General features: G+C 50.6%; 3 protein-coding genes across 4 annotated transcripts; 2 read left to right on the forward strand and 1 right to left on the reverse strand.

Annotated features, from left to right (window-relative positions):
• Positions 1-4,864: 4,864 nt before the first annotated feature.
• On the forward strand, positions 4,865-30,965 carry MPP3 (MAGUK p55 scaffold protein 3). Its single transcript, XM_059148182.1, has 20 exons — positions 4,865-5,144; positions 5,458-5,534; positions 6,400-6,462; positions 6,625-6,743; positions 6,996-7,073; positions 8,427-8,507; positions 8,754-8,891; positions 12,548-12,629; positions 13,997-14,082; positions 15,476-15,550; positions 18,364-18,560; positions 20,768-20,832; positions 22,177-22,197; positions 22,695-22,736; positions 24,385-24,549; positions 24,653-24,733; positions 27,210-27,303; positions 27,486-27,594; positions 29,172-29,294; positions 30,654-30,965. The coding sequence occupies exons 3-20, from the start codon at positions 6,438-6,440 to the stop codon at positions 30,828-30,830; spliced, it is 1,758 nt and encodes a 585-aa protein (XP_059004165.1). The 5' UTR covers positions 4,865-5,144; positions 5,458-5,534; positions 6,400-6,437; the 3' UTR covers positions 30,831-30,965.
• CFAP97D1 (CFAP97 domain containing 1) lies at positions 28,548-41,706 on the reverse strand. 2 transcript variants are annotated; one of them, XM_059148184.1, is made up of 7 exons: positions 41,536-41,706; positions 40,955-41,025; positions 40,583-40,701; positions 40,087-40,188; positions 39,274-39,330; positions 38,643-38,771; positions 28,548-28,760 (listed from the first exon to the last, which is right to left on the reverse strand). In XM_059148184.1, the coding sequence occupies exons 1-6, from the start codon at positions 41,657-41,659 to the stop codon at positions 38,681-38,683; spliced, it is 564 nt and encodes a 187-aa protein (XP_059004167.1). In that variant the 5' UTR covers positions 41,660-41,706; the 3' UTR covers positions 28,548-28,760; positions 38,643-38,680. The 2 variants fall into 2 exon arrangements, with proteins under 2 accessions (XP_059004167.1, XP_059004168.1); XM_059148185.1 differs by lacking the exon at positions 28,548-28,760 and having other exon boundaries at positions 38,683-38,771; positions 40,065-40,188; positions 41,536-41,702.
• A 106-nt stretch (positions 41,707-41,812) lies between these two features.
• On the forward strand, positions 41,813-55,792 carry DUSP3 (dual specificity phosphatase 3). The gene is made up of 6 exons (XM_059148183.1): positions 41,813-41,915; positions 42,127-42,178; positions 42,596-42,720; positions 43,255-43,414; positions 45,997-46,223; positions 51,958-55,792. The coding sequence occupies exons 1-6, from the start codon at positions 41,855-41,857 to the stop codon at positions 52,161-52,163; spliced, it is 831 nt and encodes a 276-aa protein (XP_059004166.1). The 5' UTR covers positions 41,813-41,854; the 3' UTR covers positions 52,164-55,792.
• Positions 55,793-63,290: the final 7,498 nt, after the last annotated feature.

Genomic DNA, 63,290 nt, shown 5'->3' on the forward strand with positions numbered 1-63,290 from the left:
CCATTCCTCGTTTTGAGGTCTATCTTTGCCGGACATTAAAGTAGTCACTTCATCTTTCTTAATTAGTATCTTCAGGGCAAATCTTTTTTCCTTCGTTTTCTTTCTTTTTTTTTTTTTTTTAAAGATTTTATTTATTTACTTGACAGAGAGAAATCACAAGTAGACGGAGAGGCAGGCAGAGAGAGAGGGAAGCAGGCTCCCTGCTGAGCAGAGAGCCCGATATGGGACTCGATCCCAGGACCCTGAGATCATGACCTGAGCCGAAGGCAGTGGCTTAACCCACTGAGCCACCCAGGCGCCCCTCCTTCATTTTCTTTTATCACATCTGTATTTTTATATTCAAAGTGAGTTTCTGGGGCGCCTGGGTGGCTCAGTTGGTTGGACGACTGCCTTTGGCTCAGGTCATGATCCTGGAGTCCCGGGATCGAGTCCCACATCGGGCTCCCAGCTCCATGGGGAGTCTGCTTCTCCCTCTGACCTTCTCCTCGCTCATGTTCTCTCTCACTGTCTCTCTCTCAAATAAATAAATTTAAAAATCTTAAAAAAAAATGTCAAAGTGAGTTTCTTCTAGCTAGCATACAGTTAAGTTTTGCTTTTTTCAATCCAGCCTGATGATCCCTTATAATTTGGAGGTAGCCGTCCATTGACTTTTTACAAAAAACAACTTTATTGAGATATAATTAACATACCATAAAACCTCTCCATTTAAAGTGTACAATTCAATGGTTTTTAGTATACACAGAGATTGACTAGTGGAATTTTTAGTAGATTCACAGGGATTGGTATATTCCACAGACGGTTGTAAAACCAGCACCATAATCTAATTTTAGAGCATTTTCATCATCTTAAAGAGAACGCTGGTACCCATCAGCATTCACCCGTCACCTTCATTCCCCCAGCCTAGGCAACCATATCTCTTTCTCTCTGTACATTTGCTTATTCTGGGTTTTTCATATTCATGGAATCATATAATGTGTGGTCTTTTTTGAATGACTTCTTCCATTTACCCTCATGTGTTGAGGTTCTTTTGGCACGTATCAGGACTTCATTTCCTTTTTATTATTTCATTTCTTTTTATCCCATTGTATTGTGATGCCCCGTTTTATGTATCCATTTATTAGTTGATAGACATAGGTTGTTTTGTTGTTTTTTTTTTCCCCCACGTTTTGGCTATCACGAATAATGCTGCTTGAACCCTCTTGTGCAGGCTTTTGTGTTTTCATTTTCATCTCTCGGGTACATATCTAGGAGTGGAGTTGCTGGATCATATGGTAATTCTATGTTTAACCTTCGTAGGTTTAACTTTTAACCTATGTTCACCTTCATTTTTGAAAGATATTTTTAAAAAATCATGTATGGAAGCATCTATGGAGATAATATTAATTTCCCCTTTTTATTCTATTCATAGATTACTCTATTTGGAGTTACAGTAGTCAATTTCCAAATAGCAAACCATTAAATTTCCAAATACTAAGCACTTTCAAAAAATATACCCTACTTAATCATGGTGTAGTATTCTTTGGGTGTCCTGGTAAAATTGCTCACACAGCTTTCAGGATTTTTTTCTTGAGTGAGATAGGTTGTGGGTTGGGTTTCTTTGTTTTTTCTTTTCTCTCACAGGTTTTCATCTCAATGCTACGTTTACTTCATAAAAAGAATTTTGAAGATTTCCTTCTGTTTCTATGTTTTAGAAGAGGTATGGATACCTGTTGAAGTGTTTGGTTGAATTCTCCTGCACAACTATCCAGTGCTATCGGAGGGATCAATTTTTTAACAACTCTACTCTATTTTTTTTTTTTTTTAATTTTAACTAGGCTCCACATCCAGCATAGGGCTTGACCTCATGACCCTGAGATAGAGTCACATGCTCTACTGACTGAGCCAGCCAGAGACCCCAACCATTCTACTCTATTGAAATGGGTCTGTTCCTATTTCTCCCTCTTCTTGGGTAATTTAACTAATACGCATAATAGTAGTAATACTCTGGGTTTCTGAACCAGTCAAGTCCTCTGAGTGCAGTGACAGCATCAAGATCACAACACCCCAGGAATCATGCAGTATGTATTTTCCTGTCTGTCTTCTTTTTTTCTTTTTAGAATATTTATTTATTTATTTGCAGAGAGAGAGAGATCACAAGTAGGCAGAGAGGCAGGCAGAGAGAGAGAGGGGAAGCAGGCTCCCCACTGAGCAGAGAGAGAGGGGAAGCAGGCTCCCCACTGAGCAGAGAGCCTGATGCGGGGCTCGATCCCAGGACCCTGGGATCATAACCTGAGCTGAAGGCGGAGGCTTAACCCACTGAGCCACCCAGGCACCCCTGTCTGTCTTCTTTCATTCAGCATAATATATCTTAACATTCATCCACATTGTTGCATACTGGGGATATTCTTTGAATAGTAGCTTGTTTCTTTTTATTTATTTAAAGGATTTTATTTATTTATATCACACACACACACACACAGACAGCAAGAGAGGGAACACAAGCAGGGGGAGTAGGAGAGGGAGAAGCAGCCTTCCTGCTGAGCAGGGAGCCTGATGGGATGCTTGGCTGGATCCCAGGGCCCTGGGACCATGACCTGAGCTGAAGGCAGAGATGCTTAAGGACTGAGCTACCCACGCGCCCCATGAATAGTAGCTCATTTCTTTTTAACGATGAGCAAATATACCACCGTGTGGGTATACCACAGTTCATCCGCTCATTCGCTGAAGGACATCTGGGTTGTTCTCCATTTTTGATTATTATGAATAAAGATGCACTGGATAGTCTTATACGGCTGTTGTGGCCAGATGGCTTTATTTCTTTAGGATGACTATCAAGGAATGGAATTGCTGGATCACACAGTAGATGTGTATTTAATTTTTCAAAGTAGATGCAAAACAGTTTCCAAAGTGGTGGTACCATGTTAGAGGCACATAATAGTTGGGAGAGCTGCAGCTGGCAACTCTGTGCTCCACACACAGTGATACCTGCTGATGGCTGTAATTTACATTTCTTGATAACAAATGATACGGGATGAGCACTTTCTTTTATGCCTATTGGCTATTTATATATTTTCTTTTGTGAAGTGTGTGTTCACATCTTTTGCCTGGTTTTGTTTGTTGGTTGGCCGTGTTGTTTGTCTTTTTATTATTGAGTTGCAGGATTTCTTTATTCCAGATACGGGTCCTTTGTCAGATATATCTGCTAAGAGTATTTTCTCTCAGTATGTGGCTTGCCTATTTCTTGACAGCATTTTTTGATAAACGGAAGTTTTAAATTTAGATGAGACCCACTGATCAATTTTTTTAGGGTCTCTGCTTTTGATGTCCTTTCTAAGAAAATCTTTGCTTACCAAAAGACTGAGAAGATAGTCTCCTATGTTTTCTTCTAGAAGATTTATCAATTAAGTTTATGTTTTGGATTATGGTCCCTCTTAAATTGACCTTTGTGTGTGGTGTGAGATAGGGATGGCAGTTCCCCCTCCCCCCACCTCCCATGAATATCCAGTTGTTCCAGCATCATTGTTGGTGCGCTCATTAAAAATCATTTGATCCGGGGTGCCTGGGTGGTTCAGTGGGTTAAAGCCTCTGCCTTTGGCTCAGGTCATGATCCCAGGGTCCTGGAATAGAGCCCTGCATCCAGCTCTCTGCTCAGTGGGCAGCCTGCTTCCTCCTCTCTCTGCCTGTCTCTCTGCCTACTTGTGATCTCTGTCTGTCAAGTAAATAAATAAAATCTTTTAAAAAAATCATTTGACCATATATCTAGGTATCTCTCCAACACTAAGCTCCCAAGTAAAAATGTGTTTCATGCAGTCTTTTCTGTACTCAAAGTAAGTCCCCAAGACAACGAGCATCAGGTCACCTGGAAGCCTGTTGGAAATGCCAAATCCAGCATCCCTTTAACCCTATGCAACCTCCAGGTAATTCACAGGCACATTACATTTTGAGAAGCACTGATGTAGATCATTTTTGATGAAGGAGGGGAAATATCACATTGACACACTCTGCCACTGACAGCCTCCCCGTGTACTGCAGACTGCGGGGTCCTGGGAACTCACTTCGTCTTCTGAATATGCTAGACTCAGTCCCAGACGCAATCTCAGGGTCCGCCACTCCCGACGAGTGCTGCTGCGCGGTCTGGGCTGCTGGGAGACAGCGGAGGGAACTCGATCGCTTACTCCTCACTGTCTAATACCCACAGCCACCTGCTCACTCACCCAGCAGCTTCTTCTGCCCTCTCTTCCAGACACATCTTCCTCCCCTGAACCTTCGTTTCCTCAATTACGGAGCCCAGATAATAATGGTGTCTATCTCAAGGGCTAATGGGATGCAAAGTGATCTGAGCCGAACCTGGGCATTAAGGCAGCACAATAAAAGTCAGTGATCTTCACGGCCATTTCACAGAGCCCGTCGCCCGGGAGAAGCCCCGGCGTACAAGCTGCCTTCCCTCTCCCCGCCCCTCACCCTCCCCGCTCCGCAGCCCCCCCCCACACACACACCAGGGCAGAATTGAGCCAGGCGGTCTCCCCAGCTCGACTTCTCCTCCCTCCCTTCCCCGCGCCCCCAGGGCACAGGGCACCGATAAATCTTTCCCAGCACGCGGCATTGTTACAGCCCCTCGCCCTCGCCTCTGACTGGTCCCCGTCCGGGACGCGAGTTCCTCAAATCCAGGTTGTCTGTCTTGGTCGTCTTTGAAGCCCCAGCCCCCGGGACAGTGCCTGGTACTTGCAGAGCGCTCCATAAATGTTTGCGATATTGAATAATACGTGAAGCAAGCGTCCAGCCTTCAACTCGCGGGGGTGGGGCATGTGCGGGCGGCGGTGGGGGGGGAGAGGCAAGGCTGGCCGCGGGCCGCGTAGAAGGACACAGGCAGAGGCGGAGGGCTCCTTGGGGGCTCGGTGGGTGGATCCCGGGCCGGCGGACATAGGAGGCCCGAGAGCCGAGCCCCGGTCCGCAGAGAGGACTGGCGGGGCCGGACGCCCAGGCTCCCCGCGCTCCTCCCCCGCCTCCTCCCGCACTCCTCTCCCGCCTCCTCCCGCTCGGGCTCTGCTACCCCCGCCCCGCGCGGCCGCGACAGGGAGGGGCCGGGGAGGCGGAGCCAGCGGCGGCCGAGGCTCCCGGCACCCGCGCAGCTCCCGGTGGCGGAACGGAGATCCCGGAGCGCCCAGGTACGAACCCCCGCGGGGAAGCGACCCAGGAGCCGGGAGGCGGCGGGAGAGGGCGCGGCGGGGGCGGGTAGGAGGCGCCGAGCCCCGCCCCTCGTGCGCGCGGCTGCCTCGCGGCCCCCCGAGCTCCCCGCCTGGGGGAGGGGGCGCTGAGTCCCCGCCCCTCGGCCCCCGGCCTTCCTCCCCGCGCTCACGCCCTCCCCACCCCGGTGCGCCCCGCTCCTTTCCAGCCGCTGGGTTTCCTCCGCACCGCCCGCAAGCGGCCCCCGGGGTTCCCCTTCCCTTCGGCCAGCCGCGCTCCTTGTTCGTCCCACAGGTTCCTAACGAAAGCGAGCTGGAGTCTGTGCCTGGCCGCCTCGCGGGAGGGGGGGCACAGCTAGAAGGAGCCAGAGGGTGAGTCTGGCGGAGGGCTGCGCGGTGGCTGGAGAGCCCTGTACCATTCTTTCGCATCTTGGTGTCCCCGGTGCTCCGCGCCGCGGGTCTGGCTCCATGTCTGCGGAATGAATGAATCATTACTCTCCTTGTCCCCTTCCGAAGGAGGACTTTTGAGGTCCACGTGCTGCAGAGCACGTTGGGGGGCTGGGGGGAGGGGCTCCTGAGCTAGAGCTGCCCAGTCCTGCGTAGTGGAGACCCGACTCACATTTCTCTACCTCTTCGCACTCTGTTCTGGGGGGTACTGCCTTCAGTTTGGGACTTGGGGGCGGTGGGGAAGGAGGGAGCTTGTAGGCCCAAGTGGGTACTTGCTGAAGGTATGACCAGAGGCTTGATGGTGAACAACGGACTTGTGGAGGACAAGGGACCTGAGCAGGGCCTCTCGAAAGGGAACAGGGCACAGGGGGTGCCGCAGAGCAGAGCGCCCCCTGTAAGCAAGGGCAACCTCATACCTTTGAGACCAGCCGGGAAAGGCCATCGGAGTATGGATTCAGACCTGTAAGCTGCTGAACGCCTCTGAGCCTCAGTTTCTTCATCAGCAAGATGGGGATATTAGCGCCCATTCTTCAGGGCTCTGTGCACGTTGAGAAAAGTGTCATATGAAACCTCTCAGCAGAATGCTTGGCACATCTGGGGTGCCAGCAAGTCTTAGTTTTCTTTCTTTTCTCTCTGAAACAAACAAATGAAAAAACAAATAAAAACAAGCGGAGAGTTATTTGTTCCCATCCCCTCTGTCCCCAAATTGGTCGTGGACAGACACAGCAGGCGTGTAAACCCTGTTGGTTGAATGAATATGGATCGACCCCACTTACCCTCCTTCTCCCAGAATCTGCAGGCAGAGCCCGGGAGCTGAGCGGCACAGACATGCCCGTGCTGTCGGAGGACTCTGGTGAGTGCCTTTCCCCGGGCCTGCCCGAAGCCGCTGAGATAAGACCCTGCCCACCAGCCCCAGGGACTGCTGGCGAGCCCTAGGAGATAGAGCCTGGGGAGACAGTGTCCACACTGCAGGATCCTGCATGGGCTATACTTCGTGTTCTTACCCTCTTCTCAGGTTTGCATGAGACCCTGGCACTGTTGACTTCTCAGCTCAGACCTGACTCCAATCACAAGGAAGAGATGGGCTTCCTGAGGGATGTTTTCAGTGAAAAAAGCCTCAGTTACTTAATGAAGGTAAAGCCCCATTTCATCCCATCTGCTGAGGGTTTCTAGAGGTTTTCAGAGCTGGCTGAGGCCCCCAAGTGCATCTTAACCATTCCCCTGCCCTGGGAGGGTCTTCGTTGGCCCACTGTGGGTGGCTTTCTCTTGGGCTGACCCATCCGTGACCCACTCTGCGGCTATCTCGTGGGCAGGCTGTGGGGTGTCTCTGGTGCACCTGGGCTGCTGACCTGGGAGGCCCCAGCCTGAAACTGACTGTCTTTGCAGATTCACGAGAAGCTTCGCTATTACGAGAGGCAAAGTCCAACCCCTGTTCTGCACAGCGCTGTGGCCCTTGCTGAGGATGTAAGCCCCAGGTTTTCCCCTACGTTGTTAGCCCCCCTCCCTACTCCATAGGGTTCCATCACCATTGCTTAGGTTGTCGGGGACATAGGGGCTTGGAGCCCAAAGGGGGAAGAGACATCTCCTTTGCTTCTCCTCCTGCTCCTCCTTGGGCTTCTTAATGGGCAAAAGGGGACTTGTGAGCCCCGGACTGGGCCAAGGGACACAGGGACATGAGGACGCTCACTTACTGTGTGTTCCCAAGAAAGTCTGTTCCCCCCCGCTGTGAAATGAGAACATTTGAATCATATCAGCAGTTCCAGACTGTTGAGGTCTGGCGACATGAAGGTCAAACAGTCGCCTTGTGCTGTGCTTTGGGGAGGCCCAGTGTAAAGTCCTGGGGTCACGTGACTTGCGGTACGCCTCTACTGGCTCTGGGTTCCCATCTTTTAAAAGAACACTTCCTAACTTCCCGCGGACCTGCTCTCTATGTTGCATGGTTTGGGAAGTTGATTGCCAAGGCCAGCTCCTGGGTATACTCACCTAACCCCAGGAGATGGTCTGGCGGGGCGTGGGCGCAGACCTTCCCTCCTTTCTGCGCTATGTGACGTGATGAGGACCGTGTTAGGCTCTCAGGCTCCCAGGCTCGGCACTGCCTCTCCTACCAGCTCTGGGACCTACCACAGGTCATTCAACCGCCCTGAGCCCCAGTTTCTTCATCTAGAAAATAGCACAGCAGTGAGAGCACAGATAATAGAGCCATACAGACCCAGGTTCAAATTCTGGCTTTTCAACCTTGGCCAAGATGTTCAGTCTCTCTTGTGTCATTCTTGTCTGTCACATGGCAAGATGAGAATACCTGCTATGTTGAGTTCACTGTGAAATTTGTCCTCATGAGGGGTGCCTGGGTGGCTCAGTGGATTAAAGCCTCTGCCTTCAGCTCAGGTCTTGATCCCGGAGTCCTGGGATCGAGCCCCGCATCAGGCTTTCTGCTTGGCAGAGAGCCTGCTTCCACCTCTCTATCTCTGCCTGACTCTGTGCCTACTTGTGATCTCTCTCTCTGTGTCCAATAAATAAATAAAATCTTTAAAAAAAAATTTGTCCTCATGAAGCAGATAGCACCTAGTAAGGGCTTAGTAAGTTAGCTCCCAGTAGGAGTAACCCACACGAACTACTCAGGCTCTTTTGATCTGGGCTGTGATTTCCCTGAGTGTCAGTTTTGGGGTAGCTGAGTGTCCCATGCGCTCTCGGGTGCTGTCACCATTCCTTCGAGGACCCTTGGGTCCAAAGCTCAGGAAACAGAGTTTTCTCTGGAGACTCCCAGCAGGCTTGAAGCCTGGGCAGCCGCATGTGACGTTCTGCCTCGTTCCTCCACAGGTGATGGAGGAGCTGCAGGCCGCCTCCGTGCACAGCGACGAGAGGGAGCTGCTCCAGCTGCTGTCCACCCCCCACCTCAGGGTAGTCACACAGTCCCGGCCTGCCCACGCAGCTCATGTTCCCCTGGAGTAGGGGCCGTGGGGAGCGCTCAGCAGGGAGGCTGAGGAAAGGAGAATTCTGAGTGGGGGAGTCCTCAGTCCTCTGGGTGGTGGTTTCTCTGGCATGCGACCCGAGACCCCCCCCCCCCCGAAATCACTGCTAGGCCAAGGCCCCCTGATCCCTGGGAGCTCTGGGGCTGGCCCGTCACTTCTCTTGCTTTCCTGACAGGCCATGCTCATGGTACATGACACCGTTGCCCAAAAGAATTTCGACCCTGTTCTTCCCCCTCTGCCTGATAATATTGATGAGGATTTTGATGAAGAATCAGTGAAGATTGTCCGCCTGGTGAAGAACAAGGAGCCCCTGGTATGTGACACCCACCTCTCTTTCCCCACCCCTTCTATCTCCCATCCACCCAGAAAACTGGGAAGAGACCCCCCCTTCCCATGCCAAAGTCTCCGGAGTGAGTGATAGCAGCTTTATTGGGGGCTGCCAGTAGTCCCCGTGACATCTTTGTGTGCAGGGTACCTCTTTCTCTGGGTGTACACAGCCTCCCTTGACTGTGGCCAAGCTCTTTTGTGCAGTACATAATCTGCGCAGCTGTACAGGGCAGCCCTGATCATCACGGTCCCCATCAGAGGTTGGCAGACTAGGTTCCAAGTGCCAAGCCCAACTCCCTGCCAGTTTTTGTATATAAAGTTTTACTGGCACGAGGCCATGCCTGTTCATTTCCGTATCGTCTGTGGCTGCCTCTGCGCTGCATCGGCAATGTGGCGTAGTTACCACGGAAACGGTGTGGCCTGCGGAGCCTGAAATATTTACATTTGGCCCTTTACAGAAAAGTTGGCCAAATCCTGCTCTGAATACTGAGGAAGCCCTGGGCAGCAGCCATTCTTCTCCTCAGCTGACAGATTGTTATCATTTTGGTCCAAGTGCAGCATTGATTTACAGAGCAAAGGGACGGGGTTGTTTATTACACGGGGGAGTGTGGAGGAAGTCTGAGAGTTGATTGCTTGCCCCAGAGAATGCCTCAGCTGGCATTTTGAATTTTCACCTTTTACCAAGGGCCCTCAGCTAAACTACTTTTGCAAACGGAAAGGGAGCTCTCTGCCCCCTCTGTTTCCCCCCTTGCAAAAATGGGGCAGGCATCCATTGACACAGCAAACATACCGTGTGCCAGGCACCGTGTTGGGCACCTGCAGATCAGAGGTGATGAAGACTTAGTCCTTGCCCTCTGGGAGGTCACAGGAGAGTGACGGGGGTTTTCTGGAAGAGGTGACGCCCAGGCTGAATTCCAAGAAAAGGAACGAGTTTCCCAGGAGGAAAAGAGAGAGGAAGAGCACCCCACCCAGTAGAATGAACTGAGCAAATTCAGGGTAAGGGAAACAGCATGATATGTTTGTCAATGGAGAGTCCTGTTCCCCGGCCTTGGTTCTTGATTTTGGCCAAGAAAGAATTCAGAACCAGACTCTGGAGCAAGCAAAGGTTTAATAGCAGTTTAAGGGAAAGGACCCTCTGGAGATGGGACACTGGGAGATCAGGGTTGTCTTTTTACGTTTGGTTAAGTTATGGGTCATAGCTGGGCTGGTTTTTACCAAAGGCTGCAGCCAGTCATCTAAGGGACTCCTGTTGTTTGGGGGTGGATGTTTTGGACCCCATATGGTCCTTGTCTGACCTGTTCTGGCAGCCATTCTGGGGGAGGGGGAAGGGAGGACAGAATAAGGGGTTAAAACCGCAATGTAAATGTATTACAATGAAGCTCTAGGTTACTAAAAGGCACTGGTCATAGGGAAGAACATGGGCATATCCCCTGGGGTCTGTCCTGGCTGTTTGGAACTTGGCCTCCACCCTTTCATCAGTGGGAAAACACTTGTTCCTGCTCCTGTCTGGCTCATTGCCTACTCTGTCATATTCAAGGTGCTCTGGGCTTCCCCGTGCGGATGTGGAAAGCCAAGTTTGTGGTTAGGAGTGATGGAGGTGGGGCAGAACCAGAGGGAGATGCCGATGGCCCATGCGCAGTGTCACAGCTTGTTCCTGAGGGCAGCGGGAGGCCACTGTACGGTTTTACAGATGAAATAACATGATCAGATTTGAGGTTTGGGAAGATCGCCCTGGCTGTCGAGTAGAAGGTGGCCCGGAGAGTGAGGCCAGAAGCAGAGGACCGGTGTGAAGGTGGGGAGCCGACGGGGAGGTCCAGAGAGGGGGCCTTGACCTAGGCCTGTGGGAACAGGGAAGAGAAATGCAAGAAGTATGTTGGAAAATGGTTAGTATCACTTTGTGACTGCCCTGGTTTGGGCAGGAGTCTGGGGGTGGGGGGGATGCCCAGGATAGTGCCCAGATGTCCATCTGGGACAACTAGGTGGGCACTGCGGCCGTCGTCCAAGGAATGGAGCTTAGGTCCCATTGAACGCAAAAGCGGAGGCTTCCAGGAAGTGGAGGGATATTTGTTCCGAGACACAGATCTGGCAGCTGCCTGCATCCGGGAGGGGCTCAGATCACACCTGAGAGGTCTGGACCACCTGGGTAGAGAACAGACAGTGAGGCAAGAAGGGGTCCGGGTCTGAATCCTGCCCCTTTCATCACAATCCGAAAGGCAGATAGAGAAGGACCCGGCCGTGGAGACCTGTCGTCAGCTGGGAAGACCCGGGAGAGAGGGGTGTCACCAGCACCCTGGCTAGGAGAGGGTCCCAAAGTGTGGGGGGCACTGGAGGCAGACAGGCGGGAGGCAGAGGCAAGAAGGCTGGGAGTGTGTGGGAGCCGGCAGCTGGTGGGCGGTCAGTGCTGTGGCCGCTGTCTTTGAGGGTGCAGATGGCAGAGGACTTAGAGGGCAGGAGGCAGAGGAAGCAGGTGCTCGCTCCAAGGGAGCAGAGATGGGGGGCTGCCAGAGGGAGGGGCAGGCTTTTTACTTATGAGGGGGACGTGATAGTATTTTTGGAGTCAGGAGGAGCCAGCAGGGAGCAAGTATTGAGTCTGCCGGAGAGGGAGGGAGGGGACAGAGGCACCAGCCCAGATGGGAGGAGCCACTCTGCTGAGAGTAGGGAAAGGAGGACAGGATGGACGGAGATGCCGGAAAGTTTGAAGGTCTAGGGGGGCAAGACACCGTGGGGTTCTTGGCTGCTGATTTCTCTTTCCAGCAGTATTTGTCCTGCAGACTTCAAATAGGTGACATAAACAGAGTTAGTAACAAGCGTGTCCTTGTGTTTGCAGTAACAGCCAATAATAAAAGGTTAACATTTATTGAGCACTTACTGCATGCACTTAGGCTGTGCAACATAACTGAGGCTTGCCCGTATCACCCAATAGAATCTGTGCACCAGCCCCAAAGTTAAATGCTGTCCCCCACCCCAGAGAAAGCAGACTCAGAGGAGATAAGGGGCTTCCTTGCTAAGGCTGCATGCTTTCAGGGAGTGGCAGGTGGATTCGAACCCAGGGTCATGCAGCACCCGAGAGCAGTGCGTCACTGCCTGTTGCCCTGCCTGCTGCGGTCCCGCCTGCGGGGTGCACGAAATTGAGGGCTTATTAGCACCTCTCATCTGAGACATCATCTCTACTGGGCTCCACGGGCCAAGTTCTGGTCCCAAAGCTCTGGCTGGTCATAACTGGTGCCTCTCGGCAACCACAGAGGGTCTGGTACTCTGTGATTGATTAGAGGTTTAGAATTTGCAACCGCGTTTTCTCTGAATTATTATTAAATGTCTTTCCGAGAGACAAGGGCTGTGATGGGAGAGACAAGCCCTGGACTTGGAGTCCCGCAATCTTTCATGCCTTCGCAGCTGGGCGACCTTGGGGATGCTGACCTTCACCGACCCCCTGTTCCCTCATCCCCAAAATGAGATGTGGGGATCGCTGTGCTGTATTAACAGGAGAGGCTGGTTTCGCGCGTCCTCAGCGCTGGAAAGGGCTGTCCTTGATGTGCCCTCTGGGGTGATGGAGAGACGGGGAGGCTCTGTGGGGTCCAGAGACTCGGGGTCTGAGGTTTGGGGCTGCCTCTGAAGAGCCTGTCTGCTCTGTCTCCAATGCAGGGCGCCACCATCCGGCGGGATGAGCACTCCGGGGCTGTCGTGGTGGCCAGAATCATGCGAGGGGGCGCGGCAGACCGCAGCGGTGAGTGGCATCCCTGGTGGCCTGGTGGAGGCGACAGCCACTGTGCCCCAGCCTTCCCCCACCCCGCCCCAAGGCCACGAGTCTCCTTTCCTTCTCCTCTCTGGTCCCCTGTTTGGGATCTGCTTTGCTCTCCGGGAGTGGGGCTGGAATTCTCTTCCTCCCTCCCGAGCCTGGTAGAAACTGTAATTGTTTGAACATACTTCAGGCACGGAGAACACTGGGGTTGGTCAGACGGGCTCCTGCGCTGGCCTCGCTGAGGACTGGGGTCGCCGAACCCACAGCACGGGCTTGACGGGTTTCCTGACTGCGGAGCAGGGACGCCCATCCCTGCCACCATGGTTGGCACGCTTATGGAGGAAAGGGTGTTCACGCCCCAGATTTGTTTGGGCGGAAAACAGGTGGAGAATCATTGTTGTGTGAAACAACTACTCGGTTGGGAGGCAAACCTCCTGGTGGGGAGAGGTGTTACCCCAGAAGCCCCGGGATCACCCCTGTGGAGACCAGTGCTTCTCGAACACTAACAAGCACCCACCTGACTCCCCAAGCACCTTGTTAAAACGAAGATTCGGATTCAGCAGGTGTAGGGGCCACCCCCAAGATCCTGCACACCTGACCGCCTTCTGGGGGCTGCCCATGCTGCCGGCTGTCTCTATGAGGAGCAATTATGGCCTCGTGGGCAGAGACAGTTGTTAGAGCAGAGGCCAGTGGGCAGGTGTGTTTCATACTCTCGACGACACCTTTCCAGGTGACTTTAAGTTTTCTTGGGATTTGAGAAAGACGTTCTAAGAGTAATGTCTGTTAACCCAGGAAGGTGAAAAGTTAATGATATATATTTTTAAAGATTTTATTTATTTATTAGACAGAAAGAGAGGTCACAAGCAGGCAGAGAGGCAGGCAGAGAGAGAGGGGGAAGCAGGTTCCCCGCTGAGCAGGGACTCGATCCCAGAACCCTAAGATCATGACCTGAGCTGAAGGCAGTGGCTACTGAGCCACCCAGGCGCCCCAGTTAATGATATTTTTAAAGAAACAGAGGTTATAACGGAAAAAAACCAGGCTTTCGATGACAAAATAAGTGTGTTTGGACACAGGCACCATTATATCTTAGCAGAGTGGCCTTGGGCAAGTGGTGTACTTGCTCTGGGTCTCAGCTGGCTGCTTGCAGACCGGAGATTTCCCTGGGGGGTTTGGAGGCCCCGATGCTGAGTGGGGCACCCTGTACACAGTAGGACTCAGCCAGATCCAGGCCTGCCGGCCATCTTCACACCTTGAGTCTGCCATGCGTGTGGTGGGCTTCTCCTGCAGGTTCCTGTGGTGCCCTGGGCCTGGGGCCCCTTCCTGTGCTGATGCGCAGCCCCTGTGTCTCCTAGGTCTGGTCCACGTTGGAGATGAGCTCCGAGAAGTGAATGGGATCACAGTCCTGCATAAGCGCCCTGATGAGATCAGCCAGATTCTGGTCCGTGCTGCATGTGTCCTGGGGTAGTGGGGAAGTGGGGGTGGTCTTTGGAGACCAAAACAAGGTACTTCTAGGAGCCAGGGAGGATTCTGCCTCAGTCTCTGTGTTCACGAGGAGGCTGCAGGCAAAGTGGCTTTGCAGTATGCCCAGAGTTGGGGTGGGAGACAGGAAGAGTGGCATTCCCAGGACACCTGCCTCTCAGACCTCTTCAGCAAAGCCCCACTTCCTTTCCCAAGGCCCCTTCTGCGACATGCCCTCCAAAGGGCCTCCTCTTCCGACGGGCTGAGGAATATGGAAAAAGAAGCTGTGGTACAGGGAGGACCAAGAACAAGGGCTTTGGAGGTCAGCTGGTCCTAGGTTCAAATCCTGCCTCCACTACTTTCCTGCCGGGCAGCCTTGGGCCTCCCATTAGGTCCCCCTGGGTTCCACTTTCCTTTCCTGGAAAGTAGGAACAGGGAGGAGGGTTTCCCCTCCAATGTGTGGTTGTGATCAGGATGTAAACATCAGGAAAAGGATACAGCACTTCCTGTCTGTGAGGGGATTCTAGGGCCTGAAGTGCTGGGACACAACCAACCTCCAGAACCCATTCTGCTAGTTCAAGTTACAGTTGTCAAAAGCTCCAGTCATAGTTGTGTCTTCTTTATGCTCAGGCACAACACTTCTTTATTCTTCTCCCCCAACACAATTCTCTTTGCTAGTTTCTGATGGTTCAGGGTGGGGGCAGAAATGGGCCGATCTGAAGTGAGGGAACCCCATTGTTGGGACCCCTGGTTGCAGGCAGGCTCTTTTGGTCTTCCTGTCCCTGGTTCTAGGCCCTGGGCTCCTTGTGTTCTAGGGCTGTGCTGGTTCAGGGAGACTTTTGGGCCAGATGTGCTCTCATGGGCGGACCACATTCTGCCCTGTGCCCGCCCTCCTCCCCGCACCCCCGCACCCCCCCACCCATGGAGATGCGGGGTCTGTGTCAGATAGAGGGAAGGGGAAACCCTGGCAAGGTAGGGGTAGCCTGAGGTTGGAGAACCTGATGGGGACGATGGGAGCAAAGGAGGGAAGTGAAACTGAACTTGGTTATGAAAAAACCCTGAGAAAAGAGGAAAGTCGGGTGGCCTGTGGGCTCTAGAAGTCAGGAGGGAAGGAAAGGCTGAATTCAGTGCGTGCGCTGTCCTTGGTGCTCATTCAGAGTTCCACGTCCCTTTGTCCCATGACCATGCGGATACTGGGTTTCGAGTTTTGCTGTAGTTAATTCATGGGAGCCGCCATGGGGCCCACGGGGGAGGCGGCATGTCTGACGTGTCCTTCTGAATGTGAGTTTCCAGATCGGGGCAGGAAGACACAAACTCACCGAGGGTGAGGGTTAGACGTGGGAGGTGGTAAGCTTCGAACTCTCTCCTCTCAGGCTCAGTCCCAGGGATCCATTACCCTGAAAATCATTCCAGCCACCCAGGAGGAAGACCGTTTAAAGGACAGCAAGGTAGGGAGGGGTTGGAGGTGGGGGAGGGCCTTGAAGCAGTCGTTCTGGAAGAGATCACATGTCTAGTTCTCCAAACATGCGCTCAGTAGAGAACTGGAGCTCAGTCACGCTGTGATTCATGTATTTGTACCTGCCTCTTTCTAAACAGGATTTGACGTGGCTTACTAATAAAAGACGAGGTTATTTTAATTGAAATAGAAAATCAGGGCCACGAAGAGGAGAAAGTACCAAATGTGCTGGATTCGGGACCAATTAAGTAACTGCCATTTGCTTAATTCTTTGGTGAGCCTACCTTTTTTGGGCACTTCCTCTGTGCCGGGCGCTCTGCCAGATGCTGGAGACAGGGACAGTTGGTAAGGACTTGAGGACTCCTGGTTCAGAGAGGGAGGCCAGGGAGCAGGTGTTTCATTGCTATGTGATTAGTGCTCGTGTTTCAGAAAGGTTCCGAGCAGAGTCACGGACACTGTGGAAGGGATTGGGTAGTAGGGGTACTGGAAGTGAGGCTTGAGACAGGTGAAGGTGAGTAGGACATCGCCGGTGAAGAAGAGGGGGTGGGAAGTTCGCACTCAAAGGTCTGCATCTACCGAGGTTCAGAGGTGCGGAGAGGAGTATATTCGGGGGTTGGTGAGAGCACCGTGGTCAGGCTCTGGAGGTGTTGTGCTGGGAGGTAGGTTAAGGCTATCTTCGGAATGGCCTTGAATGCTTTCCTAAGGGTGCTGGCGTAATCCCGGCCTGGTTTGAGGTCTCAGAGGTCAGCCCCGAGATGAAGATTTGAGTGCAAGTGGTTCATTTGGAGGTAACCCCAGGAAACCCCCCAGGGAAGGGAAGGCAATGAGTGCAACAAAGCGTGCATCATCCTGGTGGGAACTCAGGGATCCCGCATAGACATGTGTCTTCACACCCAAGAGCCAGGGGAGCTGGGAGATCTGGGCACCCACTCCTGCCAGGCTGCATCCGGGTATGGATTCCCAGCATTACCTGCTGGGTGCATTAGAGTAGAGCAGTGGCCAGAGAAAGCCCTTGGCCAGAGAGACACCAGGGCTGGCTGCTGGAGGTCTGGCGGGGGGGGGGGGGCACTGAAATGGTGAGACCCTGGGGGATGTGGGAGCTCCCGAGAGACCATGTGGCAGGGGTGGGGTTGGAATGGGTAGAGACAAGAGGCAGGGAGACCTGCTAGGGAGGCTCTTGTAAAATGCCTCTGGGAGAGATTATTCTGACCTGAGTGGAGGTGGTGGTAGAGAGGACAAGAGAGGGCATTGCTTTGATTTCAAATAAATTGGGATCTGAACTAGCAACCAGGGCAGAAAGAAGAGGAAAGGCAGGACATACTTCTCCTCGACAGATGGAAGGAAGCATGCCCGTTTCTTTAAAGAAAGATGATTCCCAGCCCCTGCCTCTGGGCACAGAATGCAGGAAGAGAAGGGACATCACAGCACTTGGCACAGAGTAGATGTCGACAAGTATTTTGGTGATTGGGGATCAATAATGGGCAATGTCTCGGATGTCAGATTTTGACAGCAAACGAAGACATCATCTCTGTGTGACTATTTCTTATTTGCATACTTAGATTGAACCCTAGGGCTTGTCTAGTAAGACTCTTAACCTGATGGAAGCTGGTTCTTTCTTGGATATGCTAATATGATCTCCATAGACAGCTTGTGCAGGTTCTAACTTGGCACAGGGAGAAAACATGGTTTTCCTGGAGAAAATGGGTAACCTGTCCCTTAGCCCATCCTTCCTAAATATTTCTTCTTGATCCAGAAGCTTGAGCTGGGATGGCCATACAAGATTATGGGTGAGAATGTCTGTCCTCAGAATATCTGGCCGGAAAGTTCTTACCTTATCTAACTGACTCTTTTCTCTTTTAAAGATTTTTGTTTATTTATTTGACAGAGAGAGAGAGAAAGAGCACGCATGTGTGCACAATCAAGGGGAGGGGTATTGGGGGACAGAGAAGCAGACTCCCCACTGAGCAGGGAGCCCTTTTCAGGCTCGATCCCAAGACCCTGGGATCATGACCTGAGTTGAAGGCAGACGCTTAACCGACTGAGCCACCCGGGTGTCCCTAACTGAATCTTTTTTCTGCTTGACACATAAAGGAATATGACTTAGATCTGTCTCAGAAAACTCTTTTTTGTTGTTGTTGTTGTTTTTTCCTGTTTGTTAAAGTAATTGGGCCCTAGTGGTCTGGTCATAGAGATAAATAAACTAAATCCATCCACTGAATTATAGGACAAGAAAGTGTAACAAATGCCATCTTCTCTGGAGGGGTGACTTCAGGGTAAAGGGAAGAGCTGGCGGTGACCGAGGATGGGGTAGATGGAACAGGGTGAGCTGTAAAAAAAAAGTGGACATCAGTCGCCCACTGCAGAGTGGTGACAAGAAATCAGTCACAGTTGTGCTGTTGGTATCTGTGCTCTCATCAAAGCGTCTGGATCACTTATTTAACTGATGGCCACTGATTTCATTAGGGACAGTCAGCATATCAAAAAATAACATTTTTGTTAAAATCATGCTGGTTCCTAGGCCTAGCTGTTGCTTTGTGTAATGCTAAGAGGCTGCTCCAAGGATAGCAGATTGGGTAAATAAAGAAGTACTTAGGCTAGAAAGAGAAAATCAGATAGAGGGGCCCATCTCTTAATTTTCTGAACCTGGACGGATTTCCCGACTATAATATTCAAAACGGTTTGAAGAACAAGAGGAAACCATTAGTTTTCTGTCCTCGAGGCTGCTTGCCCGTTCTGCTGGCCCATGAGAAGTGTCCTCCAGCCTTTGATGTGGCAGAGACACACCTGTGCTCACGCCCCCCACAGGTGTTCATGCGGGCGCTCTTCCACTATGACCCCCGGGAGGACCGAGCCATCCCCTGCCAGGAGGCGGGCCTGCCCTTCCAGCGGAGGCAGGTCCTGGAGGTGGTCAGCCAGGACGATCCCACGTGGTGGCAGGCCAAGCGAGTAGGGGACACCAACCTTCGAGCTGGCCTCATCCCCTCCAAGCAGTTCCAGGAAAGGTGGGTCTGGGGTATGTTGTCGGGGCGGGCGGGGGTGCAGCTGTGGCATGACTAGAGGCGTGGGTCCCCAGCCGGAGCCCCAGCGGGAGGGGCGAGCAAGGTGTCGTGGCCTAGGTTAAGTACCCATCCTCCTTGTGGTCGGTCTTCTTGCACTGACGGCTGTTGGCGATTTAAATACACGTATGGAAATCTATGATGTCAGTGAACGCGGATATGTTTTATAGTACGTACTTAGAGAAAGTCGAAAAATAAAATATAAAATTACAGAAGAGGAGAACGAGGGAAAACAAAGTCCCCAAAGTGTCGCCACCATCGAGGCATCATGATAGATGCCCTTGGTGTGCTTTTTAATTTTTTTTTTAAGATTTTATTTATTTGTTTGACAGACAGAGATCACACGTAGGCAGAGAGGCAGGCAGAGAGAGAGGAGGAAGCAGGCTCCCCACTGAGCAGAGAGCCCAATGTGGGGCTTGATCCCAGGACCCTGAGATCATGACCTGAGCTGAAGGCAGAGGCTTTAACCCACTGAGCCACCCAGGCGCCCCCTTCGTGTGCTTTTTATGGGAGAGATGCAGAAAGAACGGGAAGTCATGCTTTTGGCCGGGGCGTGGGGGGGCGGCACGTGTCCCGTGTCCCTTCACATGGTGCCTTTAGCATTTCCCACATTATTACCTCGTCTTTATTGTGTGGGTTTTAATAGCTCTATGATAGTCCATCAGAAAGCAGACCGCACTCACGGGCAATGAGGATGGTTTCTGTCCCCCGCGCCACCGAGGAGCTGACGAGTATAGCCGGTGGTTCAGACACTTTCTAGAAATGTGACGGGTTCTGAGGGAGGAGGACACGGGCTCTGCGAGGTTGCATCCTGGGAGGGGTTGGCCTCACCTGGGTGTGCGCAGAGGTGTCTCTGGGTGACTTCGTTCCTTCCCCAGGGCTGTACTTTTTTTTTTTTTTTTAAAGATTTTATTTATTTATTTGACAGAGAGAGATCACAAGTAGAGAGAGAGGCAGGCAGAGAGAGAGAGGGAAGCAGGCTCCCCACTGAGCAGAGAGCCCCATGCGGGACTCGATCCCAGGACCCCGAGATCATGACCTGAGCCGAAGGCAGCGGCTTAACCCACTGAGCCACCCAGGCGCCCCCCATGGCTGTACTTTTAAGCTGTCTGCACCATTCCGCTGTGACGAGTCCGCAGTCATCACCTTGCTCGGGAGACTCTTCCTCCTATTTTGAATGATTTCCTCTGGATAGATTTCCAGAAGTGTAAATGCTGGCCCGGAGGGTGGAGCAGTGACAGCCTGCATTGCCTGTCCTGTAGCCTTCTTCCATCTTTTGGGGTGTGGAATGCTGCAGTGACAGATGTCAGGGGTCATCTGCCTCAGTGCTCCCAACCCCCGTACACGGTCCCTAGGTCAGGCATGTCAGCATCCCCTGGGAACTGGCTAGAAATGCAAACCCTTGAGTCCTTCCCCGGACCTGCTGAATCAGAAACTAGGGGCCGGTCCTGAACTCCGTGTTCCAACAGGGTCCAGATGGTTCCCAGGTGCTGAAGTTGGAGAACCCTTGCCCTCTTTCCTCAGGAACCTCAGACCCATATGCATCTTGGGCTTCCTGGGTCTTGGGGGGAGAGCTCTTTAGCTGCATTTGAATGTGGGACTCTAGACCCCTCCAAGAGTCCAGGATGTTTTCTAGGATCCGAGGTGAGGCCTTGGTGACTGCCTGGCCACTGATGATCAAATTGGGTAATGTGTCCAGCTGAGCTCCCTGATGATGGGGAAGAGGGGGCTAAGTTAGGGTCACCATCGCCCTCAACTTTCCTGGGAGTTGCTGTGCTATCTCCCAGCGTCCCCAGATCTCGGGAGGCTGGGTGAGAGTGAACGAGAGGCCTCCCTTCCTTGAGAATCAGCCCTAGGAAAGTAACCACCAATCACCGATGTGGCATGGGCCCCATCCCCGTGTGTGACCATCTTGGGCTGGAGGAGCTTCTCCTAGAGCAGGAGACTTGCTTTCTTCCAGCTTGTGAACCAATGAGCTTCTGTGAGAGTGTCTCTCTTCACGGCCACTGACTATGGAGGGAGGCCCTTGGAATGTCAGGATGTACCCACCTGTGCAATCCAGGCCTTGGTTTCTCTTAGTTTTCCAGAAGGTTCTCTCTGACTGGTTTTGTGGCTGAGATCATGGGCCTGCCCATCTCCTTGTGTCCCCATAGGCGACTAAGCTACCGGAGAGCCACCGGCACCCTGCCAAGCCCGCAGAGCCTCAGGAAGCCTCCCTGTGAGTAGATGGGCAGCAAGGGGCTGGGGTTAGGACTCAGGGGCTTTGTGCCCCAAAGAAGCAAGCACTGGACTGGAGACGGCATCAGGGGTCCCGTCTGAGCTGGACAGGCCTCCAGAGGCAGGAGGGAAAACTGGAGTAGGTCAGGGAGGGGGGAGCTATTCTCTGGAGAGGAGCTACTGTATTTGGGACCCATAGATGATACTAGGGGGCATGTTAAATACCTCTTCCAAAATAGCGTGCAAACATGTCTGTGTGTGTGTGTGTGCGTGCATGTGTGTGTGTCTCTCTCTCTCTGGAAGAGTGTCCACTACCAAGCGGCTCTCTGATCCTGACAGTTTTAGAACTACTGATGCTGGACAGGAATGGAGAAAGCTGCGAGTGATCCTGCATTAGCACCCAATTTGACAAATAAAAATAAAGGATGCCCAGTTAAATTTGCATTTCAGATACATAATAAATGGGTTTTTAGTGTAAGTATAGCCCATGCAATATTTGGGACATACTTATGCTAAGAAATTATTTGTTGTGTATCTGAAATTCAGAATTAACTGAGGGTCCTCTGTTTTATCTGGCCCCCCTATCCCATGCAGCCCGTACCTTCAGAAGACACACTCACCAACCACCTTGCCTTTCAGTCATCATAATGGGAGGGAGTGGAGTCAGGACACCTCTTTTCCAACGTGGGAAAATGGAGGCTCATGAGGTCAAGGGAGCGGGGCTAGGGTCAGGTTTTCAGAGGGCCTGTGCCCTCAGCCTCCAGGTTAGAGCCCTCTATAGAGATGAAGCTGCCCGCGATATGGCCTCTCAGGCTCAGGCGGGGGCAGAGCGGGGGACTTGGAACCAAATGAGTGGCCCAGAGTGGTGTCAGGTGACCAGAGCAGAGCTGGCTGGGAGCCCAGCTCTGCACTGCTCCATCCTCCGGCACCTGAGTTTGACCAGGCCCGTCTCAAGCCCGGGAAAAGAGAGAGCAGGTCCCGGCCCCATGACAGGCATCCTGGGGTGAGCTGCTCCCTGGCTGGGGGCCACTGCCCACGGCCAGTCTTCCAGACCAGCTCTCAAGGCAGAAGGGCTGCTGAGTAAATCGGCCTTGGAGCTGTTCATGCCAGTGCTGCACCGGCTTGCTTTGGGCCGCTAATGAGACACACACACGGGGAGACTAATGAGAGCTAGGCTCGGTTTCATAATGCACCACAGCTCGGATCACAGGTTTGCTGGAGGAAAGAAAGAGGGGACAGATGGAGGGCTCCTTGTACACACGAGGCCACGGCTGCCTCTCAGCTGCGGAGCCTCCTGGTTCCCCTCCACTAACGCTCTTCCATCTGTCTTTTGTGCAAACCGAAGATGATCAGCCTTGTGACAAAGGTAGGCTGGTGTTTATCCCCTGTGTGCCCGGACAAGAGTGTAGACTGTCTGCAGCTGGAGGGGCTTCTTTTCCTCCCCCCCCCCCCCCCCCGTGCCCTGAGGTGTGAAGAGCTGCAGGGAACAGAGCTTCTCCCTGCCCATCCGGCACATAGCACCCCCCTCCCCCAGATGCTGGCTGGGTGGGAGGCAGGAGATAGGAACGGGGGATGGGGCGAGTGACTGTCCCCTCCTCCGGCACACTGAGCCTAATCCAGAGGGGCCTGCTAGCCCAGAACTCCTGCCGGGTCCTGCAAAGTCTAAGCATGGCCTAAGCATGGAGAATTGAGTGAAACAGAAGGACTTGGTTTCCTGGAGAGCCAGGACGTGGCATTTCTCCCAGCCCTCTACGAGACATCATCCCAGTGGCCTCCTCGTGGCCACCTAGGAGCCGGGTGCCTTTGGGTCAGACTGTGTGTCCAGCAAGGCTCACTGTCTGCCTATCTCTCTTTGGTTCCCAGAGACCTGTGACTGTGAAGGGTACCTCAAAGGACACTATGTGGGTAAGTATCGGGCCTCGTCCCCCAGCACCCTATGCCCCGCCTATGCAAAGCCAACCGTGGGCTCCTGGACTAGGGGAAGACAGAGGCAGTGTGATCTGAGCTCCAAGAGCCGCCGAGCCTGGGGGACCCACATTCCCCTTCATCTCGGTCAGCCAGGGGAGAGGGACTGACCAGCCTAGGCTTTGGGATCTCCCCAACTTCCACGAGCCCCCTGGGAGCAGAGCTCTGTCAGGGAAGGGACACGGAGCGCTCCGTTACCACCGATCTCTTCTCATCACGGTCTCGGCCACGGTCTAGTCCGTGTGTGCCACCACCACTCTGCCAGCCTTTTACCAGTCTCCAAAGGTCCTTTGCTGCTTTTATTTTGCTTGGTCTTTTCAAAGGCCGCAAAGACTGGCAGAGATTTTTTTTTTACCTTTCATTTCAAAGTAATTTCAAACTTACCAAAAAGGTGCAAGAATTATACCCAGAACTCTTGGCTCTATTTGCTTGTCATCCCCTTTTTCACACGCACATGGTTTCTTCCGGAGTCCTGTGACTCGGTCTGTAGCCATCACGTCCCTTTATCCCTAAATGCCGCAGTATGTATTTCCTAGGGACAGAAACATTCTCTTATAGAACCGAGGGGAGTTATTAAAATTCTGGAAGTTTAACATGCAAGCAGTTCCGTCATCTAATACACTGTTCATATTAAAATTTGGCCAGTTAAAAGAAACAATCTAAAAAAAATATATACTGTTAACAGTAGCCACACAATCAAAGTGAAGGTTACAAATAAAGTAATTAGAATATATTCACAAATCTTAAGAGATATACATTATATATACCACAAAACTTCATAGAACAAATAAGAATTTAGGAAGTCTCATGTAAGGGAAAAAAATAGGTAAAGGAAGTAACAAGTGATGACCAAACGAGTTTGTTTTTGTTTTTGTGATATGTACTAACATGAATACTGAAGAAACAGTTTCTAGTGGTCTACCAGTTTTCCCATCTGTATGTGGAAAGGTTAATTAAAAGCCAATCTCATGTTTTACCAAAAAAAAAAAAAAAAAAAAAAAAAAAAATTTGGCCAGTTGCCCCAGTAATACCCTGTAGAGCATTTTCCCGGATCCAGGACCCCCCTGCCCCCCCCCACCAGGACCACCTGTTGCCCTTGTAGATTTGTATTCCCATTTCATGGATATGGAAATTGAGGCTCAGAGAGGTGATGACCCAGCCAAAGTCAGCCACGTGCTAAATAAAACAGGGATTGGGACGCCTGGGTAGCGCGGTCAGTTGAGTGTCCCGACTCTTGGTTTCTGCTCAGGTCCTGATCTCAGGGTCGTGGGATCGAGTCCTGTGCCAGGCCCCACACTCAGCGTGGAGCCTGCTTAAGACTTTCTCTCCCTCTGCTCCTCCCCCTGTGTTATCTACAAATAAACATCTTTAAATAAAACAGTGACCTTGAACCCTAATTTTGGAGGCCAGATGGTCACCCTTTCTTCATCTTACTAGGCATCCTGATCAGCCCCTTCCTGTAGCAGGAGGTTGTTGGGAGAGGCCAGTGGGACTCAGCACCCCCCTTCCAGGTGTGGCCAGGTAGAGAAAGTCTTTACTGGGAGATCCTGGGAAAGATGCCACAGTTCTCCCCACCCTTCCTGCAAAGCTGGTCTTCGGAGAAGCTTCCGGCTGGGCCGAAGGGAAAGACCGGGAAGCCCCCAGGAAGGAAAGGGGTGTGCAGGAGCGGAGTCTCCAGAGTTGCTGACCTACGAGGAGGTAACCAGGTACCAGCACCAGCCTGGTGAACCGCCCCGCTTGGTGGTTCTGATTGGTAGGTGAGGGCCTGCATTTCCAGGGAGTGGGCAGGTTTCCTCCTGGACTGGTGGGGAGGGAGCTCAGCAGGGACCCTGGTCAGCCTTCCTCTCGTTTCCCAGGATCTCTAGGAGCCCGACTGCACGAACTGAAGCAGAAGGTGGTGGCAGAGAACCCGCAGCACTTTGGCGTCGCTGTTCCACGTAAGAAGGCCAACGGGGGTTTGTGTGTGCACACCCGTGTGTGAAGAGTTTATAGGGACTTGACTCCCCAGATCCATCCTAATCCTTACTTCGGGTCTGAGGGACCAATGGGCACTGCCTGCTGTGGGAAGATCATGGGACCTAGGCATGATAAGAAACCCACTTTCAGAGGTCCACTAGGACCCTCTGAGGCAGAAGCTGGAGGACCACTTTCTCGGTTCCTTCCTGGAATGGGAGATAGGTCTAGAGCACACTGCAGGTAAAGTAGCAACCTTGGGTTCCAAGGGGGCATTCCAGCTTTTTCTTCACAGTGACTCTGACTCCGATAGCCCCCACCCTCTGCTTGAGTAAGAGAGTAGGACAGAGAAGCTGGGAGCCTGATGAGTTCTGAGACTGCTTGGGCACTCCCTCCTAGCTGGCTTCTGGGCCATCAGAGTGGCCAGGCACCCTCCAAGGTGTTCACACCCCTGCCAGTTCCTGAGGCTAGGAGCAGCTGTGGAAGCTGAGGCCAAGGAGGCAGGGGGCCCTGGTTTTGGATGTGATGCAGAAGAAGGGAACGAAGGGTCTGGGAGCTTCTATGAGCAGTGGCTTGAGCAGCACTCCTGATACCCTTGAGGAGAAGGGTGATCACCATCGTATACTGCAGAGGAAGACGCTAGGGCTCAGAAAGGTTAAGTAGCTTGTCCAGTGTCACACAGTTGGGAAGTAGTGGGGCCAAGATTCAAACCCAGGAAGCCTGTCCAGTCACATCCTTGATGAGACCGCACAAAGGGCGTCTCCCCTCCTGCCTGCCACACCTGTCCTTGGCTGTCCCTTCCCTTTCTGGAACACTCAGTTCTGGCCTCAGAGGGATGCAGTGTGGGCACCCAGTAGTCACTGAAAGGGAGGGCTCTGGTGGCAGCAATGAGACCTTTCCAGAGTGTTCTGAGGGCAGCTACCAATCCTTTCTTTTACCAGACCCCTGTCCCCTGGGCCTCAGGGCCCATACCCCCGTCTGTGGGTTGTCAGAGTTGTCTTCCGGAGCCCTGTCTAAAGTGGCAGGGATGGGAGGGAGGCAGCAGGGCTCCAGAAGCCATTCTAGCAACAACACCCCTGATGGATCTGGGAGGTAGGCTTCCGAGGGCCACTGCCTTCCAGGGTGGACTGAAACCCGCAGGACCTGTGGAAGCTGCTCATATGTGCATCTTTCCGAACCTCCAGATCCATCCCCCGGGGCAGGGGTACATGGTTGGTCAGGCCTACCCGCTTCAGGCACCCCACATATAGGTGAACATCCCCCCGCCCCTTGCTCTGCAGACCTGAAAGTGTCAAGCAAGTCTTCCCACTTCAGAGAGGCAGTGACTTTAATCCTGGGTTTTGAAGCATCAATAGGAGTTTTCCAGGCAGGGAAGAAAGGAATAGTTCTCTATACAGAGGGATCCAGTTGTGCAAAGGGATGGAGGTCACCCATAATGGAGACGACCCAGGGTTGCCGCATTAGGGACTGGTGGGGGGTGGGGCTTGTGTGGATCATGTGGGAGGAGATACTCCTCTAAGGTCTTTAGAATGTTATCGGTGGTGAATAAAAAGTTTTTAAGTAAGTGAATGACATGATCAGAAAAGTGACCCTAGCAACTCTCCCCAACGTGGGACAGAGATGCCACATGTTGAGCACAGAGCGTCCTGGGTTGGTCCCCAAGGTCATGAAAATTCTGTCCTTCAGGACCCCCATCGTTTCTTGCGGAATGCTCTAGAAAAGAGAAATGTGGTCCTTTATGTGTGCTCTCCTGGAAGGACCTGGTTTTCCCCTGAAGTGCACATCTCAGTTCTATCACAGAAACCAGTGGAGAAGTGCTGCCTGATTTGCGCTAAGTTGTATGAGAGCCAGATTTGCTGAAACGCATCTTGTTCGTCACAGGACTGTCTTCACGTCTCTGCTCTTGAAATGAGAAGTCACTGAATAAGGATTTAAAGGCCTCCAGCAGGGCCGTCTGTATCTGGGGCCCCATGGCTCACAGAAAGGAAAACGAGGAGGAAATCAACAGTTAGGGCTAGAGATGCCTCCTGCGATTCTTTGTTTTGTTTTGTTTTTTTTGGTGGGTAGTAAAGAAGGATTTATTGAGCCATAGCAAAGTGATGGTACAAAGCTCCCAAGAAGGGAGGGGCCCCACCTGCGATTCTTAACCACCCACACCACCTCGGCCAGGCCATCTAGCAGGGCACTAGGGGCAAACATGTGGCATGGGACAGAGCTCATCCCCCGGCTTGGGCTTGATTTCCCTCCATCTCAGTTGTCCTCCCCTGCAGAGTGGGAGCCTCGTTTCCCACAGTGGGGAGTGTGCCTGCCCCTCGGGGATACCGAGGAATGGGAGTGGTGGTTTCCTTCACAAAACAGCAATGAGCTCCGGGGGGAAGGGGAGACCCAGACTCACTGCTGTTCTCCCGCACGGCGAGGTGACATCTCTTTGCCTGGTTTCCCTTTTCCTTTCTTTCAAAGATACCACCAGGCCCCGAAAGAGCCACGAGAAGGAGGGGTTGGAATATCACTTCGTCTCTAAGCAAGCATTCGAGGCTGACTTACATCACAGCAGGTGCGTGGGCCTGACGGCCCAGCTGGCCCTTGGGGGCCCCGGCTGGTGTTCCGCCTGGCCTTGTGGGAGCGCTTTTGGGAAGGCAGGGGACGAGGGAGAGGAGTGGTGGTAGAAAGTCCAACCAGCTTTGCCGGCTAATTTAGGCAAACTCAGGAGCTGAAGGCCTGTTGGTGGTGTTTTAGGTTTCTGGAGCATGGCGAATATAAGGAAAACCTCTACGGAACCAGTCTGGACGCCATTCACGCGGTGATGGCCAAAAACAAAGTGTGTTTGGTGGACGTGGAGCCGGACGTGAGTTTCTGAGCCAGTTGGGCATTTTCTGTTGGCGGAATATATACATGGGGGGGACTCAATCGGTTGAGAGTCTGACTCTTGATTTCAGCTCTGGTCCTATCTCAGGGTCGTGGGATCTAGCCCCGCGTCCCACTCTGCTCAGTTGGTAGTCTGCTTGAAAGTCTCTCCTTCTGCTCTCTCTCTCAAAATAAAATAATAAATGAGGGAGCTGTATATTACACAGAACATTTGACCTCCGTCTAAGGTTTTTTTAGTCCAAGGGACTGGATGTTAAAATTTTCTTAGGTCTCTCTTTGAGAATCTAAGGAAAGCTTTGTACCCCGAAACGTGTACATATATACACAAAATGGCATTCATAGGAGGATGCTCCCAGACCCCCTGGTGGCCTGCAGACCTGGAGTCGTGGCCTCTGCGTGGAGGGGACCAGGCAGTAGCACGGGCGCCGCTGGTCCGTGGTGACAGGACAGGGAGTTAGATGCCAGGGCACGGGTGGGTGCCGGGGCCCAGCTCCCTGTACTGGGATACTGCCCCTGTGCCCCCAGGACAAGTCAGGTCAGTGGCTCAGGGAATCACCGAGAGATAGGCGACCCAGAGAGCCGTTTCAAAGAGAAAAGGGAAGGAGACGTGACCCCGTGAAGGGCTTCCAACCTGTTTCCAGTTCTGCGTGCCCTGCCTGCCGTGTGTTTGACAAGGGCTCAAGCATCTTTTTAACTTTGTCTTTGACAAAAACTGCGAAGTTTTGAACTCACTCTGGGTTTTTCTTTTTTTCCTCTATAGAAATGGAGCTCTGATTTTATGTTAGAAGGTATAGGCTTTATTTAACAGGAGTTGGCTTGAGACAGATTCCAAAAAGCACATTATGTTTATGAAGGAAAAACTCTCTCGCATTTGGACTTGCTGGGGGTTGATCAGCAAAATTAAAAGTCTGAATTGCAAAATTTTATCTGAAAAGTGATTTTATTGAATGGGGGGGCTGCAGAGCGTACATAAACGTTTAATGCCAGTGTTTCCAAATTGAGGCCCTTACATTATAGGTCATAGGCGCTAACAGGATGATTTGCATATTGAAAAGCTTCTAATGTCTGTACCATTTGTTTCAAATGGTTTCTTAGGCTCTTCATTTGCTTAGCAAACCTTTTCTTCTCTGAATATCATAAGGAGGCCTGTGTGATAACACATATTTTGAATTAGTGTAGTCCAAACTGACGTTTGAATAATAGGAGTTGCACATTAAATCTTCTATCAGGACGGGGCACGTGGAGAAGGTCATATGAAGGTTAATTAGAGCTCGTGGGGTCAGAGCTAAGAGAGACAGCAGCACCTGGAGCCGGGGCTTCAGAACGTTCATTCTCAGCAAGCGGGCCTCTGGGGCCCGGCCAAGTCCACTGTCAAAGTGGAGGACGGGAAAATGAGCAGCTGGTCTGCCCAGTGGAAGTCTGTTGTCACAAGACCATGCGATCAGGACCCTTGCCCCTGAGGTTCTGAGATACAGCACACCCTTACGGAACATTCAGAAAGGGTTTCGTAATAAAATATTTCTCAAATGTGTAATATTTTTGAACTTTCTTTCTCAGGCACTGCAACAACTGAGGACCTCAGAGTTCAAGCCCTATGTTATATTTGTCAAGCCTGCGATTCAGGAGAAGAGGAAGACACCACCCATGTCCCCTGCTTGTGAGGACACAGCAGCCCCACTTGTAAGTTTAAAGTGGACCATTTCTCAAGGCCTGAAAGGGTTCATGACAGCTGCCTAAGGGTCCTCATACCTTCTGCATGGGGCTGTCTTTCCATTTGCCTGTCGGCCAGACTTAGATGGTCGGGTCACTGGAAAGCCCAAGTAGGGCAGCTGAAAGTGCCTCCCGCTTCAGACAGGGATCACTCCCCACCCTTCACTCCTTCACAGAAGGATCCTCCCAGAAAATAGGGGACATCTGTCAAAGACTCGATCCCACTGATCTGTTCAATTCCCAGGCCACACCCCAGTCGTTCTTAATTGAAACACCAGCTTCGGATCCAGTCTCTCCTGTCTCTGTGGCAGCATGCCCAACCCTTGCCTAGGCCTTTAGAACCTATATTCTGACCCCACAAGTGCTCTTGCTAAAGTTGGGACCTGAGGCTGATGGCAACAGAGAGAGGAGTAGGAGGAGGAGGGAATATTTTGGAATGGGGGTCTCTTTGGGGGAGGATGGCTCCCCCATATTGTAAGAGCATTGAATTTCTGTGAGCACAGGAGAGAAGGCAGAAGCTAAATGTCAGTCAACTACCTGCTTGAGGTTCTGCGTCTTCAAGGTGTTTTTGAATAAAGAAGCAAACCCTCTGCAGGCCAGGCAAAGGAGGGTTCACCGGCTACCTGTCCCTCAGTGTTAGGGGCCAGGAAGGCAGTCTGATGAAGGAAGTCGGGGACCCCAGGGAAATGGGGTGTTTGGTCAGGATTGTCCCAGCACTTTTGTAAAGAACTCCACTCTAGCTGCTGTGCTTGTAATGGGCTCTGGTATGAGGAAATGGCAAGAAGAATTAAGCTCTACGTGATGAATTTAGGAGTCTGAATTCTGAGGGCATGAGAGTCACTTATCCTCCTCCTGCTCCCCCTCGCTGATTCCAGAAATGCTTGCTTTGCTTATAGTTAATAGTATTTGTAGCTCTTTGCCGTAATTACTTAACCGCCTTGACACGCAACACAATGGTACCCCCTTCTCTGGAAATACCTTCCACCCGGAAGTGTGATACTGACATTATTGGTACACACGGATATAGAATTAGCGTCCACCCAAAGCCCGTGTCATGGGTGAGGTTAACAGGTTCTAAGAGCTAACAGTAGATATTCTGAGAAGACAAACAAGGATTGTGTCTACTTCCTGGCCACATTATTGGACGTGTGATTGGGTGTTATCACCACACTCTGTTCTTGTGTACGCCACGGGTTACTCACGGGCCCAAGTCACCCGCCCATCACTTAAAAGCAAGACCTGAGAACACCACCCAAGAAAAAGACTGGAGGTTTCTTGTTTTGAGGGAGGACCACCCAAGTGGTTCCAGGACGGCCCCTTTCTTTGCAGGACGAGGAGCAGCAAGAGATGGCTGCCTCCGCCGCCTTCATAGATCAGCACTACGGGCATCTGGTGGACAGCGTGCTGGTGAAGGAGGACCTCCAGAGTGCCCACAGCCAGCTCAGAGCGCTCTTGGAGAAGCTGGGCAAGGACACTCACTGGGTGCCTATTAGTTGGGTCAGGTAACTGTATGCTAGAACATCGGGGTTGGAGAGGAGCTGGAGGAGGACCCCCTCGTCTAGCCCTTCCTCATGCTACCATCAAGGAATCTTAAGTGTGGAGAGGAGCCAAATTTTCCATAAACGTCCTTGTGCAGAAGAATATATTTGTGGAGTCTGGTCCGTTATTGGTTTTGTCTGTTGTTTTTCATTGCATCCCTTTGGAACAGAGAACGTGAATTGAAAAGAGGGGGTATCACAAAGTAACATTTCATTCACTCAAGTGTCAGAAGCAAGTTGATCCTGATTCTTTGCCTGGAAATTATATAGAAGTTATCTAGCCATTGTCTTTTGTGGGGGGGGTTTACAAGGTACCGATTTGCAGAGATTATAAACAGAGGGATACTTCACTGATTCAGCTTTGCTGGAAATGGAGTTATTCTTACCCACGGAGATTTTTCCTTGCAACCGAATCTCCCTTGTCCTCGAGCACTACGATATTGGTTTTAACCTTTGTGATCGTGTTTGCTTGGCAGTAGGAATCTTGGTTCTCTGCCTTCTTAAATAGCAAACACACACAGACTTTTTTTTTTGAGGATTAAGGCACACTTCACCATTATCATGAATTTCTGTGCTGTTTTCAGGGACTCTGGAGGAATGTAAGGCAGCTTGTCCCCTTTCTAGATCCCCTCAGACTTCTAACCTTAAGCCCTGGCTTTGCTTTTTTCCGTTCCAGCCCTTGTCCCTCTCGCCCTTCTCACCATAGCTTGAATTTACAATAAAATTCCGCGTGTCAGTAACTTCTGAGACTGCCAAGAAGCTGCTTACACATGCCAAGCTCTTGCCCTCATGAGAGTAAAGGGGGCCAGGTTCAGGGCAAAGTACCAGGAAGAAGATGTGCTGCCTCTTTAGGAATTTCCATTTTACCTCCTCACCCAAAGCCACCTTTGCAACTTTCTAGCTCACTAACCTGGTAGGTCCACCTGCCAGGATCTCATTCTTCAGATCTTTCTAGCAAAAGGATAAGGACTTCTTTGCACTGATCACGCACAAATCCTTAACAAGTGAAATGAGTCTCGAGTTTTCCCAAATAGCAGCGGGGGTGGGGGTTGGATGTGGGGGCTGGGACAACTGCTCTGAAGTGTGAAGGACACGTACAAAATTGTGTGTATTATACGGGACAGCCAGGATCTAAAGTCAGGTCTGAGGCTGAAAACAATTAAGTCAAAATGACTCTTGAGAGATACTAATTGACTCTTAGCAAAATCCCATTAGGGTAGGTTTTCCTCCAGTGGACGAACAGAGGGGTTGAACACCAGTTGGCTTTTTTTTTCCCCTTTGTCATTTTACTCAATAGGCATTTTTGGCTTCGGAATATTTTTACGCAATCGTTAGATAAAATGGTAATAATTCTCTTCGTGCATATCACGAAGCAGGGCATGGAAGTGGGATGCCTGCCTCACTTCCCATCCAAGTAACTTGCCTGCCCCTGAGATAAGCTGTTACCCGCTGTTGGTCTGTGACAGTAGAATGGGTAGGGCCCCAGAGACAGAGGTTGTTTGTAAAGTGTTCATACTGTTTGTAAAAAGCGGAAAAGTCTTGTTAAAACACACACACACACACACACACACTTGTTTACACATAGATAGTGGTGGGGTGTGTGTGAATGATACACCCAGTCCCAGTCCCATTCCAGCTAGAACTACATACATTCTGAACCCCTGGGCAAAATCTTGGCAAAAGCTCTGGGCCCCCATACCAAGAAATCTCTTTATTACACACCCTTCAAGATACAGCTTTCTTCCCCCCATGAGCCTTTAAACTTGGGTAAGCTCTGTGTCTACAAGAAGAATGTGGGCTCTAGAGGACTCTTCTAGATTGGGGATGTTCAGTGGGTAGGGCATATCTGCTGCCACCGCCCATTCTCCTATCAGTGGCCGATGGGACTCATTGAACATGACAGGCCTGCTGAATCTAGGCATGGTTTTGGGATCTCTCAGGACAAAGTTATCCAGTTATCAACTGGGCAGAAGGAGCAAGTGAATTAATCCTGTTTGCCATCCTTGATCCAGCAATTTGTAAGTTCCTCTGCCATCCCTTCCACTCTCTGCAAGAGGGGGCTTTAAGAAAGTTCCAACCATCCATCCTTCAGGCAGTGCTTAGCGAGGATCAACGTCAACCAATCGTGCTTTTACCCTTGCATGTTTGAGTACCTACATCAAAAGTGTAGCCTTTAACAATTTTACATCCATTTACCCAGTGTCTCATCTCTGATGCCCCTGCCCCAGTCACAGGGATTATGCACAGCGAAGCGACAGCCCTCAGTGATTTAGTTAATGACAATACACCAGCACAAGCCCAAAGCCCAGTCGTAAGTTATCCAGGTCAGAACCAATAAGCAGCATTTTTCTGGAGGAGTTGATGTGGGGCAATTTCTTCCTCTACTTTTTTCCCCCTGCCCTTTGAATATAGTCTCAGTCTATTGCTTCCTTTAAAAGTCAGGTTTGTGGTTTCAGAACAAGATGGTGTAGAATCACATTTTCCTTCTCCTCTAAGTACCACTGAAAACCTTGGAAGTTTAAAAACAATGATAAAAGGACCCTGAAAGCTGGAAAAATGATGGTTTGGTGTGTGGGGGGGGGCTGCTGGGTGGCTCGGTAGGTTAAGCGTCTGGCTTGGGTCATGGTCTTGTGGTCCTAAGATTGAGCCCTGTGTTGAGTCCTGTATTGGGCTCTGTGCTCAGCAGGGAGCATGCTTCTCTGTTTCTTCCCCTGCCCCAGCTTGTGTACCCTCTGTCTCAAATAAATATATATAAAAAAAAAAAAAAGACAATGGTGGGCTGGCTAGGGACCTCAGGACTTGAGAAACAACAATGTGGGGATTTTCCTGGGTTTTCTTTTCATCTGCCATATACCCTGTACTAAGCTCTGAAGGGCCTGCAACCCAGAACCACCAACAGACATAGACAAGGAAGATGGGGGGAAACAAGAAAAAAGGAAAAAACAAAGGACAAAATACCATGCAATCCACCTTCTGACACCACAGAAGACACCAGCAGGGACTGAGCAGGAACCCTAGCAGCACCCACAGAACAATGCAGACCAGAACAGTATTGCCAGGGATCAGAAACTGCACTTCCATCTCCTCCTCAGGGCTGCCTGGCTTGGTGGCAGCCATCTTACTCGACATCATGGCCGCCCTCAGACCTCTGGTGAAGCCTGAGGTGCTTAACAAGGGACCAAGAAGTTCTTCGGCACCTGTCAGACTGACATGTCAAAATGAACGCAACCAGCAGAAGCCCGGAGGCATTGACAGTATGGTGCCCAGAAGAATCAAGAACCAGATCTTTTTTTTTTTTTTTTTAAAGAATTTATTTATTTATTTGACAGAGAGAAATCACAAGTAGGCAGAGAGGCAGGCAGAGAGAGGAGGAAAGCAGGCTCCCCGCTGAGCAGAGAGCCCGATGTGGGGCTTGATCCCAGGACCCTGAGATCATGACCTGAGCTGAAGGCAGAGGCTTTAACCCACTGAGACACCCAGGTGCCCCAAGAACCAGATCTTGATGCCCAGCATTGGTTACAGGAGCAACAGGGAAACAGAACGCATGCTGCCCAGTGGCTTCTGGAAGTCCCTAGTCCACAACATCAAGGAGATTGAAATGCTATTGATGGGCAACAAATCTCACTGGGCAGAGATTGGTCACAATCCAAGAACTGCAAGACCATGGTGGAAAGAATAACCCAGCTGGTCATCAGAGAAGTCAATCCCAATGCCTGGTGGCACAGTGAAGAAAACGCATAGACAGACAGCTTATATGCATATCGTGTTTGTGTTTATAAAACCATAAAACTAAAAAAAAAAAAAAGAAAGAAAGAGGAAAGAGAAATGAACTCCCCTTGGAACTAAAGTCCATAAAAAAAAACAAAACAAACAAACAAAAAAAAACCCACAATGCACTACACCTAAGCAGGTCTCCTACTTGCTAAACTAGAAGATGTAAATAAAATGAAAAGATCCCTAACATAATAACCCAAAAGTCCAGGATACAATTAGAAAATCTCTCATCATACCCCAAACCAGAAAAACAATGTAAGGAAAAAACAGTCCACTGATACCAATACCGATATGTTGGAATTTATCTCAGATGTTACAATTTATCTCACAAGGATTTTAAAGCAGTTGTAATAAAAATGCTTCAATAGGCAATTACAAATTCTCTTGAATTGGAAAATATTAGCAAAGAAATAGAAGTTATGAGAAGGAACCAAATGGAAATTACAGAAATGAAAAATTATTGTGAAAGGTAAAACTTGGATGAACTCGGTAGTAGAATGGAAATGACAGAAGATCAAAGCAGAGTGCTGAAGGACAGATCAATAGAATTTACTCAATCTGAACAACAGACTGGAAGGGGAAAAAAAAAAAAGACAAGGATTAGGAACAATAACAAAAGACCAACGTTTGAAAAATTGGAATCCTGGGTGAGGGGAAATGTGGAACTGAAAAATATTCAAAGAATACTTTTGGGCTGAAAACTCCCCCAAATTTGGTGGAAGATAGAAACCTACAGATTTAAGAAGCCAATAAACTCCAAGTAGGTTAAGACCAAAGAAGACACATCATAACTAATCTTCTGAAAACTAAAGACTAAGAAAAAAATCTGAAAAACAGGGAGAAACAACCAGGAAGGAACACCAATTTGAGTTCTATTTCAGTATTGCTTATAAAGGAAACTATGGAGGCAGACAGAAGTCACGCAACATTTATAGAGTGCTGAGAGCTAAGAACCATCAATCTTGAATTCTATATGCGATGAAATTACCCTTAAGGAACGAAAGGGAAGTGAAGACATTCTCAGATGAGGGAAAATTAACAATAGCATATGCAGACACTTAGCGGTACGAGTGCTGGGTTGAAAATGTGTAGGCAGAGCTGGAGCGCACAGGTTGCTCAGCCAGTTAATTGTCTGACTTCGGCTCAGGTCATAATCTTGGGGTCCTGGGATTGAGTTCTGCATCCGGCTCCCTGCTCAGGGGGGGCATCTGCCTCTCCCACTACCCCTCTCCCTGCTCATGCTCTCTCTCTCAAATAAATAAAATCTTTTAAAAATTTTTAAAAAAAAATGATGTACTCAGGGAGAAGGAGAAAGAGAGAGCAAAGTAAAGGATGACTTCCAGGTTTCTAACCTGTATCTCTAGAGAAGAATCTAGATGAAGGTGATTCCTCAAACTGAGATCAACTGGAACCAGTGAATAATGAATTTATAATCAGACATATGATTTATTCTTTAAACTTTTTGAGATAATTGGAGATTTACATGGGTGTAAGAAATAACATAGAGAGAGATCCTGTGTGACCTTTACCCCATTTCCCTAGAGGTAGCACATGGCAAAATTATGACACAGTGTCACCAGGACTGATTGACTGATATCGATTGATTATAGATATGGTCAAAACACAGAACAGTTTCATCATTGATAAACTGGATGACATCAAAATAAAAATACTTTGCTCTACGAAAGACTCTGTTAAGAGGAAGGAAAAACAAATTACAGACTTGGAGGAAATGTTTTGCAGGTCCTATATCCAACAAAGGATTTGGTCTAGAATTTTTAAAGAACTCTCAAAATTCAATATTTAAAAAAATGAACAGTCCAGTTAGGAAATGGGCAAATGATATTCACAGACATTTCACACAAGAGGACATCCAGATGACAAGTAAGCCTATGGAAGATGTTCAACTTCATTAATCACCAGAGAATTGCAAATTAGGGCCATAGGAAATGTCACCATGCACATATCGGAATGGCTAAAATGAAAACTATCAAATGCTGGTGAGGATGTGGAGAAATGGAATCAGTCATCCACTGTGGAAATGTAAATGGTACAGCCACTCAGGAAACAGATTTGTGGTTCCTTTTAAAAGGGGCTTACCGGGGCGCCTGGGTGGCTCAGTGGGTTGAGCCTTTGCCTTCGGCTCGGGTCATGATCCCAGGGTCCTGGGATTGAGCCCTGCATCAGGCTCTCTGCTCAGCAGGGAGCCTGCTTCCTCCCTCTCTCTCTGCCTGCCTCTCTGCCTACTTGTGATCTCTCCTTCTGTCAAATAAATAAGCAAAATCTTTAAAAATAAAATAAAATAAAATAAAATGGGCTTACCATACAACTCTCAAGTGTTCATCCCAGATTATACTCTCAAGTGTTTCTCTCAGAGAAATGAAACTTATTTTCATGCAGAATCTTGTAACAAATATTCATGGCTGCTTTATTCATAAGAGTCAAAAAAGCTAGAAACTATCCCAATGTCCTCCAACAGTTAAATGGTTCCAAAACACCTGGTACATTTATGCCATGGAATACTATGCAGCAGTAAAAATGGAATGAACTTTTGATGTACACAACTTGGATGAACCGCAAGGAAATTAGATGGAATTTAAGCAAGCCAGGCTCAAAAGAATGGATACTTACCACATGATCCCATTTATGTAAGACTCATGAAATAACATAATTACAGAGATGGAAAACCGATTAGTGACTGCCCAGGGTTAGGAATGGGAGGAAGGGGGAGCTGTCATTAAAAGGGGTGGTACATGGGTGCCTGGGTGGCTCAGTGTGTTAAAGCCTCTGCCTTCCGCTCAGGTCATTACCCCAGGGTCCCGGGATCCAGGGCCACATCCCGCTTTCTGCTCAGCAGGGAGCCTGCTTCCTTCTCCGCGCCCCCAACCCACCTCCACTCTCTGCCTACCTCTCTGCCTACTTGTGATCTCTGTCTGTCAAATTAAAAAAAAGGGGGGAGGGGTACCATTAAGTCTTTTGATGATGGTATAGTCAATTATGTACCTTGAATGTGACTCTAGTTACCCAAAGCTACACAGCTGATAACACTACAGAGAGCTACACACACACACACCAGTGCATGCATAACTGGTGAAATTTGTATACACTGTATGGATTGCACCAATGTCAGCTTCCTGGTTTGATATCGTATTACAGTTACACCAGGTGCTAACTTTGCGGGAGGCTGTGTAAAGGGTGAAGTCCCCCACCCCCACGCGCACCCCCGAACATTTATTTGCAACTTCCTGTGAATCTAATTATTTTAAAATAAAAAGTTTATCTGTGATGAGAATACTTAAGGTCCACCCTCTCTCATAAAAAAGTTTAAAATGTCAGGCACAAACCCAGCACGACCAGTCACAGCCCTCAAGCTGCGTTGTCTTGCCTATGTTTTGAGATGTGTTTGACACTTTCACTGTTGCTGCTCTCTATAAATGAACAGAGTACACGGAAACTTCAATGAAGCATTCTTTTCCAATGCTGTGTATTCACAGAGAGACTAATGGCATTTGTTCTCTGTGTTGTCTGAACCTTAATCTTATCACGTGCTTCTGTTTTCCATTTTGACAGAGCTGTACTTAGGGGTGGGTCATCTTACCCCACTTTCCTCCCCTCTAGGATGCTGAGGATGGCGTATGTGTGTGTGTGTGTTTAGTATTTTATTTATTTATTTGACAGAGATCACAAGTAGGCAGAGAGACAGACAGAGAGAAAGGAAGGGAAGCAGCCTCCCTGCCAAGCAGAGAGCCCAAGCAGGGGCTCGATCCCAGGACCCTGGGATCATGACCTGAGCCGAAGGCGAAGGCTTTAACCCACTGAGCCACCCAGGCGCCCCGATGGCGTGTGTTTTAAAAAGGTATTTCTCTCTCTTACGCTCTCATAGAAACTCCTTTTTATAGCCCCAAATAAAAATGCTTGTTGCATCCTGCCTTCTGCCTGCCCGACTCCGTCTCCATTTTGGGATGGGACTTAACGCCTTTGGGTACATACTTTCAATGTAACTTACTCATTTTATGTTCCAAGCTTTATTGTAGCATCCTAAGATTAAGCATTCAGCCACTTAGGAGTGTCTTGAAATTCTAAGCAGCTAAGAAATCCTAGGGCTTTCTCTTGTATCTTTTCCATGGTGAGGAACCTTGTTTTCAGGGAGAAAAGAGGGAGAGAAATGGAGAAACATCAATTATATGGAACTATACTTTGGAGAGCCTGAGTGTCCATTTATCCTTCTCCCTAGGGGCAAAACACACACTCACTCACACACACACAACTTAGTCATTCCTAATAATGTTAACTAATACAAAATGCCAACACAATAGTACTTGAATAGTGACAGAGACCTGTAATGTAACTTTCGCTCAATATGAAAATCACGAGACCTCCTGTTTATATTTTATTGGAACAAATCACTTCCCCTTAGACTCATGGAGAGACTCAAGGCTGATGACAAAAGCCAGCCATTTCCTACTCGTTTGGAGAGAGGAAACAGAGGGCTCTAAGTTCTGTTATATTACAGAAGGGCAAAAATCCATCCCCTTAAAACTGGGTCCCTTGTGCTCCATCCGTACGGCTCTTAGGGCTTTGCTATCAAACGTGATCACTGTTATTTCCCAGTAAGAAGCAGCCATGTTAAGACATACCTATTCATCTCGGGAGAGAAGATATCTTGTTGTATTTTTGATGTAGCGCCTTGAATTCTTGAAGGGAAAAAACCAGAAAGATTTTTGTCAATGCCACAGGGCGGGGGCTAAAGTTGGAGGTCTAGCTCCTAAGGCTGGCTTAGAGAAGGCTTACAGACAAAAGTCGGAGTGGGGTTTGTTTGTTTGTTTAAAGAAAAGAAAACCACCACAGAAGGCTTTTTCCTTTTTTTTTTTTTCTTCTTGAAAGTTGGTTCCTAAATGAAGGAAATCAACCGCATACTGAATCGTGTCCCCTTCCTCCTCCTTGCTTGTACATTCTTTTTTTTAATGAATTAAAGCTTGACGGAAGATGCCACTAGATAGTTTTTGAAACTGATACATGGCAGCTTTGCTACCCAGAGAGCAAATGGATTAGCTCCTGTCCTCAGCTTTTTTTTTTTAATATTTTATTTATTTATTTGACAGATCTCAAGTAGGCAGAGAGGCAGGCAGAGGGGCAGGCAGAGAGAGGGGGAAGCAGGCTCCCTGCTGAGCAGAGAGCCTGAGGTGGGGCTCCATCCCAGGACCCTGGGATCATGACCTGAGCTGAAGGCAGAGGCTTTAACCCACTGAGCTACCCAGGCGCCCCTCCTGTCCTTAGCTTTGTTGGCTCTGGGTGGTTTCTCTTTTACCAATTGCTGCATTTTGCATGACTTCTTCAGCTGCTTAAGGAATGCCTTCTGAGACTGACTCTACTCTGAACGCAGATGCACTGCACAGGCACAAGGGAGGCACACAGAGCAGCCACGTGCCTGCCAGTCCATCTCGGACAACCTGCGGTCATAGTGGGGTTTGCGATCACCAAGCCTCTTCAGAATGCCCTGGTTTTCCACGGTGATTCTCACGAGTTCCCGGTTCCTTGTTTCTCTGTTTAAGCTGAAAAACATAAAATCCTGAGATGGCTGGAGAAAAAAAATCCCCTCTTGGATGAAGTCGTGATGTCATAAACCCAGGCTGCCTAAGGGCTTCCCACTGAGCCCTGAGACCCCCTACACCTGTTGAACCAGACAACACTCTGGGGTCCGTACACAACGCTGGCAGGTTCCTATCAGTGGTTCTCAACCCTGATGTCCCCTAGAGAATTCTACTCTATTGGCCCAGCTGCAGCTTGGACCTTGTTTTGGAGACTTCTCATTTTCCCTAACTTGGTCTCCCATCAAGATGCCTTCTCTCTAGAACGCCTCCTGCTCAGGAGAACCTTGCACTAAAACCCGACAAGGGGGAAGTTGACTCTGACTTCCCAAACACAGGAAAGGAGAAAGAACACTACCTCTTGGAAAAATACTCGTTCCAGCAATCCACCTTGGCAGGACCACGATGGGCATTTGCAATCTTCTGACACAGTTGTTTGTTTTCATATTCGATTTTGTCAATTCGCTTCTGTTCACCCTGGTAAGAAACCGGGCCCCCCTCCGTGGTGACAGCGGCCAACACCCTGTTGCTCTGCATCACCCTCCTCTGGGATGGTGGGGAAGGGCTGCAGTGGAGACTGGGAGGAGCGTGCAGCAAAGGGCGGGGAGTCCTAACAAATCTCTGGATTTGTTAAGGAGGAGGGTATTTATAAGGCTCTGGGAAACCGGACCTCTTCGGGACATAGATAAAAAATCAATAACGTACATCCACAGAGGGCAAGGGCCAATACCTGTAGTTTGCTCAGTTTCAAAATGTGATGTGTGTGCGCCACTGGAGGTTTTGTATCGACGGTCGCCTTCACTAAGAGGGTAAAAGAGAGCCACGTTACTGCAGAGGGGTCCTCCTAGCTGCCTTGAAAACCCGCTCCCGTGCTAGACAACTGCCCCCCATTAGTAAACAGGATGATGTTGAATTCTGACCTTACTCCGGTTCAGGGATTTTATGTTCGTTTAATTTCCCAAACAGACATCTTTGAAGAGTTTTTTAGCACAAATAACAGAACGTGAGGGCCAGAACAAGTAAAACAGAGATAAATGTCCTTTCCCAGTATGACTAGCCCATTGGGAGCTGGAGTCCTAGCCTCTTTCTAGCTTACTCTGGCTTTAAAAGAGTTTAAGTGAGCGTTTCCAACCACTGAACTCCTGCTGGGAGATAAATCTGTCACGGATGCCAACGTCCTCTTGACCCAAGCCAACTGATAAGGTCGTATCATCGCAAAGCCAGTAGTGGTCTGGTTTACTGCCAATCTCTCTAAGGCCAACCGTTCCAGAACCCCTAATCGCAGATGTCCCACTCCAACGGTCCACATACCTATTTGTATTCTATTCTTATGAAATACATAGTGGCCAAAGTCCAGTTTCTTCCTGAAGGTTGTGCTCTGTCTGTGATTAGAGACGATTACAGGGTAGGCTAGATAATCCAGGGAATTGTTCATCTTCTCTTCCTAGTCTCACTTCAGAAATGAGGCACCCAGGCTCCTCTGTGAGGTAGTTAGCTGTCCCCACGACAGGCTGTCATAGTTACCCCGTTATGACATCAGGGACAGGTCTTGGGGAAGGAAAAGGAGTGACAGAGTGTGCCTGGCTATCCCTGGACTTCTGTTTGAAGGCTAACACAGGTCCAAACCAAGATGGGGGACAAGACTCAGAACCTGCCTGACATGTGGATGCCCCCAACAGCAGGGGGAAAAGGTGTGGTGTGCTGGGAGGTGTAGGAAGGCTCTGGGTGCGGGTGCGAAGTGGGGGTGGGGATGGAGAAGTCCAGGCTCGCTCACACACCTTCAGCTGTAAGCTCAGGATTCTCCACCACGGTGGATCCTCCTGAGGTGCGAGACCCCAAGCTCATGGGGGCAGGTGAAAGATGGCCTTCGTGAGAAGCTCATGCAATTTCTTCGTTTTGCAGATGAAGAATCTGAACTTCAAAGCAACAGGCTGCTCTGCTGCTCAAGAACCAAGTTCGTGTTGCTGCTGGGCTCAGGATGGGGGGTTTCCTAAACTCCCGGGACATTTGCATTTTGGAGGAGTGGGGGTGGGGCGGGAGTCTGCCATCCGCACTGGGGAAAGACGGAGTCTGTCTTCTGCTTTTAGTGGGATTTCAGCAAATGAGGGGTTGCCAACGCGATCACGGCTCATGGTGGGCTGGTAGCTGCTCCTGGAAGGGCTGCGAAGCTGCCTGGTGGTTTCCAGGCCAGTACAGGTGGAGTAGCACCTAGTGGGTGCTCACGGCATTGGCCGATGTAGAGGCAGAAACCTACTGGGTGCTCACTATACAGTGCTGGGCGATTTCCTTGGTGTCACATTTAATCTTTCAAACAACCCTAGGAGTTAGGTGCTACTAGTATCCCCATTTATTCTCCTCCCCCAACAAACAGGCTCAGAGAGGCTGATTTGCCAGGGTCAGAATGTGAAGCCTGGCTGCACAGAGTCCAAGCTTTGAAGCCGGATAAATGTTGGAAGAAATGTGCCTCAGAGTTGGGCTTCCCAAACTTGAACCTTTGTAAGGATCGCGGGGGGCCGGGGGTGGGGGTGCGGGCTGTAAAATGCACATTCTCATTCAGCATGGCGGGGCTGGGGCAGAGACTTTGCGTTTCTGACGAGCTCCCCGGGATGTCAATGCCGCTGGTCTGCAGCAGGCAGGCGGAATCCGGGTGTCCCGCTAAAACTGCAAAAACAGCAAAACCTGTGCGTACCCCGTTCAGTTGGGACAATTAATGTCGCTCTGCGTTTAATCCAAAGTTGTTACAGCACTGCCCCATGTATAATGATGCAGAAAAGCCCTTAGCTGGGGATGGACCGAGGACCCCCTAAAACAACCGGGTGGCGCCACCTCCGCCGGCGGGGGGGCAGGCCCAGGGCCCCCGGAGCGTCCCCGCGGGCCCCGGGCTGCGCGCCTCCCTGCCGGGAGCTGAGCGTGCCAGCCGTCCGCGCTCCGCCTTTTCCCGCGCCCGGCGGGCCCGCCTCCGGGGCGGGACGGGGCGGGTCCCGGCTCGGGAGCCCCCGCCCAGCTGACCCGGCGGCTCTCCCCTCGCAGGCTGCTGCCCGGGCGTGCAGGGCCCGGCCGCCGCCATGTCGGGCCCGTTCGAGCTCTCGGTGCAGGATCTCAACGACCTGCTGTCGGACGGCAGCGGCTGCTACAGCCTACCGAGCCAGCCTTGCAACGAGGTCACCCCCAGGATCTACGTGGGCAACGCGTGAGTCGCCGCTGGGGCGCCCCGCCCACCGGAAAGCTGGGGTGGGGGCGTCGCGGGCAAGCGGGGTTGGGGGGGGCGGTTTGTGGGGCGTGGTCGACCTCCTGGAACACCTTGGGGGCCGGGCAGGGGCTAGAGTCGCCGCCCGCCCCCGCGCGGGTGGAGGCGGAGGGGCTAGACCCCGCCCAGGCCCCGCGCGGTCCTCCCCCCTCGCGGGGGGCCCGGATTCCGGGGCGCTCGGCCAGCCTGGCGCTACCCGCTAGGGGCTCGGCCTTGGGCGGGGTCGGGCCACCGTGATCACCTAACAGGTGGCCCTCTGTCACCCGGCCGGTCTCCAGCCCGCGCGTCATGTGACAGCTGCCTGGTTCTGCAGTGAGGTCACCGCGGAATGTCTGCCTTCGCTGCCATAGCAACCGGCTGACGTCACAAACCGGGCGTGGAACTTTCCCCGGCTGGGCAGACCAGATCAGGGAATCGAAATACTCCAAATGAGGGATCCGGAGGGCTGGGCTGGGGTTTCCTCGCTCCTTCTCCTGCCTTCCAGATAGGGTTTGATTTACCAACGCCCTAAGCTCTATGGACCGGGGTCTGCATTTTGGAAACCCAGAATTAACTCCCCTCTCTCCTTTTACCCTGGAGGACATGGTGGCACAGGGTGGTTGAGGGACCATGAGGACAGGGTTAATGTCTCGTTCATGTCTGTATCCCCTATCCTGTACTACAACGTGTTGCTTCCTTATCCTACTAAAGGCTGCCACAAAAATGGGGGTCATCGTGGGGCTAATAAATAAGGTCTTTAAAGCAGGTCCCACTGTCATGGGGGACAATTTCATCCACTCCGTCCATTCATTCACCATAGTGAGCACCTACTGTGTGTCAGGCGCTTGAGTGTGCATTCACAGTGATAGTAATGGTAATGGTGAATTTGTTAAATGTTTAATGGAGAAGGGAGGTGAATGGGAGCTCACCTTCAGAGAATTGATCACTGCTCTACAACCATGTGCAGCCTGGTGAGCAGGGACAGCGAAAACAGTCCCAGAGCCTCAGCCAAAGGGCCCAGGAAATTGCAAAGTTCTGAGGATAGCGCCCTGTCCTGACACGGAAGCAGCAAATGGCCTTGGCTCCCTCGGAGACCCTGCTCTCCAGGGCACTTGGGCACAAGTGAATAGCTGAATAGCTGCCCCCACTTCCTGAGTGGAAACCGAGCTTGTGAATGTCTGGTGGCAGCCAGCATGACCCGTGCCGGTGGCCACTGTAGAAAAACACGTCCCCTGGCCAATTAACCAATCTGGCTTTGACCTGGCCAGGGGTGTGTGTTGGGGGAGGGGGGCACTCAGCATGGAATGCCTCATGCTCCCTGCCTGTTGGGAGCCCCTGAATCAAATCAGGGCTCTCATGGCAGAGAGGATCCTGTATGAGCCTCATTTTCTAGAACTCAGGATATGCAGTTGATGTGAACATGACAGGCAGAGTGAGGGGGGGAGAGAACAGGGCTGGCATCGGGCCTCTTCCCAGCTCGCTGCTCAGCTGTCTGTGTGAGCCCGCAGCACATCCTTCCACTGTCCAGTGGGACCAGAGCTCAAGGCCAGGGTTTGCTTCAGGCAGACGAGATCTCCTGTCGGAGAAGGCATTTTGTAAAGTATAAACTGCTGTCTGAATTGGGACGTTGTTGGGAGATGACATAAAGGAGCCCTTTGACTATTGAGATCAAATGTTTTATAACCCCCAGAGTTGGCGCCACTGGGTCCCCAAGTGCTTACTCACCCAGGAGAGCCTCAGAGATGTGGCTGGTGCTCCGTGACAGAAAGGGTCCCTCTGGGGGACTGGAGGGGCTACTGTATTTTATGATCCAAGGAAGGAGGCTGCCTCAAATATGCTGATTTCCTTCTTTTTCTCGGATTCACTACGTAGTCAGTTGACGCCTACTAAGTGCCGGGTGCTGATAGCAGGTGCTGGGCAGTGGAGTGGGTTACTCCCTTGAGGGGCTCAGAACAAAGCAGTACAATCAGGCATTAGAAGAGCACGGACTACAGTGCTGGCCTCTGTCTATAGGCCCACTCATGTAACATGGGCCACCCCAAGGGGTAGCCTCCCCATTTGACAGACAGGGAAACTGAGTCACCAGAAGGTTAAGTGGCTTGTCCAAGGTTACCTGGATGTTAGGTCTGAGGGTTGGATTCAGACCCAGGCAGTCTGGCTCTAGAGCCCATTTTGAGCCCACTAGGCTGTACCCCCCACCACAGGGTAGGAAGCCAGATGCCAGGTTGGGGGTGGAGGGGAGATGGGGACACATTGCAGAAGGTGGTGAAAAATGAGAGGGTGTCTGTCCATGGAGAAGCTCGAGAAGGGCATTTCAAAGAGAGGGAACGACATGGGCATGAAACCGCCTCGGCTATTTGGGGAAGCTGCTGGTAATTAGATATGGCTTGAGGGAGGGAGGTGGCTCCTAAGATGAGGGGAAGCTGGCAGGAGCCGAGCGCCGAGGGTTCCTCGTTTTGCCGGGAGACTTAGAATCTTCTCCATCTTCCTCCCCCTGGGCTGCCAGCTGGTGAGTGAGTCATTCCCTGCCGCTGTCTCTTGTCCAGGTCTGTGGCTCAAGACATCCCCAAGCTGCAGAAACTAGGCATCACGCACGTGCTGAATGCCGCTGAGGGTAGGTCCTTCATGCACGTCAACACCAATGCCAACTTCTACAAGGACTCCGGCATCACCTACCTGGGCATCAAGGCCAACGACACGCAGGAGTTCAACCTCAGCGCCTACTTTGAAAGGGCTGCAGACTTCATCGACCAGGCCTTGGCTCAAAAGAATGGTAAGGCACCTGCGGACCAGGAATCAAGGCAAGGCAGCTTTGACCGGACTTCTCTAGAAAACAGGCCCGCCACCGGCTTCCTCTCTGTCAAAAGGCCCCACGTTACCCAAGATATATAAACGTTTCTCACAGTGGCAGCCTTGGTTGGGGTCCTGGTGTTTGAGTGGACTTTGGCTGGCTGAGAGTTCATTTCTACCCACTCCCCGCCATGCCTCCAAAATAGGTTCAGCAATAATGATTTATCTTCTGCGGTGAGAAGTGCTGAGGTAAAGGAGCTCTGGGGCTGGTTGATTCAGCAGCTCAGTGGCCGTGTCAGGACAAGGTGCTTCCCCCTCCCCCCCCTGCTACCCTCTGGGCTTTCCCCTCAGGGTCCCAAGATGGCGGTGGCAGACCCAGTCACCACATCCCGGCAGGACAAAGTACGGCAGAAGACCAGGCAGCCATCTCGTCCCCATGTTTCCTTCTTTTCTTAAAGAGCATGTAGGAGGGCGCCTGGGTGGCTTAATCAGGTAAGCGTCTGCCTTTGCTTCAGGTCATGATCCCAGGGTCCTGGGATCCAGCCCCATGTCAGGCTCCCTGCTTGGCAGAGGGAGTCTGCTTTACCTTCTCCCTCGGCTCGTTGGCCCAGCTTGTGCTTTTTCTCTCTCAAATAAATACATAATATCTTAAAAATAAGTAAATAAATAAAAATGAGCAGCAAGTGGAAGGGCCCTCAGAAATCCTCAGTGGGGTTCCCCTCAGATCTCACTGGCTGGAGTTGGCTTACACGAATGCCTGGCCAGGGGAATGGGGCTGCCATGGCTGGGCTTCGCCTGGAACTCAGCAGGCGATGGCCCACGGGCCACATCTTCCAGCCACTTTCTGAATGCTTCCTGCGGCTCCCACATCTGCGACTGAGGGGGACCTGCTGAGGCACTGGCAGTTAGGCAGGCCGTCCCTGGGGGGGAAACCCTAGAACGCAGAGGGCAGACGTCAGTTGACCAGCCCTGGCCACCTGCCCTTTCTGCTTATCGCTTGTTCCTCTCAGGGACTGCCTTTACCTTCAAGCTGCCTCTCCCAGCCTCTTCCTCCCCCACCCACAACCTTTGCAGGGGAGGTAAGCCCCCATACTCCCTTGCTTCCAGCCTATCTCTGCTTCCTGTGCCCAGCAGCCTCCCCCTGGAATGATTCCCAGTGCACAGCATGTACTAGACGTTGGTTATTGTGTGTCTGGGGCTCAGGAGGGAGGTGTCTATAGGCTTCACTGTCAGGCCCTTTGTGGTCCTTCATGGTCTCATGTACGTCACCCCCTCTGTTCCGGCTGTACGGAGTCCCCATGTAGATGGGAACGAGGGTCCCAGTTAAGGGGATGGATTTTGCTCTTCTTGTATATGGGTTGGTCAGCTGCTCGGGAAACTTAGAGCCTTCCGACTCTGTTTCCCCTTTCCATCCCCCTAGGAACAGACCTTGACTTTCTGTGACCTCCAGGCTTAGCGGGAGGCAGCGTGGGCTGAGTTGTCCTTCTGGAAAGTTCTCTCTGCCTCTCCCTACCTCGTCTTCTGGCAAACTGTCTTGCGTGAGACCTGCCCTCTGGCTGGATCCACGGGGTCCCTGTCTTTCCCTCCAGCATGTGAGGTAGCTTTGGGCCCATAGCAGACACGCTGCGGATGATTACTGAGTGAGTGACAAAAATGAACTCCATGGGCTGTCAAGCCAAGTGTAAATGCTTCTAAGATTGATTGGCCAAGTGAGTCAACAGAAACACAGCGGCTTCTCACAGGCTGCAGGGCTCGGGGGAGCCAGGGCCCCCATTACTTTGGAGAAGTGGGAAGAGCCAGGAGTGCCCAGAGGAGGAAGCAGTCACTTCCAGTCCGGATCAAGGGAGGCCTCTAGGGAGGAATGGCTTCTGGGTGGGGCCTGGAAGGCTGGAAATTCGAACCTTCCCCTTCCTGATCAGCTCTGGGAGTCCTGGGCTGCTGAGTATGTTCCGGGTGGTGAGGCAGTGGCTCTGCAGGGGTTCTCTCATCAGGGCTGGGGCAGGGAAAGCCTCCCTCCACACCCTTTGGGTATGCTGGCTAGAGAGAGAATGGGCAGGGGAGTGGCGGGCGAGGTCCTCCTTCCTGCATGGGAGGCGTGGGGAGAATAGAGTCATGTTTTGAGCAGAGCGTGATAGGAACAGAAGAGACTCTGTTTGACTCTGGGCCACCAGATTTCCTTCAAAATAGTGGCAGGGTAGAAGCACTGGTGGAGACTCAACCACTTGGCTAATCAGCCAACATTTTTTGAGCACCAAGTGCATACTAGAAGTTGTAGGGCATCCAAAAATCAGTACCCCACAGTCTGCCCTTTAAGGCACGTGCGGTCTGGCGGAGGAGAGTAGATCCGTGCGTGGCTGGGAGGGACACAGAGCCAGGCTGTTGTCCTAGAAAGTACTGGGCTCCACCAGACAACTCCTGTTGCTGGCTAGGAGTTAGTTCATATGCTGGGCGTTGGTCTAAGGACTTTATAGGACGTTTCCTTCAATCCCCCAACAACACTGCGCAATGGGTACTGTGACCACAGATGAGGACATGGAGGCGTGTGGGGGGTAGTGGGTTGTAGAGTTCATAAGCAGTGTACCGGCCAGCAAGACAGAACCAAGAGAAGCAATAGATATTATTTATTTTAAGGAATTGGCTCCCGTGGTTGTAGGATCTGGCAGATCTGAAATCTGGAGGGCAGCCTAGGAGGCTGCAGACTTGGGCGGACCTTCTTTATTACAGCCTCGAGGCAGAATTTCATCTCCAGTGAACCTCACTTTTTGCTCTTAAGATCTTTAACTGATTGGATGTGGCCCAGCCACAGGATCGAGGGCAGTCTCCTTTACTGAAGGAAACTGATAGTTATGGATAGTTAGTGTTAATTACATCCACAAAATACCTTCTAGACTAGTGCTGGATCAGCTGCCTGGTCATAGACAGGCTGAGTTGACTCCTGTAACCATCACAACCAGCAAGTTAAAATTTAAACCCACATTCACATGACTTCAAGTTTTTTCTTTCTTTCTTTCTTTTTTCCTTTTTTTTTTTTTAAAGATTTAATTTATTTATTTGACAGATAGAGATCACAAGTAGGCAGAGAGGCAGCTAGCGAGAGAGGAGGAAGCAGGCTCCCTGCCGAGCAGAAAGCCCGATGATGCGGGGCTCTATCCCAGGACCCTGGGATCATGACTGGAGCCGAAGGCAGAGGCTTTAACCCACTGAGCCACCCAGGTGCCCCTTTTTCTTCTTTTTTGTTTTTTTGTTTTTGTTTTTTAGATTTATTTATCGGGGCACCTGGGTAGCTCAGTCCGTTGAGTGTCCCACTCTTGGTTTCGGTTCAGGTTATGATGATCTCGGGTTCTGGAGATTGAATCCTGCCTCTGGCTCTGAGCTCAGCAGGGAGTCCCGCTTCCCCTCTCCCATTCTCCCTGTCCCCTCCCTCTTCCCCTGCCACTTCCCCCCCCCCCCCACACATGTGTTCTCTCTCTCTCAAAAAAAAGTTGTATTTATTTATTTATTTGAGAGAGAAAGAGAGAGTTGTGTGCACATGTGCCCCCGGGGTGGGGTGGGGGGCTCAGTGCAGGGCTTGGTCTCATGACCCTCAGACATGAACCCAAATTAAATCAGACCCTCAACCAACTGAGGCACTCAGGTGCCCCAAAGGTTTTGGTTCTAAATCCCTGTGCTAGACAAAGGAAATATTTGAACTGGGTATTTTTTTTTTAATATTTTATTTATTCACTTGACACAGAGAGAATGATCACAAGTAGGCAGAGAGGTAGGCAGAGAGACAGGCGGAGAGAGAGGGGGAGGCAGGTTCCCTGCTGAGCAGAGAGCCAGATGTACGGCTTGATCCCAGGAGCCTGAGATCATGACCTGAGGCGAAGGCAGAGGCTTAATCCACGGAGCCACCCAGGAGCCCCTGAACTGGGGTTTTAAGGAATGAGGAGGAGTTTGCCAGGTGGCCAAGAGAGAGAATACGTTCCAGGTAGAGGGAATGACATGTGCAGAGGCACAGGGGTGGAGAAAAAGCATGGGAAGGTATCCGGGCCATGGGCACTCGGCCTTGTAAGCCACACGTTAGAGACCCGAAGCCCTGAAAAGGGTGACAGGTTGTATTTGAATTTTAGAAAGACCCTTCCGGCTGCTGGGTGGAGTGTGGGTTGTTGGTGGGGGTAGAGCGAGAGCTGGGTTTGGAGGTGTGGAGGGGGCCGTGGTGAGGGTGACGAGGACCGGAACTAAGGCTCTGTGGCGGGAGGGGGTGGTGGCAGAGAGAAGCCAAGGCTTGGGGCTCCTGGGAACCCCCCAGTGGAAATGCAGTGTGGTGGGACTGGTTGATACTTCCTTTCACCAAGTGCTGGGGATACAGCGGGGAACAAAACGGATGGACAGCCCTGCCTTGTGGAGCTTCCCCATTTTAGGCTAGGGGGACAGCAAACAAGGCCTGTGGGGGGTGGGGGCGGAGAACAGGGAAGAGGAGAAGGGCCGGGGAGGGCATTATGGCTGTGGAGAGGAGGGCTGTGGGAGCAGACACCTGGGAACAGAGCTGGCAAAAGCGGGGCCGGACTGCGTCGGGCCTCATGGGCCATGGCGGGAGGGGGGACGTGAGAGGGTGTTTCCGTTTGTGTGTTTTGATTTTCTGTCCCTGTGTTTGTATTTGATACACATATTCCTTTTACGTTTTTGAAACCGCTTGGTTGCGGTGTCATTGACAGTCAACAAATCACACGTATTCCAAGCCCACGATTTGACGTTTCCACATACGCGTACACCTGTGAAACCAGCACCTCAAGGGCGACAGAGAGCTCGCCCGTCGCCCCCCCAACCCCTGGTGTTTTCTCAGGCGCCTCTGTGACCTCTCCTGTCCGCCCCCTCTGCCTTCCATTCCCAGGCAACCACTGCTCTGCTTTCTGTCACCAGACAGGAGTGTCCCTTTTGTAGACTTTTGTATAAATGGAATGGCACGGCGGGTTCACTTTCTCGGCCCCGCCCTGTCTGCATCATTGCTGGGGCGTCCATCCATGTGGCTGCCCGTGGCTGTTGCCCTTTCCTGTCGAACGCTGACGAGTCTTCCCAGTTTGTCCATTTACCTGCTGGTGGACCTTTGGGTCATTTCTGTGTTTTCTTCTTCTTCTTCTTCTTTTTTTTTTTTTTTTAAGATTTTATTTAATTATTTGATCAAGGGAGAGAGAGAGCATGAGCTCTCTTGTGGGTAGGAGCAGAGGGAGAAACAGAGACTCCCTGCTGAGTGGGGGAGCCCGACTCGGGGCTCGATCCCAGGACCCTGAGATCATGACCTGAGCCAAAGGCAGACACTTCACCAACTGGGCCACCCAGGTGCCTCATGTGTTTTGGTTTTGATTGAAATATCAAAGTCAGGGGTGCTTGGGTGGCCCAGGCACCCCTCCTTGTTAGCAATCTGTCCTGCCATTGATGGGCCTCTGGGAGCTGCCAGCTGTTAGGAACAGTGCCACCCTCGAAATATTTGGGTGTGTGTCTTTTGTGGGCATGCGTGTACCTCCCCACTGGGCCATAGGGGTTGCGTGTGTCCCATTTGAGTACATACTGCCCCACAGTTTGCCAGGGTGATGTGCTTATGTACATATCTCCCCGCCTCGCAGCACAGTGGCGTCTTGGGGTACTCATCGGTGCTCCCCCAGAAGAGTTGGGACTTGAGTCGGGCTGTGTGCGGACAGCCCCCAGCTCCAGCTCACGAGCCCCTGTTTCTCTTCCAGGCCGGGTCCTCGTCCACTGCCGGGAAGGTTACAGCCGCTCCCCAACCCTAGTTATCGCCTACCTCATGATGCGTCAGAAGATGGATGTCAAGTCTGCCCTGAGCATCGTGAGGCAGAACCGTGAGATCGGCCCCAACGATGGTTTCCTGGCCCAGCTGTGCCAGCTCAATGACAAACTCGTCAAGGAGGGGAAGTTGAAACTCTAGGGCACCCCCTCGGCCTCTTCTCTAGAGGCAGGCCGGGGAGGCCCTGGTCGAGGTGTCCGAAGCCGCCATGTTTAGGAAACACAGTGTACCCTGCTCCCAGCATCACCAGGCACTTGCCCACAAGTCTGTCCCAACACAGCCCTGGGCCACTTTCCCCCTGGGGAGCACATAAACAAGCTTGCTAAGGAAGGCATTGTCGCTCCCTGGTGTGTCCTGTGCCTGTAGTTTATGATGTCCTCTCCCTGAGGTGGGGGCGCAGAGGGGGAAGGCCTGTGACGTGCATGCTTCTCCTGGATGACCCAAGGCAGGAGGTCTGTGGCAGTGAAAGGCTCGAGATGCCCCCAGGGGCCCTTCCTGACCTCTGTTGCCCCCTGCCTCCCTCCCCCGCTCCCTGCCATGCACCCTGGGTCCTCTCCTGAGTGGGGACCGCAGCACCTCGAGCCCTGTAAGGGAACTATGCAAACACAGGCCCCTCTCTCCCCACCCTGCCTGCCTCCTCCTCGCTCATGCCAGCTGTTCATAGGCAGAGGCTCGCATTTTGAGGGCTGAAGCTGGCCCCCGCCGGCCAGCAGTTGATAGTGGGTGGAAATTCCCATGAAGAGACTGCATTTTAAGTATTTCAGTAGGATTAAAGATACCCAAACAAAGAGGCCGTCAGGTGGGCAGACATTCCTCTGGAGGACTCCTGTCAGTCCACAGTATCTAGAATGCCAAAATCTTTGGCAGGCTTGCATTCAGAATCCGCTGCTTTGGAATATCTCTCCTGGACCGCTGCTCTCAGTCACTTGGATTGTTAGAAGAGTGATGTCTTGGGCATGGTTTTATTTTATATTATTATTATTATTTTCTGAGAAAACAGGGTGTTTAAGTTCCAGCCTATTTAAAACCCCCACCATTTGAAGAATTGTAAAGGTTTTGTCCTGAATTATAGCGTGGGCGAGCTTGAGCTACTCATGCCAACTGCTTTTTGTCTCTGTTGCTATTCCAAGGACAGAAGGAGGAAGTTGGCCAATTACAGGGTGCGTGTGTGGGTGTGGAAGGGGGTGTGAGTCTCAGAAACACAGCCAGAGGATGGAGGAGCAGGCTTTCACCCCGCCCACTTCTAGGTGGGTCTTAGGGCTCTGTGGTGCCAAGAACGATCCCGGAGCCCTTGGAGCAAAAGTGAGTCAGCCAGGCCAAAATGAAACACAGCGGAGCCTCCAAGTGGAGACTTGACTGGTTGTAGAGCAAACAAACAAAACAGAGCCACCTTTTTTTAGGACTAATTCAAGGATGACATTAGTCATCCATAAGGATAATGCTTTCTCGTGTGCACACATGTGTCAGAATATAGGAGTTTTGTTTTGAAAACAGTCTTGTTAGGACTTTGAGTGATTGTTGCCATGGAAAGGGATGCATTCCTGTTGTCTTCAGGTTCCCCGACAGCAGAGAGGTGGTCCTCAGCCATACCCGCAACCCCCCCCACCCCAGCTCCTCGCACACAGAGATCTAGAAAAGTTTGCAGAATTTTACTTTTTCTTATTGTTTCTGAGCCCCAGACCCATGCAGGGTGATGTTCTGGTGGGTGTTATCAAGCTCCCAGAAACCTGAATTTGTGGTAGGATCCCTTGCAAGGATTTGCAGAAGGAGTCTTACCAGAAGTAAAAAACCAAGGACTATTGTCGAGTCTTCAAAATTCCGTTGTAAATGGAAATTCAGGCAGTGTTCACCTGTCGAGGTGGGGAATGTGCCTTTTTCAGAGTTGACCAGGGGCGTCGGGCCGGACGAGGAGAAGCAGGGTGCCGCAGGGCCTCACTCCCGGGTGTCGTGGCCTCTCCCGTCACAGGGCCAGAGCGCGGGTTCTGGACGGTCGCTTTCCTCTGTGACCACAGCCGCATCGAACAAACTAGGAGCTGTGGTCTCTCCCAGAGACGGGACTGCCCACATAAACCCACCTCAGTGAAATGGCCATCCTCTAACCCGTGTACCTCATCTTCCGGTTTCCCGAGAACCATCCCACTTAATCTAACCTGATCCTTCCAATAACCCTATCCAGTTGGCAGAGCTTATTCATGTATTGTGACCTTTGAAGAAAAAGGAACTGGGGTTCAGACTGACGGAGGGCAGGGTGCCCATCCGTCCCGGCTCTGAGGAAGAGCCGAGTTAAGATTTCAGGTTTGCTTCTTCCTGAAACTGAATCTTTTGTCCCATACTAGGCTCCCCATCAAGAAAGGAACCCCCTTGGAGTGTCCAGGGGCAGGCATATGCCCTTGACCCAGCCGGTGTGCCTAGGAGCCAGTTTTGTGGATGGAGTACAACCATTCAAGCTGCGGTGCCAAGGGGGTGAGGGGGTCCGGAAGAGCGTGGGAGGGATTTGATACAAGCCCATCCCTGCTCCAGGAGCAGGAAGCAAGAAGCCTGGGTCCCTGATTTGGTTAGAAGGTGTGCCTCTTCCTCCAGGAAGCACATAGCGTCCCTAAGTTGGAGCTTTCCCTTCTGCTTCTGGAAGAGGCTCTGGGACTGGGGGGAAGGGCACCCCCTCGCACCCGTCAGCAGTGGTCCCACGATGGGACAGGGGCAGCTAGCTACTCAGGCTCCTTTAATCAGGACCTCTTGAAGGCCTTTTGGTGGGGGCCTGAGGGAGAAAAGGCCACTGGGAAAATTACTGCCTTTACTTGGGCAATTACTTTTATGCTGATAACGGGGATTTCTTGGTAGTCTTTGGTCCCAGAAACCCTATCTTTACGTCATGAGATTTAGCTCCTAATTTTTGAGTAAAATAAAATTCTGTGGTGTAAGAGCCAGCACGTGCCCAGCTGCCCATGGTCGTTTTCTGGACGGCTTTCTACCCCTGGGAAGTGATGGAATAGGAACTCAGGGTGCTCTTACCCTCCTCCGTGATCTGATCCCTTTCTTTGACTAGCAGACCCCCACCTCAGTCAAATTAGAGCACTAGATGGTTTTCTTCTCAAACCTAAAAACAGTATACTTTCCACAGGCTGGTCTGTTTATCTGCCACTCTGAGTTATCTGGAGAGCAGAAACCACCATCTGTCAAAACAAGGGGCCTCATCTAGAAGACCTCTAAGGTCCCTTTGGCTCTGACACTGTATAGGGTTCTCTGAGAATCCCCACCTGGAATTTACCACCATCTGGGAATTATAGGGTATGTAACAATACGGTGACCAGCAGGTGGCGCTGTGTTCCACCCATGGTGATGGATGGTTTGAAAGGGAATGTTGGTGCCTTTTGTGTCACAAGTTAATGTTAAGATGCTAATGTTTTAATCCAAATAAGCACTGATCTTATAATAAGAAGATATGCACTTTCCTCACAGGAGATTTCTGCCATAAAACCAGTACCAAGAACCACTGAAGAGCCAACAGTGTTGGTCTTAACCAAGTTAAGACTTTATCCTGATTGGAAGTAGAGGCCCTCTCCCGTTGAGAGAGCAGAGAGTGGTTGGAAGCTTGATTTATCTCCTGTCAGCTTTCAGGGTAATTTGACTGTGAAAGCGTGAGTTTCCTGGACAGAAAAGGGGCAGGTATAAACATTGGTTTTAAAGGAAAGTGAGTTTAACGTCTGTTGTATCACAAATCAGTGTTAAAACACTAACTGTAACCAAAATAAATGTCTTACATTACATAGAAATGGTCTTTTTTGGGTCTTTCTTATCTCTGCTGATTTTCTCTGATGCTCTTATGTTTGCTTTTTTCTAACTTTCAAAAATAAGTATCATCTAAAAATTGGCCCTCCCGAGCTCATTCTCAGTCCTGTGATGATTAGTTTTATGCAGTAGATGTTGGTTAAACATTTTGCCAGTACCAGAAATTTCCTGTGATGGGAATAATCTTTTTATTTATTTAATTTCTAAAAAAATTGCAGCTTTTTTGAGGGATAATTGACTAGAATAGTCTTGACTAGAGAGGCCCATGCTAAATGAGGGAGGTAGATTTACGTTCCTAAGAAAGTAGGAGACTGGGTGGCCCTTGGGTGGGCCCTTAGGTGGCATTTGGGATTTGAATGGTCCTACAAACGGGCAGCCCCCAAACACAGCCCTGCCCCCAGACGCCTTCAACTCTGCTGTTAGCATTTATCTCCCTTGTGATAAGCATTGGTTTTTTTTCTCTGATTAAAAAACTCAAGAGAGTTGGGTGCCTTTTCTCCCCGACAGAAATAACTCTCTGGGGTGCCTGGGTGGCTCAGTCGGTTAAGTGTCTGCCTTTAGCTCAGGTCATGATTTCAGGGTCCTGGGATTGAGCACTGCATCAGGATCCTTGCTCAGTAGGGAGCCTGCTTCTCCCTCTGCCTGCTGCTCCCCACTGCTCATGCTCTCTCTGTGTCTCTCTCTTTGGCAAATACATAAAATCTTTGAAAAAAAAAAAAAGAATAAGAAAAATTCCACGCATATGTAAGTACGCATTCGTGAACGTGTGCATTTAGAGATCTCCATGGAAAACGTTCTGCACTTTGCTTTTGTGCTTAACAAATAGTTATTTCTCGGGGTGCTTGAGTGTCTCAGTGGGTTGGGCCTCTGCCTTTGGCTCGGGTCATGATCTCAGGGTCCTGGGATGGAGCCCCTCATCAGGCTCTCTGCTCAGCAGGGAGCCTGCTTCCCCCTCTCTCTCGGCCTGCCTCTCTGCCTACTTGTGCTCTGTCTGTGTCAAATAAATTTTTAAAAAATCCAAATAGTTATTTCTTAATTAATTGAGCCACTCAGGTGCCCAACAAATAGTTATTTCTTAGAGTACCCTTCATTTCTCTAGCTACCTAGCATTCTGTTGTGTATGGTGTGCTGTGATTTCTGTATACTCTAATTTCAGAGGTCCAGGCTGCTCTAATGAGCACAGAATGTCGAAATGACACTTAGGAATAACAGTTGCAGTTTGTCTGCTTAATATCCTCTTAATTTTTGTCATCTGCTATGATGGCGCCGTGTCAAACACATCCCAGTACTCTAAGGAGGATTGTTCTGTGTGCTTCTTGTATAATTTTATGGGGGGGGGGGGGACCCTGCCTGGCTGGCTCAGTGGGAGTGTGCAACTCTTGATCTCTGGGTCATGAGTTTGAGCCCCACGCTGGGGTGTAGAGATGACTTTTTAAAAATATATAATTTTATAGGGGTGTCTTGCCCAAGCCTAATTTTTAGAAAGAGTCCCTGAGCCATGGCCTTCTGAATCGATGACCCATTTATAAGAAGTTCAAATGCACAGAGATTCTGTTTTCGAAGTCTACACTAAAATGGGTTAACCTAGAGGCAATGCAGTGAATGGTGGTCTCCGTTTCATTAAAAATGGAAACACACCACATTTAATTAATGTGTGTGTGTTTATATTTTTATTTAACTTTTACTTAGGGGGTGCCTGGGTGGCTCAGTCGGCTAAGCATCTAACTGTCTTTGGCTCGGGTCATGATTCCAAGGTCTTGCTCAGTGGGGAGTCTGCTTCTCCTCCCACTCCCCCTACTTGTGTTCTCTCTCTCTCTCTCTCAAATAAATAAAATCATTTAAAAAACAAGTTTACTTAGTTAACATACTGTGCAATATTGGTTTCTGGAGTAGAATTCAGTGATTCATCACTTAGATACGGCACTCAGTGCTCATCATAGCAAGTGCCCTCCTTACGACCCGTTGCCCATTTAGCCCATCCCCCACGCACCTCCCTCCATGAACCCTCAGTTTGTTCTCTATCATTAAGAGTCTCTTGTGGTTTGTTTTCCTCCCTCCTTTCTTTCCTTTGTTATATTTTTAAATAATGGAAATGTACATATTTTAATATGTACATATTTAATACATTTTTAATAAAATGTACATATTTTAATATATTATTTATTTTTAAAGATTTTATTTATTTGACAGCAGAGATCACAAGTAGGCAGAGAGGCAGGCAGAGAGAGAGAGGGAAAGCAGGCTCCCCGCTGAGCAGAGAGCCTGATGCGGGGCTCGATCCCAGGACCCTGGGATCATGACCCGAGCCGAAGGCAGAGGCTTTAACCCACGGAGCCACCCAGGCACACCCAGGCGCCCCATATTTTTAAAACCATAAGACATCCATGTGGAAATGTGGAGTTCTGAGAAACCTAGTCTGAGAGCCCATGAATAGGACGACCTTCCAGTGGAACGTTCCAGATGCACGGAGCACTGGGGCAGCCTTCCTGAAAGGCAAGAGGACAGAAGGAAGAGAGAGAGGACTTGAAAGGGAGAACGGAGAGCAGAGGGCAGGTACAGCTGGGTTTGGAAGGGGGTAGTCAGTCTCCAAACACACAGGGAGACAGAACCTGTCTTTGGCCAGACTTTACTCATTCTCTTTTTTTCAACTGGGCCCCGACTTTTGGACTTCCATGTTTGTGTCTTTTTTGTCCCATTTTAGCCAGAATCCCCCCCAACTTCCACATCTGATCATCCTCAATATCAAATCGGGTTCTTCACCCCCACCATCCCGCAGGTGAAGTCTGATTGCCGGGGGCTGCCTTCAGCAGGAATCAAGTTTGGTTGGTTTATCCCACCTTTCCTGCTCCTCTTAGGGGTTTTCTGGCCACTGACCCTACCCTGCTCCTGGGCTACAGATTCCCACTTTCCTGTTGTGGTTGGAACTGAGCCTGGTCTCTCTCCGCCAGTACAAGACCCCAATGCAGAGGTTCCTATCCCCAGAGTCCTCCCTTGAGCAAAGTAATCTTTACCATTTTTTAAAAAAGATTTTATTTATTTGACAGAGATCACAAGTAGGCAGAGAGGCAGGTGAAGAGCAAGAGGAAGGGAAGCAGGTTCCCTGCTGAGCAGAGAGCCCGATGCGATGCGGGACTCCATCCCAGGATCCTGGGATCATGACCTGAGCCGAAGGCAGAAGCTTTAACCCATTGAGCCACCCAGGCGCCCCATCTTTACCATTTTTAACAAGTCTTATGAATACTTTTTTATTTAGGGTTTGCAGACACGGGCCCTCCAGGCAGAGGATGGTAGCTTGAATGACAGTTGGGGATGAGCTGGGACCCACCTTGGAGGGCTTGGTTACCGGAAAGGACACGGAAGCACTATTTTGCTAGGGCTGGGGGAACCATTAGCCCATTCTAAGCTTTTGTGTGTGTGTGTGTGTATGTGTGTGTGTGTGTGTGTGTGTGTGTGTGTGTGTGAAAGCTCTCTGAGACTCCTCGCTTTGTCCCAGAAGCTGCTGAATGAACAAGTGGAAGAGTTTCACTTTCCACCTGTGCCAAGACCCTAACGCTCTCCATGGAACAAGCTCTCAATTCTGAACAAAGACAGGCTGAATTGGGGCGCCTGGGTGGCTCAGTCAGTTAAGCGTCTGCCTTCCGATCAGGAGCTCAGGTCAGGATGCCAGGGGGTCCTGGGATCAAGCCCCATATCAGGCTCTCTGCTCAGCGGGGAACCTGCTTCTCTCTCTCCCTCTCCCGCTCCCCCTTCTTGTGCTCTCTCTTTCAAATAAATAAATAAAATCTTAAAAAAAAAATACAGGGTGATTTGGATGTCCCTTATCACAGACAACTGCTTATAAACAGATCGCCCTCCAAATCGGGATGCTCCCTTTTACCCTGACCTGTGGGAGCAAAGTCTGTGCAGAAATGAGGCCCATAAGGGGAGCTCTCTGTTCCCATGAACTGCAGGCAGATGGCTTGAGAAACAAGTAGAGAGATGCCCCTGGAGGCTTCTTAGAGATCAAAGATTCTAGAATCCCAAGGATTCAAAGGAGCATAACTTCCTTTCCAAACTTGACCTGTCCTTCAAAGTGTGGTCCTAACGCCATATCTTTCTGTCAGAACCCCAGATCCACCCCAGGCAGAAGACATTGCTCTCCTTTCTGAAGGTGCATAACATCCTGTCCCTTAAAAAAAAAAAGCAACTGAACCTTTCCTCAATGGCACTAACCACCTTCTTCACTGGAACTGTCTTCTTCCCCAGTACAGGAGTTTCTGGAGGGGGAGCGCAAATCAGTTTACAGCTGCTGGTGGGAGGGGCGGGGGTCTCACTTCATGAAATGTTTAGCAAATGGACATATGAAACAGGCAACTTGGTAGAAATAAGAACCAGCAAATCATCACGTAGAAAAACAGCCTTGCTAGAAATTTAGGTACAACTGTTAAATTATTAAATGCAATTTAAAGATTTTTAGCCCAAACCCAGCATTGGCCACCTTGTGGAGGCACGTGCTGCTATGGGCCAATTGTGCCCCTCCAAAATTCATATCTTGAATCCTAACGCCTAGTACATCAGAACAGGACTTTATTTGGAAGTAGAGTTGTAGCAGATATAATTAGATAAGACAGGGTCATTAGGGTGGGCCCTAGTTGAATATGACTGAGGTTGGGGCGCCTGGGTGGCTCAGTGGGTTAAAGCCTCTGCCTTCGGCTCAGGTCATGATCCCAGGGTCCTGGGATCAAGCCCCGCATCAGGCTCTCTGCTCCGCGGGGAGCCTGCTTCCTCCTCTCTCTCTCACTCTCTGCCTGCCTCTCTGCCTACTTGTGATCTCTGTCTGTCAAATAAATAAAATCTTAAAAAAAAAAAGAAAAAAAAAGAATATGACTGAGGCCCTTATTAAAAAAAGGGGAAATGAAGGCATAGACAAGCACACAGGGAGAACACCATGTGAAGATGAAGGCAGAGATCGGGGGAAGCTTCTAGAAGTCAAGGAATACTAAAGATTGCCAGTAAAGCCACCAGCAGCGAGGGCAGAGGCATGAAACACATAGAACACAAAGAGCCTATCCTGCCAGCACTCGGAGCTCACAGCTCCACCCTCCAGAACTATGAGACGATGCATTTCTGTTGTTCGAGCCACCCAGTTTGAGGTGCTTGATTTTGGTAGTCCCAGCCAAACCAAGATGTGTAGGCACATGTCTACCTGTATGTCACTGGTGGGACCAGGGACATGGCTGAGCTTTCTGGGAGACAACCCTGCAACCCATGGCCAACTGTTCATCCTCCCAAACCCATTGTTCACTTCTGGAAATAACCCTAACTTTTTTTTTTTTTAAAGATTTTATTTATTTATTTGTCAGAAAGAGTGCACAAGCAGGCAGAATGGCAGGGAGAGGCAGAGAGAGAAGCAGGTTCCCCGCTGAGCAAGGAGCCCGATGTGGGACTAGATCCCAGGACCCTGGGATCATGACCCAAGCCGAAGGCAGCGGCTTAACCCATTGAGCCACCCAGTTGCCCCAAACCCTAACTTTAAAAAAAATTTATTTTATGGAATATTATCTGGCAATAAAAAGACAAATCGTTGATACATGAAATAACCAAGATGAATCTCCAGGGCTTTGTGTGGAGCGAAAAAAGCCAGACCTACAAGGTTACATACTGTTTGATTCCATTTATATGACACTTCTGAAATGACAGATTAGTGGTATCATGGGTTAAGGGAGAAAGATAGGGAGGGGGGCATGGGAAGAAGGTAGATGTCATTATCAAAAGAAAACAAGAGGGATCTTCATGGTCACAAAGTTGTTCTTTATCTTGGCTGTGATCGGATACTAGAACTTACACATGTGATAAAGTGACATAGACTGAAGCACACACACACACACACACACACACACACACGTGTACATACATATTGGTGGGTTGTTCCAACCTCAATATCCTGGTTATATTGTATTACAGTTTTGCAAGATGTTACCGTTGAGAGTAACTGGGCCAAGGGTACATGGAATTTTCCTGTTTTATTCTTTGCAAGTACATGTGAATTTACAATGATCTCAATATTTAACTCAAAAAATTACTTTGTACAAGGAATCCATTCATAGCATCCCTACTGAGGTTAGGGAAGCATTGGAAATAACCTAACATACCCACAACAGATGTCAGCTAAAACCCCAGGGGTTTAACTCTGAACAATGACAAGCTCTCAAACTGAGTAAACATAAAACTGGATTAGCATGAAGTGAAAAAGCAGATGATATCCTAGCAGGTTCTCTGTGAGCCGTTCTGGGAAGATCAGGGCTATACCTTGGAAGAGAATAATTCAAAAGGATGGACACACTTCATAGGTTCAAACCCACTGGATTCTTCTCTTTTTTCTTTTAACAAAGACTTCAGTTCCAAATAAAACAATGAAATGAAAGAAAACCCTTCGCCATCCTCTAGCCGCTGGCTCTTCCTTCTGTCTCCAGCAGGTGGCAGCAGCGCTCCGGGGATGGGCCCCACGAGCTCCCGTTCAGGCGGTTGAGTCTGTAGCTCCCACCAGCAGGTGGGGCTTCAGCGTCCAGATCGCGGCCGCTCAAAGTATCCGGCTTCGGAACTTGCACTTTCCCAAATCTGAGGCAAGAAGGCAGTTGTCCGGCCATGATCGGGTTAATGGTCCACATTCCAGAGCAAGGGAAAAAGGGGCTGGAGGGTCAGAGACAAGGGGAGGGGGCGCAGAGGGCCAGCTTCTCACAACACCCACGGGCTCTGTTGGGAGAGATAGATCACGTCCAACAATGGGCACAGCTGTTTTCGTCTGCCCCGAAGGAAGCTGACTTAGGAAGCAGGTATCAGAGAGAGCCCTTCCTGCAGGGGCTTCTGTCTGGCTTGTAAAACTGTCAGAGCAGCTGCATTTATGTGTGGAGTGATGGATGGTGGAAAGGAGGGACAGACGGATTCAGATGGACACAGCGGCTTACAAGTCAAGGCAGGTGGCAAAGGCCTCCGCAAGGCTCTGCAGGTGGGGCGTGCTGATTCATTGCCCAGTGGAAATACCAAGGGGACCTGGGCCACAGCCCTCTTCTCTGCCTCCTTCAGGTCCAGGAGTCCGGTGTCCCTCCTCCTTCACCAGCAGTGAAAGCTTCCAATGGCTCTCCTTTCTTTTCCTGCACCTCAGGTGTGAACCTTCCTCCCCGGTACCTCTACCCCTCCCCTCGTTCTGCTCCGGGGCCAAGGTGGTAGTTCCTTTTGGCTTCTTTGTGGCTAGCTGGACCTGGGATGGCTTCGCGGAATGCATCCCAAAGCATGCACCAGCAAGGTTTTCCATATACGACTCAAAGCTCTTTTTGAGGACTAGAGACCCTAGTCTTAATGGACTAGAGAACGGGGGGTGGGGGGGTGGGGGGTGGGAAGAGGAGATGAAGAATCAGCATTAAAAATGCTGGCCTTGGCTTTTGCTAAGAAAAGGGATTTTGTGCTCTCCATTCCTAACCACAGCCTGGCCAGGGAAATGACTGC

This window comes from Mustela lutreola, chromosome 15 (assembly GCF_030435805.1).
Source record: "Mustela lutreola isolate mMusLut2 chromosome 15, mMusLut2.pri, whole genome shotgun sequence".
NCBI lineage: Eukaryota > Metazoa > Chordata > Mammalia > Carnivora > Mustelidae > Mustela > Mustela lutreola.

What these genes read in the sequence shown, in the direction of transcription:
- MPP3 (XM_059148182.1), top strand. Translation starts at nt 6,438, where the DNA reads ATGCCCGTGCTGTCGGAGGACTCTG. An exon ending in ACCGTTTAAAGGACAGCAAG is followed by an intron (nt 15,551 to 18,363) that starts GTAGGGAGGGGT and finishes CGCCCCCCACAG; the next exon opens with GTGTTCATGCGGGCGCTCTT. An exon ending in TGGTGGACGTGGAGCCGGAC is followed by an intron (nt 27,595 to 29,171) that starts GTGAGTTTCTGA and finishes TTTCTTTCTCAG; the next exon opens with GCACTGCAACAACTGAGGAC.
- CFAP97D1 (XM_059148184.1), bottom strand. Translation starts at nt 41,659, where the DNA reads ATGAACAATTCCCTGGATTATCTAGCCTACCCTGTAATCGTCTCTAAT. An exon ending in AAACCCCACTATGACCGCAG is followed by an intron (nt 39,331 to 40,086) that starts GTTGTCCGAGAT and finishes TTTCCCTTCAAG; the next exon opens with AATTCAAGGCGCTACATCAA. An exon ending in TTCTCTCCCGAGATGAATAG is followed by an intron (nt 38,772 to 39,273) that starts GTATGTCTTAAC and finishes CCTGAAAACAAG; the next exon opens with GTTCCTCACCATGGAAAAGA.
- DUSP3 (XM_059148183.1), top strand. Translation starts at nt 41,855, where the DNA reads ATGGGGGACAAGACTCAGAACCTGCCTGACATGTGGATGCCCCCAACA. An exon ending in CTCTGCTGCTCAAGAACCAA is followed by an intron (nt 42,179 to 42,595) that starts GTTCGTGTTGCT and finishes CCCAACAAACAG; the next exon opens with GCTCAGAGAGGCTGATTTGC. An exon ending in GGCCTTGGCTCAAAAGAATG is followed by an intron (nt 46,224 to 51,957) that starts GTAAGGCACCTG and finishes TTTCTCTTCCAG; the next exon opens with GCCGGGTCCTCGTCCACTGC.